Below are 71,804 nucleotides of genomic sequence, written 5' to 3'. Positions count from 1 at the left end.
GACTAGGCTCTGTCCCTGCTCCATGAAATTAGCTTTTGGCCATGACTCTGGAAGATTTTTTTTTTCATTGTGCCTTCCTAGGACAACTTGTCTTTAGTTGGGGGCATGTGGTATGTGAGGAAATGCAATGATTGATTTAACTTCACGATTTAAAAAAAAATCCCATTTTGCATTTTCATTAGTAGCAATTCAGAAACATTTATAAACAGAGTACATACATTAAGAAAAACATGAACACATCTGTCTTGGTAAATTATCACTTTATCCAGTTTATTCAAATACCTAACACTTTAATGTCCTGTGAATTACTTGGTAAGTTATGATCCTGTCTGTAAATTCATTCTAATACTGCTCTTGATCTACAGTAAAGTATTTCTGAAACTTTTTTTTTTTTAGATGCTAGAAGAATTTGTCTATGAAAAGTTGGACCGCAAAGCACCAAGTCATATGAATAATCCAGAATTACTGGGCCAGTATAGGATAGATGCTGGGAATGAATCTGGCCCAGGGACAGCATATGGTAAGTGAGAGCCAAGAAGATGGCTCTTGTTTCATAAGCCAAATGCACAGCCTTGTGCAAGAAAATACCCAATGTAGAGTGAGAGACGTTTTCTTTTCCTTCTAATAAATGTGCAAAAGTTGTCAATCTTTTAACAGTTTGACATTTTTCAAATACATCTGAGTTCTTAACCCAGACTGAAGGTAAATTTCATTACAACAGGTGTTGCAGCCAAAATTCCATTTTTTTGTGGATGCATCATTTTTTACTGCCTGAACTGTTAGCTCTATTATTAGAAGGAAAAGAAAATGTCTCTCACTGTACATTAGACTCTTCAAAATTACTGTATTCTCTCATATATAAACATGCACCTTTTCCTGCAAAATCAGAAACCCAAAATAAGGGTGCATATATTAAGCATGGAAGCTGATTTTCAGCCTGGGATAGAAGCACCCTGCTTTGCCTCCTGCTCCAAGGTGCAGCAGTTGAGGCATTACTATTGAGGCAGCTGAGGGAACCAGTTGTTTTAATGGATCATTGTCCTTGACTCCAAAAGTGTTAACGAACATCTTTCCTTTTTAGTGGTCTTTGTTACACTAATAAAGCTAACCTTTCTTAGGACTATTTTGCCTGCTAGCTGATCCTGGTCTCCCTCCTCCTCTTTCACAGACCTGGAGACTCTTTAGCTTGTTTCAAAATGCTAGATTCACCCAAGGAGGACTATCTCAATACAGCTAGAGATTCATCTGTCAGCTAAGCAGGAAAGGGAGAGTGAGTCAGCTGTAGATTAGGCTTTGCCTCTGCTCTAAGCAGACAAATCTAGAAAAATATTTTCTTCTTCATTCTGCTGTGACAGGGGCCTCCTGGGGCCGAGCTCTGCGGTCTGCCCGCCTGTCACCGTGACAGGAGCCTACTCAGGGCTGAGCTCTTCGTGGCCCGCCCACCTGTCTCTGGGCAACCGCCCCACTTATCTCGCCAGCCACGCCTTTGATGATAATTGATTCATATATCGATGTCAATTAAGCGGGAGGCTGCCCATTGTAATGCCCCAATGCCGGGGGGTGCTCTGCGGCTCCGACCTCCCGTAATACCGCAGCCCAAGCCTCGCAGATGGCATCATGGTGTTACTATAATCACCGGCCCCATACCGGGCCCCAGAATCGTCCTAACAGGACCCCTCTCTGATCCTTCCTATCAGGCGGCCACTCCGCCTTCATCTGGGCTACCTCACCCCCCCGAAGCTCTCTTCCCCTCTCGGGTGTGGTTCCCCCGGAACCTTTGGCTACCTGGCCCTGGCCCACCTCAAGGCCAGTTAGGACCCCAGGCCCCCGGCTCTTGGGCGTCCCTCGCGGTGGGCCCCCGGCCCTTTTGACTACCGTAGTCCTGGCCCCAGCTTGGGCCAGTCAAGGGTACTCTTCCCTTCGGGCTGGGTCTCTCTAGCCGCTCACTCTGTCACTGGGCCTCACCGTGCCATTACTCCCCATCCTCTCAGGGGGCAACCACAGCACCACGCCCACATCACTCCCACTCTCGGGGTCCACCCTCTCTGGGCCCCTCACAACACTGGCCCATCAGGGCCCCCCAACATACACATGGGTAACCCACCCAGTGCTGGTGGGAGCTAGGGGTTAAGGCACCCCGACCCACCTTTCACCAGGGTGATAACTGGCCTGGTATTTCCTGGGGGCTCCCGCACCACAGAGCCCCACCAGACCACCCATTCCCAGCAGGGTGCAGTTTCAGGTCATGCCCAGGACCAGGACCAGGACCAGGACCAGGACCAGGACCAGGACCAGGACCAGGACCAGGACCAGGACCAGGACCAGGACCAGGACCAGGACCAGGACCAGGACCCTCCTGCCAACCCCTTGCAACTCCCCATTACCTCTGGGTCATTCACAGCAGCCCTACAGCCAGGCAATGTTGCTGCCTGACCCCCAGCAGCCAAACTGCCCTACTTATAAAGGCAGCCTAGGCCTCAAAATGGCTGCCCTAATCAGGCACCTGGAGCTCCAGGCCCTTAAAGTGGCAGAGACACCCTGTGGTCTGCCACATCTGCCTTTCAAAAAAACAAGCTGTATATTATATTCTGGGCTGTGTTGTATATGAGAAAGCATGGGTAACTTTCCCCCAGAAAAGCTGTAAGATTGCCACCCATTTATTATCCCTTTTACTCCATTTATCTACTCCTACCATTTCACCAGCCTGCAGCTGCAACTCAAGATTCTCTTTAAACATTTCTGTAAAAACCAAGGCATAATACAAACTTGAACTTCAGTACCAAATGTAATGTGCATTTTCTGCTTGATGTGTTTATAAGTGTCATGGAAAAAACACATGTAGACTTTAGGGTCAGGTCAGTGGAAGCTTTTATTCAGATCCACAGTACTGTGGGAGAGAGCTCAGAATAACATGGATTCATCAGCACTCCAGGGAGGTCTCCGCCTTTAAACAGAATCATGCAGTTTATAAAAGCTTTTAAACAGACTGTTACACAGGACATGATTGCAAAAGTAAAATTCTCTGAGTAAGCAGCCAAAGACAACTAGCAAGCACTCTTATCTCCAGAAGAACAGGCACATACTTTTTTCTGCTGTCTTCAAGGCTGTGGTGAGTGAAGCAGTTGCAGGGAAATTACAAAGAACAAACACTTTCCCTTTGTCTGCTCTAATATGCAGAGCCAGCAATTCCCCACAAACCTGTTATGGTCATCTTATGACTCGTATCACCAAAGTTTAAGGCATTCGTTTTGTCTGATTCCACGGTTCCCCCCTTTGGGACTGTTTAGTCTCACTTTAGCCTTAAACTTCCATTCTCATGAGTCCCTCTATTTCATCTTGCAGCCTTTCATGTTTTCTTTCAATTTGCTCACACTTTTGTAACACCATTATTCTAGACTCTGCAGTGTGTTTTCTTGCTTTGCTTTAGCTTCGCCTGCTGGCTTTCATGCAGCAGAGTATCATTTGCACTAAGGCATAAAACATTATCAGAACTATCAAGACAAACAATATTCCATACAGGATTTTCTTACCTAGGGTTCCTTAATTTGGGAACCAGGAGGTTAACCAAGACCACATTCCTTCCATATCCCATTGATTAATTTGGTGAAGTCTTTTTCAATAATCTCAGCTTGATTTTTTTTCAATGGCACTAGAGGCATCGGGTATATATACACAGCATTCAGACTTTATCAGGGCACATACTCCTCCTTTACTGGCTAGTATATAGTCTAGAGCAAGTCTATTTTGCAAAGTCATTTGTCTCATTTCTTTCATTTCTTTACTTATTTCACGGAACCCAATGGCAGTGGCATTGGCTATTTTTTCCAAGGATACTGCAACCTTCTGTATTTCAGACATAGCTAAGCCTGCCCCATAATTAGGGAACATTATACCCCAAAATCTCTGGTTTTCAGTAATTTTGCGAACATTGCGAATTCTTCCTTTTGGCAAATGTGATCTAATTGTGAAAGCGGGTATGCAGCAGAAACATAGCATGTTCCTTCAAACCCAGAAGGAAGATTTTTATAAGCCTTGCTTCCACATACAAAATAATGACCAGCTAGTGCAGTGAAGGTGGTGTTACATTGTGGTTTCATCATCCATTGTGAATAGTACCCAGAAAATTTACTCCGGGGGAAGTAATTAGATATCCAGGAGCCATTAGAAAGCCAAGCACCATTTACCTTAAATTCTACTTCTCATTTGTTAACTCCTACTGCCACACGTGATCCATTACAGGTCCAACAAAACTTTCCAGGAGTAGCATAGATTAGTTGTATATAGTCAGACCGATGGCAGCTTATGTCTTGCCAAGTCTCGTTTCCATGGAAATCTGAATAATAAGGGGACAGCATCTGAGTTGTATTCAAGGGTACAGGTATCATGGGTATTCCTCCGGTGGAATGGATAGGAACACAACTACATATCCAACTGGAGACATTTAAATCTATTCTAATTTTTTTAACTAAAGACAAAAATACATTTCCACGAGCTAAGCTCAAAAGTTCGGCATTAACAATCAAGATAGAAAAAAGCTTCATGTTTGGATATTATTCAACGGGGTCGGAGATGATATCTTCATTCCACAATTGGTGAATCTGGCCAGGCTGAGGTGATGGGTTCAGGGGAGAGGTTACTAGCACTTGCACCCTGATGCTCCTCACTTGCCTGAGTGAGGTCCTGAGGGTCTTTGTCCTTGGCCTCAGGGAAAGGTCTTAACCTTGGTTGGAATTCAGTCACTTCAGGGTCCAATGGAGGTGATACTTTTTTACAGTGCAAGGCGTGAGTCCACATCTGGTGACCTTGGCAACAAACAGCAGTGTTAGTGGTCAGAAGCACCTGGAATGGTCCTTTCTATCTGGGTTGAAGCACGTTTTTCCACTGATGGACCTTTATGTAGACCCAATCACCTGGTTCAAGGTTGTGACAGGGAACATCTGGTGGTTGAGATGAGGCTTCTTGGACCTGTGAATGAACAGACCTGACATTCTTCATTAATGCCTTGCAATAGTTCAGTACAGTTTCAGCAGTTAATTGTAGGTTTGCTTGGTGTGGGGCAGCAAGTGGGGTGGCTGGCATCCTCATGGGTCATGCCATGAGTATTTCATAAGGTGTCAGGCCGTGTTTTCTATTGACAGTGTTCCTAATGTGCATGAGAGCAGTGGACAGTGCATCAGGCCATTTGAGGCCTGTTTCAGCGCAAGTTTTCGAAATGCGTGTCTTTAAATCGGAGTTTTTACGTTCTACAGCACCACTTGATTGTGGATTATAACTACAGTGCAGGTGTTGCTGTATGTTGAGTGCTTGGCAGATGTTTTTTACTATTTGTCCTGTGAAATGGGTGCCTCTATCGCTATCTATTGTGAGGGGCAATCCAAATCTAGGAATGAATTCTTTAAGCAGTTTCTTAGCTACTATGGTGGAATAGGCATGTATGCATGGGTAGGCTTCCACCCATCCAGAGAACATATCAATAATAACAAGAATATACTCATACAAACAACACTTGAGTAGCTGTACAAAATCAATTTGCAGATTCACAAATGGTCCCCATGGAGGGGGGATGGGCTGCGGGTGTTGTCTTTACCCGTTGCCCAACATTATGAGCTAAACAGATGGGACAGGAGCTACAGTACTGTTGTGCCACGGAAGGAAAATTTCCACCAATTGTGGAATGAAGATATCATCTCCGACCCCAATCTCTTTGTAGTGTAGCAATCATCCCCCCTTTGCTTGTATGGGCCACAGAGTGGGTTAAACGAGCAAGATGTGGGAGGAATTCTCTAGGCACCACCAGGCAGCCGTCTGGGGAGCGCCAGAGAGACTCGGGGTGCAGTGAACACCCTGCATGCAGCCAGTCATCCTTCTCCTTTTTTGGAACCTGATTCTGGAGAAAGGCTAGATTTGAAAGGCTAGACAAGGGAGACTGGTCTGCTGAAAAACAAACGAGAACAGAGTTAGGAGCCCGTGGGCCAGAAAGGGCCATGTTTCTGGCAGAGCAGTCTGCCAGATCATTTCCTCATGTGACATCATCAAAAGGTTTCTCATGAGCTTTACATTTAACAATAGCAATGGCAGAAGGCAGTTGAACAGCTTCTAAAAGCGCATTAACATAACAACCATGACTGATCTGGGTCCCCGATGAAGTGAGGAGCCCTCTTTGTTTCCAGATCCATCCAAAATCATGAATAACACCAAAAGCATACTTAGAGTCAGTGTAAATGGTCATAGTTTGATTCTTTGCAAGGATACAAGCACGTGTTAAAGCAATGAGTTCAGCAACTTGAGCAGAACGAGTTTGGGGTAAAGAACAGGCTTCCAAAGCAGTATACTAAGTGCGTACTGCATATCCCGCAACTAATTGGCCTGCATCATTTCTAAGACAGGAACAAACAAAATAAGGTCAGAGTTTGGGATAGGAACGTTCTTGAGGTCAGTTTGAGGGGTTAACAACTGAGTTGTAACAGACAGGCAATCATGAGACTCACCATTAGAGGCGATTGACAGAAGTGAAGCAGGATTCAGAATTGAACAGCGGCTTAAGGTCACATTTGCAGACGACAATAAAAGTTTCTCATATTTGGTAAGGCGGGAATTGGAAATGTGCTGAGTTTTGCCTTTGAGCAGAAGGGCCATCACAGTATGTGAAACTGCAATGGTCAAAGAGTGTCCCAAAACTAGAGTATCTGCCTTTTTAACCAATAAGGCAGCGGTTGCAACTGAACAGACACAAGGAGGAAGCCCAGCAGCCACGGGATCAAGGGCAGAGTTGTAATATGCGATTGGGCGATGCTTTTCACCATGCAACTGAGTGAGTACCCCTAACGCGATTCCTTCCGGTTCATGACATAACAAGGTAAAGGGTTTCTTATAATTGGGGAGTCCAAGAGCAGGAGCAACAGTGAGGGCTTGCTTGAGGGCCACAAATGCTTGTTCGGCCTCAAGGGTCCAAGGGAGCGGTTCTGGGGTGGAATCATGATTGAATGCTTGCAAGGGTTTTGCAAAAACGGCGTAACCCAGGATTTACTGCCTACAATAACCTGAAGCACCCAAGAATCCCCTCATCTGCTTCCTAGTCATGGGTTTGGGAATGTTGAGGATAGCTTCAACTCTACTGGGGGAAAGATGTCGTTCTCCTGCTGAGATATCATGTCCTAAATAATGTACCTTAGACTTACAGAGTTGCAGTTTGGATTTTGAGGCCTTGTGGCCTTTCTGAGCTAAAGCTGTGAGGAGTGTCCAAGTATCCCATTTGCAGGTCTCCAAAGTAGGTGAGGCTAATAATAAATCATCAACATACTGAATAAGGGTGGATCCCCCTTTGAATGTGATGGGGTCCAAATGCTTCTTCAGGATCTGGGAAAACAAGGTGGCGGACTCCGTATATCCCTGAGGGAGTCTTGTCCAGGTATATTGGAGTCCCTGATAGGTGAATGCAAACAGGTACTGACTATCCTCATGAATGGGGATGGAGAAGAAAGCAGAGCACAGGTCTACCACTGTAAAACAGGTGGCATCTGGAGGGATACAGGAAAGAATAGTGGCGGAGTTAGGGACCATGGGAAAAGTAGGTAGAACAGCAGCATTTACAGCTCTAAGGTCTTTCACAAAATGATAAGTGTCTTTACCAGGTTTCTTAACGGGCAGGATAGGTGTGTTGCAAGGGAAGCGTGCTGGGACAATGATCCCTTGCTCAAGGAGTGAGGAAATGACAGGCTTGATCCCTTCCTCAGCTTCTTTTGAGATGGGGTACTGCGGGACACAAGGAAGTGGCTTGGCAGGGTTCAAGGTGATGCGCACTGGTTCAGCACTCAACATGTGTCCCACTTCATTTGCATGGGTGGACCACAGTTGTGAAGGTACTCGTGCCAACAGTTCCTCTTGCAAGTAGGAAGTGTCAGGACCAGAGTACTCCTGGGTTAGCAAAGCCACAAGCTCGGTTTCCCTATATTCCGGTACCCCAAGGTAAACACCATCTGGGCTACAATAAATTACGCATCCCAGTTTACACAACAAATCCTTTCCAATAAGGTTGACAGGTGCACAAGGGCTAAGAAGGAAAGCATGATCCTCAGACAAAGGGCCGATAAAAATGGAAACAGGTTCAGAAACGGGATGTGGGATAGGTTGTCTGCCTATGCCAACAGCATTTACAGTTTCAGAAGAATGAGGCAAGAAAGGGAATTCAGTGGCTTTCAGCGTGGAGCGAGAAGCTCCGGTATCAACAAGACAGGAAACAGTTTTAGCAGAAATAAGGCACTTACAAACGGACCAGATTGGTCGGTAGCAAGCAAAGGAGCGATGAAGTCACTGTTCCTCAGGCTGTCCTATTCAACACTGGGAAAATTGATAAGAGGAGTGAGGGGCAGGGGCTGGGGTCTGGGTCTTTGGTCAGGGCCGTTGGGGCATTCTGATTTCCAATGTCCTTCTTGTTTGCAATAATGACATTGGTTCTCATAGGCTTGGTTTTGTGGGCCCAGGGATCTACCTCTTCCCCTGAATCTACCCGGTCCTCCCCTTCCCCGTCCACGTCCCCTTCCCCTACCTGGGCCCCACAACTAAGAAATCTGTAAAGCCATTAACTTGGTCTCGGCATTATCTTTAGACCGTTCCATTTTGTTATGAAAATGGTTAGCTGTGGCAAGGACTTCAGTCAAATCTTTAGTTTCCCAGCCAATAATTACTGCTTGAATTTTCTCAGCAATATTTGGGTTAAGTCCCTGGACGAATGCTGCTACTACATTTCCAACAGGGTCATCCATTCCTAAATACCGTTCAAATGCCTGTTTGAGGCGTTCCAAAGAGTCACTGGGGTGTTCATTTTTGTTTTGTTTACAAGTATTTATTTTGGTCCACTCTTCTTTGAGCAAATTGTGAGAACTGTCCAAACCAAAGCATTTCTCTTGTCAATAAAGTCTTGGCCAGTCCCTGGATTTTGGTCTGGCCAAGTACAGGAAGCGTACAGATGCAGCATAGATTCCTTGGGTAAAATGGATCCCATGAGCTGATTAATGTCAGCCCATGTTGGATTATAATAATTTATAACAGTCTGCAATTCTTCCCAAAAATTTTCTGGGTCTTCCCTGATTTTGGGGAATTTTTGAATTAAATTGTAGAGATCACCTGGAGTCCAGGGTGCATGCATGGTTACTATATTTTGTCCATCAGTGCCAATGCCTGGCATGTGTCTTAGGGGGAGAATTTGTACATCCTGGGATCTAAGATTAATGGGAGATCTTTCCGTGCCTATTCCCATTCTTCTAAATACACCTGTGGTGGGCTGTGACCCAGGGGTAAATTGCCACACTGGTGATGATTGTCTGCCAGACACAGAATAATGAAATCCAACAGACTTATCTGAACACATATCACCAATTCAAACTGCTATCTAAATATGCTTGTTAATGCTAAAATAACAAAATAAAATCTAAAGTCCTACTTACTCAGATTTGGCTGCAGTAACACCTCTGTCCCTTTCAGAATTGTTTTCTGTCCACAGTTTTGTCTATTCTGCTTTACCAAGAAGGTTCTCCAAGCGAGTGTCTAGCTCTGTCTTCTCTGCTTGACCAATCTTTTCTTCTGTAAACTATTGTGATTAAAAACAGCTATATTAGCATAAATGCATAAATTAGTATAAATAACATCAGCATATATGGCTCATACTACAAATTTACAATAATGAAATGCTAACACTTATATTTGCTAAAATTATATTTTAGTATATTTCCAAGAAATTACACTCACTTACACAGTTTCAAGACAAGACTTACTAACATTCCTGAAAAGAAAATTACATTTAAAATGCAGGTAAATCAGAAGATAGCAAGCTCAGTGTGCTACTGTAAAATACTACTTAATGAAACTCATGTATTATTCAGTTCAAATGTCATGTAAAAAACTAGCTATCTTACAAAGAAATTGATTTTGGTCTATGGGAATTTTGGGTACTTCCTTTTCAGAAAGGGGTATAAATCATTTGTTGCATCCTGAGAGAAAGGGCTTAGGATGACCCTGCTACCTCTCAGCCCTGAAGTACAGATCTTATCCCTATCCCAGAGGGCTTTCAATCCCAGCCTTCTAAACCCTAAATGTTAGTCTGACATTTAGTTTGATCTTGGGTACAAGGTTTCAGAGCTGGGGACCAAACAAGAGCAACTACACTAATGTAATGTTTTTACCTGCCCTTCTTAAAAGAATATTGGATTGTTCAAGGTCACATGTTCATCATAACCTTTCCCTTCCTCTCATCCCCGCACTCCCCACTGATGGTGGTCAGCAAACACTGCCCCCGCCCCATGCTCAATGAGCTTCCTATGATCTCTGCTACCTGCCCTGCCTTCTCAAGCTGTTTTACCAGAGCAGTAGGCTGCACCAAATCTGTACTAGGTTTGAGTGATACACAGAATAAACTATAAAGATGACAAGATTCACATCAAAGACTCTTAGAATAAAGGGAAAACTGTATCTGCTGTACTCCCCTTTCAATAAGGAGAAAGAGAAATAACTCGAGGTAACTAAGTGGGGAAAGGAGGACTCAAGGAGTCAGCAAAGCATAGAGCCAGCACCTAGACCTGAAAGGGAAGAGGAAAGAAAACAAAGTGTGCCAGAAGGAGAGATTTCATAGATTTCATAGATTTCATAGACATTAGGGCTGGAAGGGACCTCGGAAGATCATCGAGTCCAGCCCCCCGCCCAAAGGGCAGGACGTCAGCTGGGGTCATAGGATCCCAGCAAGATAAGCATCCAGTTTCATCTTGAAGGTGTTCAGTGAAGGCGCTTGAACAACCTCCGGTGGCAGGCTGTTCCAGACCTTGGGGGCTCGGACAGTAAAGAAATTCTTCCTTATGTCCAGCCTGAAACGATCTTGTAGTAGTTTGTGACCATTCGTCCTCGTCATCCCTTGGGGCGCTCTGGTGAACAAACGTTCCCCTAGATACTGGTGATCACCCCTGATAAACTTGTAGGTGGCCATCAGATCACCCCTGAGCCTGCACTTTTCCAGGCTAAAGAGCCCCAGGGCTCTCAGCCTGTCATCGTAGGGTCTGCTTGCCTGACCCCTGATCATGCGCATGGCTCTTCTCTGGACTCTCTCAAGCTTCTCCACATCCTTTTTGAATTGTGGAGCCCAAAACTGGACGCAGTACTCCAGCTGCGGCCTCACTAAGGCCGAGTACAGGGGAAGAATGACGTCCCGGGATTTGCTTGAGAAGCATCTATGGATGCAAGCCAGCGTTTTGGTCGCTTTACTAGCCGCAGCATCGCATTGCAGGCTCATGTTCATCTTGTGGTCAATGATGACCCCCAAGTCTCTTTCTTCCATAGTGCTAACCAACATAGCACTGCCGAGCCTATAAGGATGCTGCGGGTTTTTCTTCCCAAGGTGGAGAACCTTGCATTTATCGGCGTTGAACACCATCAGATTCTCATCCGCCCACTTGCTGAGCCTGTCCAGGTCAGCCTGGATCACCCGCCTGTCTTCTGGCGTGGATGCTTTGCCCCAAAGTTTGGTGTCATCGGCGAACTTGGCCAGTCCGCTTCTGACTCCAGTGTCCACATCGTTAATGAAGATGTTGAACAGTATGGGTCCAAGGACAGAGCCCTGGGGGACCCCACTGGTCACAGGACACCACGATGAGTGACTTCCATCAATTACTACCCTCTGGGTCCGACCCCGGAGCCAATTTTCCAGCCAGTGGATCGTGGGGGACCCAAGGCGACAATTGGCCAGTTTCTCCAAGAGACGATCATGGGACACCAGATGGAAGGCTTTTTTGAAGTCAAGATATATGACATCAATCTCATCTCCCTTGTCCAGGTGATAGGTCACCTGGTCGTAGAAGGAAATGAGATTGGTCAAGCAAGACCTACCCGCAACAAACCCGTGCTGGCTATCCCTTAAGATGTTGGCGTCGGCCAGTCCATTAAGGATGGCCTCCTTAATAAACTTTTCTAAGATCTTCCCCGGGATAGAAGTCAGGCTGATGGGCCTATAGTTAGCCGGATCCACTTTCCTCCCTTTCTTGAAGATAGGCACCACATTGGCCTTCTTCCAGTCTTCGGGCACTACACCAGAGCGCCAAGAGTTTTCAAAGATCCGCGCTAGAGGCTGGGCTATGATGCTCGCCAGCTCCTTGAGTACCCTGGGGTGAAGATTGTCAGGGCCGGCTGACTTGAAGGTATCCAGCTTCTCAAGATGTTCCTTCACAAAGTCAGCATTAATGGAGGGCAGGGGATCACCCTCACCTGGACTTCCCGGCCCTGTAGCAGGCACAGGCGTCCCATGGGGCTCATGAAAGACCGACGCAAAGTACCTATTTAATAGGTTGGCTTTTTCCTGGGCGTCAGTTGTCAGTTGCCCCATCTGGTTCAGCAGGGGTCCAACGTTGCCCCTGCTTTTCCTCCGGCTCCCCACATATCTGAAAAAGGACTTTTTATTGTCCTTGATGCTCAAAGCTAGCTGGAGTTCAGTTGCAGCCTTGGCTTTCCTGGTCTGCTCCCTACAGGACCGGACCAGTGCAGAATAATCCTCCTTGGAGGTGACTCCCATCCTCCATCCTTTGTAGGCCTTTCTTTTTAGCCTCAGGAGGTCTGCTAGGTCCCTGGAGAGCCAGGGGGGCTGCTGTGCCCTCTTGCTGCCTTTCCTCCGAGATGGAATAGACTTAGTTTGTGCATTGAGGATCGCTCCCTTGAGGAGCGACCACTCTTCTTGAACTCCCCTCTCCCTGCGGTCACAGTCCCTTAGGGCCTCACTGACAAGCCTCCTGAGCTTGTCAAAGTCGGCTTTCCTGAAGTCAAGGACTTGCGTGTTGCTGACCGACTTGCCAGCTTTTCGGCGGATGGTGAAGGTGATCAGCTCGTGGTCGCTGTCACCCAGCTTCCCATCGATCACTAGGTCGCCGACTAGGTCCTCCCCAGTAGCCAGCACCAGGTCGAGCAGCGCTTTGCCTCTCGTTGGCCCATAGACTTCTTGAGTCAGGTAGAGGTCATCCACGCACGAGAGGAAGCTCTGCGACCACTCAGATTTTGCTGAGCGATTCTCCCACGAGATGTCTCGGTAATTGAAGTCACCCATGACAACCATGGTCCTGGAGCAAGCTGCCTCAGCCAGTTCCTGGGCAAACTCCTGGTCAAGCTCAGGACTTTGGGTGGGAGGTCTGTAATAGACTCCCACCATTGTGTCCCCTGTGCCGTGTTCCCCACGGATTTTAACCCAGAGGGTCTCCAGCCGTCCACCCTGGTCGCCAATATCGGCTTGCAGGGACGCGTAGCTTTCCTTAACATAGAGAGCTACACCCCCGCCCCTTTTCTCTACGCGATCCCTCCTGTACAGGGTATAGCCATCTATCCCCGTGGTCCAGTCATGGGTGGAGTCCCACCAGGTCTCCGTGATCCCTATGACATCGTAATTGTTTGCACTGAGCAGGAGGATGAGCTCCTCCTGCTTATTCCCCAAGCTCCTGGCATTAGTGTACAGGCAGGCAAGTGCCCCCTGGGGGGCTCCTTCCTTGCCCACAGATTTTACCAGGGCTGGGGCTGGGGCGGGCTCCCTTGAGTGCCATGATCCGCTGGCTTTGCAAGGATTGCTCAGCGGGCCAGCAGTGGCGGTCGTCCCCCCGTCCCCCAGCGGACTTAGTTTAAAGCCCGGTGGAGCAGGTCAGCCAGTCTGGCTGAGAAGAGCCTCCTCCCTAGGGGAGAGAGGTGGAGACCATCTCTTCCCAGCAGCTCGCTGCCTCTCTCGCCAAAGAGCGGGCTGTGGTCATGAAAGCCAAAGCCTTCCCGACGACACCAGCGCCGCAGTCTTTGGTTGACCGCATAGATCCTCCTGTCCCTCCTCGGCCCATAGTCTGAGACTGGGAGGATCAACGAGAACACCACCTGTGCCCCCAGACCCTTAAGCCCCGCTCCCAAATCCCTGTAGCGCCTCATGACCTGGCTGGGAGTGCTCCGAGCCGTGTCATTGGTGCCCACATGAATAAGGAGCATGGGATAGTGGTCTGTGGGTTTGAGGAGCTTGGGGATCCTCTCTGCAATGTCCCAGATGCGGGCCCCTGGGAAGCAGCAGACTTGCCGGGCTAAGGGGTCAGGGTGGCAGATTGGCCCCTCCGTCCCCCTCAGGAGGGAGTCTCCCACAACAAACACCTTACGTTTTGTCTTGGGGAGAGCAGAGATCCAACCAAGAAAGTTACCATTACAAGGATCTTACGGCAAGTAACTGTTTCTGTACGTTAGCAATACGCATCCGATGGCGCTGGCCCTTCTGCTCCATTCCTCTCACCTCTGCGAGCCATCCCGCTGGCTCACGTGTTCCCTTGAACGCAAAGATGTAGGAGTGCTGCATTGTCGCCAGGCTTGTAGCCGGGCTCGGACTAAACCCTCGTTTTGTTTTGTCTTGCATTAAAAACTATAAACAGCCCACAAGCCTGACTGGGACCGCGACCCATCAAGAACATTTTGGCAACCCCCAGGCAAGCTCCAGCTCACTTCTTGACACTCAGGGCCCGCAGCGAGTCTTTTCCACGCCCGGCTCTGTAACGCAAGAGGATGATTGCCCAAGGCAGCAGCTACAGAACCGGGATACGGTTGCCGCAGCCTTCGTGTTAAGAAAGAGAAAATGATTTAGAAACTCTGAAGCGCCCAGACAAGTTTTCCTTTCCAAGTTGCATCCACAATTACCAGCCTGATGCTCATTAAAGAGAACAGGACTGCGGGGGAGTGGGGCATGCGTGTGTCTGTGCGGGCACTTCCTGGTGTGCCCTGGCAGCAGCTGGAAATTTTCACCCCAGGGAGCAGGATCTAGATCCATGTCAGGGGCTGCCGGACTGCTCCTTCCTCTCTCCGGGAAGGGCCAAGCAGACAGCCCGGGCCTTTCTGCTGAGGCTGCAACGAGATCCGCCCATTTCCTGATGCCCGAGGACGAGCCCCAGACGGCTGCCTGGCCCGCCGCGCCGTGAAAGCCGCTGTGTCCCGGCGCACGCGGGTCCCCGCCCTCTGGAGCTCGCTGCCGACGGGCGGGGACCCTGCACTGCCGCCTGCACCGCTCCGCCGCTCCCGCGCCCTTTCCGTGGTGTCCAAGGGGCGGGTTTGCTCGGGGACGTTGCTGCAGCCACCGCGCGTTTGTACCGCTGCTTTAGCAGCGTTTGCGTGTCGCGCTTCAGGCCTGGCTCCGGCTGCCCCGCAGACAGAAACACCCGCCTTGGCACAGGAAGAGGAAGCGGCCAGCAACCAGCTCGGCCCGCAGATGCCTTGTTGACATCCTTTTGTGTAGCGGGATTCCTGGAAGACTGGAAAAGGAAAAAATACTGGGAGGTGGCCATTGTGCACATAATACTAAGGAGAACATGGAAAGCAATTGTATGTTTTCTCTGTGCTTCAGTGTAGTTTGCTTTTTTTTTACCTTTGTTTTTCCCCCTGAGCGTTGGCAGAAGCAGCTTTCTCCTCCTACAGCTGGCACTGTGGGACATTTGGAAAGTCCCTTTGATAAAAATTTTCAGATTTTGATACATAAATAAGGGCAGATGTATAACTGCAGGTATACATGCCCAAGCAGCCCATATAGGCTAGGTTCATAAAGGAACAAGGCCAGGACCAAGATCCATCAAAGAACAGAGGCAGCACAATGCGAGTGTGGCAATACTTACTTACTTTTAGTTGCCTGGTGCCCCGCGATAGTTCACAGGCCCGGGTTGGGACTCTCGGCGCTCTAGGGGCAATGCGGTGTCTCGGGGCAGGGTTCACAGCAACCGGGAGTCTGACTGGGGAGGGAATAGGAAATGCTGAGGACAGGCGTGTACCTGGAGTCCCACCTCTCTTTGGGACTTGGGCCTTTTATTTACCTGTGGAGACAGGTGTAGTGACACTCGCCTGATGTTCCTTTTGCCAGTGCTGGATTATGACATGCTGAGGCCCTCAACTAAAACTAATCCATGAAATCCATATAAAGGGATTTTCATGAAATTTTAAGATGAATTATTGTTATTTCTGCGTAAACTTATGAACTTAATATGACTAATAACTGTAGAGCCATATACATGTATATTTTTGTCATATTAGAATGAAAATGTCCATATTTAGAGAGTTATTTTCCCATATCTCCTTTATCTCCTTTATTTACCAACCAATTATTATGAAGCATGATATTGAGTCGGGATTTTTTTATTTAGAGGCCCCTCATATAGAGGCCCTAAACTGTAGCTTAAGTAGCTTAAGCTTAAATCTGGCACTGTAGATATCTAAGGCATTTCTTTCAAAAACTGTGCAGGGGTCACTCTCATCTTTCAGAATATAGCAAGCGGAAAAGGTGGTGCTCCCCTTCTATATCCAGTAGTTCAATGGATGGAGCACTTGCACAGGAAGAGGGAGACCTACCTTCTATTCCTGCCCTTGCCTGAGAGGACTCAAATCCATATCTCTTGCCCCTCAGGAGAGCGACCTGGCCAACAACCTACATTCTTTTGCCAATCATTCCTGTTAACATTGCTCCACTTTGCATGGAATAATCAAGTAGACCATGGATGGGGAGAGAGGGATGGAGAGAGAGCGACACTGCTGCTTTATTGTTGGCGTGTTCATGTGAGAGGGAGGAGAGATCTGGTTCCAGTTTCTGTCCCAATGCAAATTCATATATTTTATGTTACATAACTGTCAAGCCAGAGAAGAGGAACCATGGCTCCTATCTGTAAGGTGTAATGCCTTTCAGTTCATGCCCTTACCTCTGGCATCCCAGAGTCAGTTGGAAACCAGTCAGTAGAAGGTCACTCTATATTGTTAGGCCATGATCCCAAGCCCTCCAAAGTCAATAGGGGGCCTCAGGAATCACCATTAATGACTTGACATTAAATGAGACCTAGACCTTAAAGCAATTCTTTAAGTATCTTGTGCACCTCATGTACCTCATACCTGATGGCAGTCACCTGGGAAGAGGAAACTATTTTACTAATTTACTCCTGGATTGCCCAATATGGGATCTGTTAATGATAAATTTAAGTACAAATGGAAGCACGATGGGAACAAGATGCAGCCCACCAGCTATTGTCAGGAGATAAAGCGGAAGCAAGACCTTGGAGCTGAAGAAAGAATCAGCAGAGAACCAGAATGAACCAGTGATTGACCGAGAGTACCTGGGTCCATGGCCTTACACATGCACTCTTAGGAGAAAGGAATGTAAATGAAGGAAATGCATAGGCAATTTTACGCTAATGAAGCAAACAGTAAATCGAGGCAGAGCTTGAGATGGGAGGAGAAATAGGTGGAACAGGAGGAGGGATGAGGGCAGGACAATGTTAATGAGTATGAACCAAGGTGTACAAAATATGAAAAGAATTATTGTTCAGTGCAGGTCCCCTCTTTCATGGCCTGTGTGTCTGTGCGGGACCCTTGTCCGAAGTTGTCTCCATTCTGAATAAAGCTGTTGCGAGCAATGTGTGCTGGTGTTTGCTCCCTACTTGCTCTGGCTAATGAGTACCAGGATCCATAAGCAATTGGACCATCGTCTCCCTAGTCGCTGGGCATCGCATGGAGTCAGGGTCTAACACTTACGTGGAGCCCTGCTGAAATAAGAGGGGCTATGACTGGGCCCAGGAGTCTTTTGTATAGAGTCATTCCAGGCTCACAGGGAGTAGAAATATTCAAAGAACAATTGGCATAAAGATTAAAACAAAGCATAAGGATTGGCATAAAGATTAAAATAAAGTCCACTATAAAGTAAAATGATTCTCAACCTAACTGGAAAGTATGGGAATGAGTTACGTGAGGAGAACCAATTAGTAAAAATTTGTAAAAGAATAAAATAAAGTACTGGCATCGATTTAAAGCATCTGAAGGCAAAAAGTAGTAAATTGGAAAGGTGAGAATTTTTGGGGGAAAAAATACTTACATTTAAAAAAATAATGCCAAGACTAGAAAACTGAAAACTTAAAGGCTGTCTTCTGGAGCTTGAAAACCAGGGGAGTACTGGAAGGGTTTGATGGCAATAGTATACCAAATTCAAGGGTTAGTGTTTGGCAGGCAGTCTTCTAGTGATTAGAGCACTGGTTTGGGACCAAGGGGACTCTTTCCAGCCTTACCCCTCATTGGGTGTGAAAGTCCCTTCACTTATCTGTACGTCAGTTTCCCCATCTTTAAACCATGGATAATGAAACTAATCCCCTTGGTAAAGCAGTTTGAGATCTTGTGATGAAAAGCACTGTCGTCATCATCATCATCTTCACAAGGGTGTGGAGGTTGGCACTTAGCACTCGCTAGAAGGTCAATTCAAGTTATCGTGAAAGATATTCATTCTGTGCTGCTAACTGTTGTGCAGCAGTTGCAGATGCCATGGTCCCAGACCACATAGCCTTTGGCATACACAATTCTGACAATAATAAGCCAGAAATAAAGAGCAGTGAAGTCAGGGGATCAGTACAGTGGATTCTGTCCTCTTGCACTCAGGATTCAGGAAGCAGAAGCAGCCAAATTATTTGTACCTCCTGCCCAGGAGTGCAGGAGGTGAAGTGACACACTGCACTATTTAAAACGAGGATTAATCTGTGCCCCACCTTGGCTCCCACTCAGCTGCCTCTCCTCCTATTCCTCCAGCTTCAGTCAGGAACTCCAGGCCTCCCCTCTGGTTTCTGTTCCTGTGTTTGCCCCAGGGGTGGTACGGCCTGGCACAGTCCACAATGATGAAACCCTCTGCAGGTAAGCTGAGTAGGGAGGCTGCTCACCTGTGAGATCAGTGCAGTGAGAGGGGTGGTGTGTGTATGTTTAATAAAAGAGTGGTGGGGAGCTGCCTGTATGTGTGGTTGAGTGGTGGGGGCCTGTAGCGTACATTATTGTGACCACATGGTGTGTGGCCCCCATTGGTACGACCCTGGCAGGGGAAATATCATGACCACCAAGGTGGTGTCCCTGCTGGCAGGGGAAAACAATGAATGTGGCAGGGGATAGTACCCTGACAGAGGTAATGCACAGTTAGCCTCCCACTTTCACTTCCAGTGTGCAGATCTCGGCTATATGCTGACTTAATGGAAATGGAAGACTCCTCCCTAGCTTGCTCCTGCCGCCATATGGCTGAGGGCAAGCAAAACTTGGGAGCATCCGAGCCCCAAGCCTCTGGGTTTGGGCTTGCACATAGGATGTCTGCCAAAGTATTTGGAAGCATCTGAAGTCCCAGGCGGGGGTGGAGGATGCTTGTTGATAACAGGGCCACAGTTGGTTCTTGAATGACTCACACAGATTTGGCATTGATTTGGACTGCCTCTGGTCTTGGCATTATTTTTCTAAATGCCAAGGCTGATTTAGACAATCAATCGGTGCAAATGTGTTCCATCTAGGTGTATGAATAGGACTTAGTGTGGTGATGTTCCAATTTCAATTGGGTCCTGTAGGTCTTTCTGTAAGGTTAATAATGTATAAGAACTGCTAACTAGGCCTGTGCAAATCGCCTATATTTGCTTTGGATTTGACCGATTCGGGGACAGTTATTTGATTCAGTGATTCAAATCACTGTCCCGATTTGGCTGAATCTGATTGGATTTGGCTGAATCTGATTCAGAGATTTGGCTGCTGCCAAATCGGCTGAATCTTCAAATCGGACAGGCCCCATCCCCCACCCACTCCCCTAGCCCTGTGAATGGCTGCCCAGCCTAACCCCAGGCCCCCACTTTTTGGGGAAAAAAAAGCCTGGCACTCACCAGCTGCTGCCAGGCAGGGTGTGATCCCCACGCTGCAAGAGGGGGCTCTGGCAGGAGCCCCCAGAAGCCCTGACTGCTGCTGCATCAACTGGTAAGTGGGGGCTTTTTTCTGTGTTTTGTTTTTAAAGAACCAGGACCTTGGGTGGGCAGAGAAGCCATGGGGTGGCTGGGAGAGTGGGCAGGAGATGGGGGCTCATGGAAGAGCCCTCCACACAGCGTGTGGCCATGGGGGGCAGCTGGGATGCCCCCCCCCCCCCCCGTAGGAGCAGGGGCTTTTTATTTTGTATTTCTTTAAAGAACTGGGACCTGGGGCTGGGCAGGGCAGCCATGGGGGGTGAGAAGGCTGGGATAGCGGGCTGGGGGAGGAGGCAGGAGGTGAAGCCTGGAGGGGGACCCCCACAGTCCTCTCCCATGTACTGCAGCCCCATTTTCCCTACCCCCTACTTAATAGCACAGAGTCTGGGTCCAGAGCAGGAGTGCACAGAGGGACTGCACAGGGAAGCTGCCTGCTGCTGCAAGCTCTGTGCTGCTGGGTCACACTTCCCCTGTGTTCATGGGAGCAGCATGGGCAGAATGCAGTGTTTTGCTCCTCGCTGCTGCCCCAGCCTGCAGGGGATGTGTTGCCAGGGCAGTGGGGAGCTCAGAGCGGCAGGCAGCTTTCTGCACCTCCTGCTGTGCCCTGCCGTGCCAGCTTCCAACGCTGCTCTGCAGAAGCAGCAGTGAGGGCAGCACAGCAGGGAGCATCACCCGTATCTGCTGCCTCCCTGGAGCCCAGGGTCGGGTCTGGGTCTGGGAGGCAGATGGGCCTGGGCCCAAGTTCTGGGTAACTGCTGATAGCCACGAAGCCTGTGCCTGGGGGGCAGGGGTCTTGGGTGGGGGGTGTGGGGCAGCAGGGCTGGAGGGCAAAGGCTTTGGGTAGGGGGGAAAGGGGCACAAGCAGGGCATCCTGTTATATACCCCCCGCCCTCATTTTGTTTTCCTGGCATGCCAGCACTCTGGCAGCTTCCAAGGTAGGCTGCACCCATCTGATCTTATATAGGCTCTCTCTAGCGGCCTTAGAGCGCACACCCAGTTCACACTCGGCTGCCAATACTTGATCTTCCCTTCAGTGGTGGGACTCCCTCTCACGGAATCTCACAGACTGGGTGCTGCCCTTTCCAGGCATTCTTGGGACTCCACCCCCCCTGCACTCCAGCCGTACGCCAGCTCTCAGCACGACCGGATGATATAACGCCAGTCTGTCTGTTTGATGTCCCCTCCTACTCTCGACCCTTCTTGCCCATCCCTCAGTGTCTCTCTTTGCCCCAGGTGACTATGGGGTGTGGGACCGGTTCTTTCTCAGCGTCTGTTCTGACTTTTTCTTCGAGACATCACCTCCCACAGAGCTGCCTCCACTCCTCTTCTTGACCCTGTGGGTCACTTGGGGATGCCTTCCCCAGTTCAGGCTCTAGGTGCCCTCTAAGGTGGTAACAGAAAAAAGAAAAACAGAAAAAAAAGGAAAAGGGGTTCAGGCCTCAGCCCAACCAACTCATGGATCTGGCATCTGCGGTCATCAGGATCCCTTGACGCCGTCCTCCTTGACCCGGCTGTCATGACAAGCTACGTGTGTATTCCTTTATGGGAGCCGGGACCCTTCTTGTGGGTCCCTGTCCGGCCCCCTGCAGGCAATCCTGTTGTCATGCAACTCGGGGAGCAGCTTTGCCTCCTGTCTTCAGTTTGGCTGCTCTCCCTGTTTTCCTGCCGCCAGCTTTTAAATCAGCTGGGCGGCAGTTTCTGATGACGTCATCTGTCAGTGCCGTTCTCAGCTGCAAATAAAAGTGAATGATGAACCACAGAGATGGCTCTTCTCAGCACGGTGCAGCTTTTCATATGGAAGATAAGTGAGCCCCTTACTTAGGGCTTTTTGTTTTTTTCTTCTGGCAGCTCACCCCTGCCTCGGATCCTGCTATGGGAGGGTGTTCCAGGACCTCCCATTGTGTCCCCCTGGGACATAGGCATTGTGGGGGTTTTTTGGCACTCTGGCCAAAAAATGTTGCATACCCCTGTTGTACTCTTCACCAGACCAGGTGTGAAGGATCACCTGCAAGCAAAATCCTCCTATAGTGGTGACACCGTGATCACTGAGTCAAATGCTGCTAGGTTTCCATTCCATTTTTACTATCAAGAAAAATTTCAAGGATTATTGGTAACTAGAAAAAATGATTAATGCAACAGATAGAATATGTCCAAATGGCCAGATCATCACATAAGAAACCCTTTCATTCCTGCAATATGTTACTGGACATCATTTCACTGGGCTGGATATTATTGAAAAAATCATTTAAAAAAAAGTAGACAAATTCTTCAATCCCTGTGTTCTGACTAGCCAATTGCACGTCAAGAATGATTGGGGTTGTGGGGCAGGAACAGAGGACTGTGTCCAGCTCCAGCTCCCCACCCTATGCTTAGGGTTTGGCCCTGCTCCCCTGTTCCTCTGCCCCCCGCCTCCAAGTCTGGGCCCATTCCCCCCCTCCCGCCACTTCGGGTCCGGTGCCACTTACCCCCCGACCCCTGCTTTGTGGGTCTTCCCAGCCCGCATCCACATGCCTCCCCTCCCCTCTCCCCTCCCTCCCAGCTGTTGGCAGGGTGCAGTGCCAGGGTGCCATAACCACGCCCCCGCTCCCGATCCCCTCCATCCCTCTCCCTCTCTGCTAGCTTTTGTGAGGGTCTGGCAGCTCCGCATCCCCCTGTGCCTGGCCTCGCTCCCACTTCTCATCTGGTTGGAGGTGGGGGAAATGGGCCTGCTTCTCTGCTCCACCCCAATCCATTGCCACAAGCTATGGGAGGGGGAGGCTAGGGCACCCTCCCTCCGCAAGCCCACCCCGCTTGGTTGCCTATGTTCACATTGTCTCCTGGCCAAACATTTTTGGAGCACTCTGATTGGTTGTTTCAGTCAGCCAATCAGAATGCGAATAAAGCATTATGGACAGACAGACGAAGGATTTTATCATATTAGAATGTTGTATAGTCTTTATGTATTAGTCTTGAGCCTACAAGCATTCAGCCTTGGGAGGAACTGTAAACAAGTAAAAAATATCATACTTCTGGATATTACTTAGATATGTTATTAGTCTCCTGCTCTTGCATTCACCATTACCAAAAGAGGTAAAGAACAGCATCACAATGCACCACACAAGGTATATTAAAATAAAAATAGAGCATCTGCTGTATCTGTAAAACCGTTAATGTCTATATTATTGTACATATGTTGCACAGCTCTTTCCAGTCCCCAGTGAAAAAGCAAACAGGCATTTATTACTGCATGTTAAATTCTTGCACAGGAGAGTTCTTCCTGGTTGAAAGAGGATGTTTCCTGTGGAGGAAACTGCATGAATGCCTGTGTGCTCCCAGTTTCTTGAGGAAAAACAGCATTTCTCCCACTAGAAATATAACACCTGTACATGCCCTTAGAAAAACATTATGCTTCAGAAGGCATAATGTAGCAGAAATCTAACAATGTAAGAGTTAAAAAGCCTAGACTATTCTTAGTTGGCTGATATGAATTACTGAGTGAACACGATTTGATATTTAGTATGTAATCTATGTATTGTCTTTGAATCTGAGACATATTGCAAGGCTACAACTAACTAGACAAGAAAGGCACATGAATGGGTATCTGTTTTAAAGTCAATGCAACTAATTCATCAATATATTACAAATATATGTGTCTTTTATGTATTTTGAAAATTATAACTAGAACCTCTAAGGATACATTTCTTCTCAGCTTTCATTTTACAGTTATATTATGCGCTCATGGCTTCCATTGCTCATGGCTTCCATTGCTATTCCATGCCTCTCCTTCCATTTTTCTTATGCAAAATGTGTGGTTGCACCTATAATCATAGACAGAACTACTACAGACCCAGTTGCTATGAGAGGCATTCTTATATTATTAACACCATTATTAGGGTTATTGTTATTCGGAAAAGGATTAGGCAAGGATTGCCTTGGAGGTAAAAACAAGGCAGCTTGTGCTATATTAGATGGTTCTGAGGTCAGGGAGGCATTATCTATGGCACGGATTGCAATATAGATTATGGTACCATTTTCTACTGTCATATTTTCTGGTTTAAATTGAAATGATTCTTTGGTGCCGGCAGGCCGAGGTATCAAACTAGAGGTGTTCACAGAAGTAGCACTCTCAAAGGCCTTCCTTAGGTCCAGGAAACTTTCACTCATTTTTATTATGTACTGCTTAGCTGGAGAAAAAAGTAAATGAAAAAAGAATATGTTAGTGGACATGTTTCAGCTTCTGCACATACAGGATTAGCAAACAGATATGTTCTAATTGGAACTCAGATGATAATCCATTTCTGTCTCAATCACTGGCAAGTCTGTCCAATCGACTACCAACTTTTCTTTCTGAGGAGGCTTGGACAAGATTTGTATTAGAAATTGTCAGGCCCATACCTTAACTGAGTCAAGGCTCTCTTGTTAACTTCTGTTAGACACTTATAGCTCTGTCCAGGCGAAGCAAAAAACTAAACCCAGGAACTGAAGAGTCTTTCGTGTGACAGTGCAGTGCTCAGCTCATGATGCCCACCTCACATGCACTTTGCAAGATTTTCTGTTAGACTAATGTTAGCATTGCTGTGTGAGAAATTTCTCATGCTATACTGTATTATTGTGTGAGAAATTTTTCACTTTTCTCTGGTGAGTCTCCATGTCACAAAAGAGAAAAAGGCAAAGCTGAAAAGAAAGCAAACCCCAAAACAGACAGAAATAAGTCCCTGTAGGTTCCAGCACTCCCACTGTCAATGTAAAGAGACTAAACAACACAATGAAGTGGCTGCTTGATTTTAGGAGATGTTGTTGTAACTGTGTTTGACTTCTCAGATTTTCAGTGCACTAGTACTGTTATTTTTCCAGGGTGGCTTCTGCTATACACTTTTCCACGTTTTATGTTTGATGTGACTTCTAATTATTTTCCCCACAATTTTACACACTATTTCTTCAGAGGATAGAGAAAGGTGCATGATTCATACAGCTCTGCATCACTAGCTAATCCTCTTACTGGAGGATATCTTTCCACTGCTGGCTACCCTACCTATGAAGCTATGTTGAGCTGGAGAAGAAGTAGCAAGGGAGCACGTAGTAGAACCTCAGTTCAGTCCCAGGGTGAGCTGGTTACAAAGAGTTTCAGGGGTGTGTAACGCTAGAGCAGTTCTCTATGTGACTGTCAGTTGCAAGTTCTTTCTGACGTGCTGAGGATTGTATGCGTACCTCAAAAATAGTATAACAAAATTATGGGACCTGGTTACAACATGCATAAGATGCATAAAGTGCGAGGAACCTTAGCCAATTCACATAAGACATAAGCATTACTAAATCCTTGTATTGCTTATGTTTTAAGTGGCTCTTATAACTTTTTATATCAGCAGGTTAAACTGGAGTAGGATTGATCAGCGTGACTGGTGATTATGTTTTTAATTTAATTGTTTTGCTGCTGTTTATAAGAAAGTGTAGGATAGGTCAAATTCATTTTTCATTTTAGGTTAAAAAAGTATCAGGGTTTGGGAACATTCCATGTTTCTCTCTCTTTTCTGTGGAGGATTAGGGAGTGCTACAGTGAATATCATGCTGAACAGAGCAATTTTTTTGGTTATTTGGCCTGATCTATCTTAGCCCAAGTCATAAGATCTAACACATTATGGCCGATGCAAAAGACATAGCTGTTTTTCTCACCTCAGCCTGGTTGGTGTGATCCTGTAATTTCAGCTGGCTGACAAGAAAGCAAAATTTCCACCTTATTGAAACAAAACTTAGACATACCTTGTCCCATGTCAAGGTCTCCCCCTGGAGCTGTCCATGATAAGTGAATGCTTTCATCTTCTATATGAGCCTCCAGATCCATAATTTTACAGGGTGGAAATATATCAGCATATCCTCCTTCCACTCCACTCACTACAATAGAACCTCCTGATGCTGTTCTGCTGAAGCTTCCTAGTTTTGCTTGAATTTCCTCATTATTAACTTCAGGTCTTGGTGCATTCATTTGGATTGTACCTGCCCCCAAGATCATTCATAGCTCATTAGTACAACACTCCAAACTATAACACTTTCTTTTACCCTTAATTTCTTTCCCCTTCCTGTACTTTTTAATTTATCTAATTCAAGATAAGTTCAGGAGTCAGTTAAGTGAAGATAGAAAACCTGGCACAAGATTTAGAAAAAGACAAAAGCAAAATAGATTTTAGAGAAGTTGGAGTAAGAAACAGTGCCAAGTATCATTTAAGATAGGTAGAGTATTATGAAGGTGCCAATGGGTTATGGATGAGATAAGTTTGCTTTGACCAGTATTTTCCTAGATACTGCAGGCAGTAGAAGAAAGTAAATCCCAGGTAACCATTTACTTACTTATTTGCGTGTAAGTTATACGCATTTTTATGTAGACTTTTCTAAACCAATATACTGGCTTCAGAAATTTGCAGGAGAAAAGATTAAATGCAAAAGTTAACATTAATTCAACATTAAGGTTCAGAAATCAGGCACTCAAAAGTTACAACATTCCAAAAGCCATTTTTTTTTTTTTACCAAAATATATTATGCAGTCCTGTTGCAATATTTTACATTGGTAAAAAAATACTAAAGATTGGCCTCAACCAGGAAAATGTGAATAGGAAATTAAACATTTGTGCAATGCAACAGGTCAGGACAGGTCATGCAATTCTGGGAAAGGAGCATAAAATTCTTCATATCCAAACTGTGGGATTGCTAGTTGCCACCATGGAGGTCAGGGGAATGGGGAAAGAGGGAGGCATCTGTAGCTGTACCCCCTCAATAACATGGAAGCAGCAGTTGTGGAGCCAGGAGCTCCTTACTCCCCAAGTACTGCTTCCCTGGCTACCTGGGGCTCCTAACTGAACACCCACTTTTTAAAGGTCAAGGTCTTTAACCCAAAATCGGGAAGCCTTTCATTGATGCTGGTCTTGGGTGTGCAGCTGGGAGCCCCAGCTGAATGCCCATTCACTTAAAGCTCCCTGAGTACCATAAGCCTGACACCCGGGAAAGGCTCCCTGATGTTGGTCTCATAGAGAACTCCTCCATCATTCCTGGAGGAATGCCTCATAAAGAGCTCTTCTATCCCCCACTGCACAGCGCTGGCTTAAAGAGGAACCCACACAGGCAGCAGGGAATGGGAAAGCTCCTTCATCCCAGCTGCTTGCAACAGGTGTCTTTATAAAGCAGCATGTGCAACTGGGGATGTGGAAAGCTGTTCTTACCCCCACTGTACTCACCTATTTAAAGAGTTGCCTGATGCTAGCAGCTGCGGATAAAGGAGTTTTCCTATTCCCTGCTGCCTCTTTAAACCAGCATGTGCAGCTGGGGATAGAAAATGCTTCCCCATCGCAGCTACACATCTGACATCAGGAAAGAGGGAGCAAGGGGCAGCCAGTTTTAGGACCTGGAGCTGCCACCAGCATGATCATGACAATTGAATGGGAGTGGCTTTGTCCTAGGTCCCAAGATTGCCTGTACTGGACCCCAATGCTCAGCTGAGCATTAGGTTTCAGCACCAGGCAGCCCAGGGCCTGGTTCAGTCCCATGGCTTTCCCCTGTCTGAACCTGAGGATTAGGCAGGGGAGGGCTGGGTGCCAGACCCTGGAGCTGTCCCATACCCTGAGGCTCACTGGGACTTGAGTGACTATACACATGCTCTGGGGTAGAGAGGGATGTTTTAATTAGAATGGCTCTCAGGACCTGCTCTAATTACTATGCCTGCGGCATTAGGGTTACCATATGTCCAGGTTTTCCCAGACATGTCCTCATTTTAGGTCCTCTGATTTCTGCCCTGGCAGTTTTTTGAGGTATGAACAACTCTTTGGGGTTTTGCTAGTAAAACTGCATTTCCCGGCTTGCCCTAGTGGCTTGCATGTTTACCAAAGATCCAGGTTTTCTGTTTGTTGTGGAAAAATGAGGTTTTCCTCTTGAAAGAAGGAAACCATAGGTTTCCCTTTGCTGGCTGGCAGCCTTCCAGCCTGCAAGGAGCTTCTTGGTGTGACTGGAGGCAGAGGGCACCATGTACGTCTGTGCGCACACACACATGTGGTCGGCATACTGCAAGACAGGGTGGTGGGAGCAGCCTCAGTAGCTGGATGCAGGTAAGCCTATAGGGGTGGGGGTTGGCTGGCCAGGACTTGGGGCCATTTGTTTGTGGGGCCATTTGTGTTTGGGCTGCGTGTGTGTGTGGCAGGGGGTGTGGAAGGGATGGGTGTGCAGAGGGGAAGGGGGCAGGTGCCTGCTGAAGGAAGGCGTCTGGGTACTGGAGCTACACCAGGGCATGGGGGTGGGAGCGAAGTGCCCACCGTTCCAGTGGGAGAAGGGGGCAGACGGGCCTTCGAGGGTAGTGGGGAGCTGTGCAGCCAGGCCAGTGGGCTGCCTGGTGCCCATGCTGGCAGGGGCGGGGCACCCAGGAGATGCTGCCTGAGGGGGGCCACGGCCAGGCTGCCTAGTGCAACGCAGGAGCCCCAGCTCAGGGTGGGGGATGCCACAGCCCTCCTCTCCTCCCTTCAGCCAAGCTGGGGCCCAACTCACTCGGCCACTGCCTGCAGGAGCCAGAGCCGCCACAGCGCTCCAGCTCAGTCAGGATGGGCACAGCTGGGGGCCTCCTCCAGCAGAGGGAAGGCAAGGGGTGCAGGTTGGGAGTGAGGGGAACTGGCAGGGCTGGGGGGTGCTGTGGCTTGGGAATTAGGGGCGCCAGGAGGGGTGTAGGGCTGTGGGTCGGGAGTGTAAGACATGGGCAGCACCAAGGGGCTGTGAATCGGGAGTGAGAGGCATCAGCATGGCCTGAGTGGGTGGGCAGGGGACTGTGGTTTGAAAGTGAGGGACACCAGCAGTGCCAGGGAAAACAAGGGGATGTGGGTTGGGAGTGAGGGGCAGCAGTACGGACAAGAGACTGTGGGTTGGGAGTAATGGGCACCAGCAGTGCCAGGGGGCTATGAATTGGGAGTAAGGGGCACCAGGGGAGGTGGGGGGCTGTGGGGGTCGGGAGTGAGGGGCAACCCCCTCTTCCCTCAACAGGTGTCCTTTGTTTTGGAACTGGAAATATGGTAGCCCTATGCAGCGTCTCATGTATTCAGTGTGCAGCATTTCAAGATGGCAGCCGGGGTGCTTTAACTAAAGCTTGTTCAACGAAGGCATTCTAATCCGAATGCATCAGAGCACACGTAAACATTCCCTCAGCCTTAAAGATCAGCGGCTGCAGGGTGAGCTTCGTTCAGGTGCTGGGTGCTGGCGAGACCGCATCCTGGTGTGGAGAATCAGCTGATTGTCAGCATTGAGACAAGGGCAGCCCCCAGCCACGTTCCAGACCCAGAGCTGCCCAGGTCTGGATGCTGAAAACCAGCTGACTGTCAGCATCAGGATGATGGGGCATGCCACACATTCAGTTTACAGTGCCATATGAGCCAGCCACAAATAGCTTACACATTTTGAGTAATAGCTTTGTGGCTGATTTGCCATTTCATGATGCCATCAATGAGCATATACTTTCTTTGTTTTTATAAATGGTTAGTTTGTATAAGCGGCTCAATTAACATGTTAACATGGATCCCAGGGGCCAAAATGAACACCGTGATTTAACTTGTGGCATTTCTAGGACATCTGAGTACCTGATTAGGGATGTAAATACCAATTAAATAAATATTTGTTTAATCTGTTGTAATTAGAGCAGATTAAATGATGAATCAGTCAGGCACGGGGATGGAGAACACTGGGCTCCAGCCTGTGGCTCTGCGAAGCCCAGGGGAGAGAGGGGTGCTGAGTCCCAGGCTGGCTCCTGCCCTGCCATGGAAGAGGGCCTGCACCCCCCTGCTCTGAGCAAAGCGGAGTGCCAGGTCCAAAGGAGCCCTGCCAGGCAGGCAGCACAACACAGGAAGCTGCGGGGGCAGGCTGATGTACCAGTCAGTGAGGGGCTGCAGTTACGGGCCGCGGCTTCCCAGGGCCAGCTACAGGAGGGAGGAGGGAGGTGGGAGGCAGGCAGCCAGTGCCAGGCATTACCAGCTGGCTTCAGCCTCTGACATCCTATAAGGGAGGGAGCACTCCCTTCCCCTCTCCTCTTCCCGCTTCCCTCCTTCTCACTCCTCTCTCCCTCCCTCCCTTTCTCCATGTAGCCTAGCTTTTAGGTATTAGTTACCCCTCCTCTCTCACCTCCTCACACCTCTCTCCCTCCCTCCTGTCCTTCCACCTTCCAGTTCCACTTGCTTATCACTGAACTGATTGGTTAAACAATAAATAATGTAATCGTTCATATCCCTATACCCAATATCTCAAATTTAAAGAGTGTTTCTTACTCATCAGAACTGCTCCTTCTATTTATCTAGAGTAATAGCTGCTAAATTAAGTGGCAAAATATAAATTTGGCGAGTTGTTGTTTCTTTACCCCCCAAAAAAGGTTTCAACTAAGTTCCATCTGCAGGTCCCACTGTGGGATTCCCCCGTCTTCACATTGTGCCCTTGATTAAACTTATGCAGTTCCAGCACAGGTTATAGGATTTCAAAGCTGTAACTGAGGGTGGGATTTGGCCTACACGTTCTGGTGCTAATATATAACCCAGAAAGGACATACTATATTTATTCACATACCACTTGCACCTTCCACCTCCAACCCGCCCCCCCCCAAAAAAAATTAGCCCTTCAAAATTGGAGTGCATATTTTAAATGAGGAAGCTGATTTCCATGCCAGAATGGAGGCATGGGGATGTTGGAATGGCTGTCAGGACCTGGCTCCATAGTGAGCTCCTAGTTGCATAGAGAAGGGGCAGAGCTCACTACTCAGCATCACTCACACCCTCCTTGCAAGCTCCACAACTGAGGATTAACCCTGTCACAGCAACTGGTGAATTGGCTCAGCAGCACTCAGTTCACCAGTGGCTGTGCCATAACAACTGCTATATGACAGGGTTCAAACTTCAGCTGCAGGGTTTGCAAGGGGAGTGTGGTAGTGAAGAGTACAGCCTGTGCTCCATGCAGCCAGCAAGCTTTATCTGTCACAGCCATTGCTAATTCAGTCAACTGAGACTCAGCAAGTAGAGAACTCAGGACAGGAGTTTTATGAATCCTTTTATAAATCTCTCTTCAAATAAAGTTTTATTTTAATTAACACTTTTGTACTCAACCTCTCCACCCTGAGTATTTAAGTCAAAACAGAATTTAAAAGTTCTTCATCTGATTAAATATAGATTTTAAATTATTTTCATGTTCAAGCTTCTTGGTGTTCATGGGTCCCATAGAGTACTGTATTTTTTATTACAGTATTTCTATAATAAAGTAAATCGTTCTTATTAAATTATTGCACACAGTGCTCAAGCTTAGTAAAATAATGTACTTCCAGTTATTCTTTTCGAAAAGTATGAATGTTAGTCAAAAAGTTAATATAACAGATCTTAAGCTTTAAAAAAAATTACTGTTAAAGTAAATTAGCACCCATCAGCCATCATTTGCACACACAAATCCACACCAAGTATTTTAAAACTTTTTAAAGTGCCCTTACCGTTCTCTATGTAGCCTGGCACATACAAGGCTCGACTTTGTCTCGTGCCCAATCTGACAGTTTTATCTTTTCCATGGACACGAACTTTCAAGTTGTATCTACCATTTGCCTGTGAAGATGTGAAGAACCTGGAATAGATTCCATCATTCTTGGCAACATCAGCACCTTGGCATAAAATGTTAAAAGTTAACATCCAAATCCAGTTACCTTTTGGTAAGCAACGTCATTTAGGCTGTTCAGTACTTGAGCACAAGTGTGCTGCTGTTATTGGAGTCAATTATCGTTTCAATGAGGACATCAATGAAAACTGCATCATCTCTTGTGATAATTTAGGATTAATATATATTCATCTCAGGATAACAATGTAGCATTCAAACTAGGGATGTGAGCAGCTAACCAATCGGTGAACAGATCAGCTTAGTGATAACTGGTTCTAGTTTACTGGTTATCATTTAGCCTGGGTCCGGGTGCTGGAAGGGAAGCCCTGTGTTGCTCCAGCAGGACCTGGAAGGTGGCAGGGCAGGAGGGAAGGAGGGAGGGAGTGGGGAGAGGAGAGGGAAAGGGCAACTAACAACCTAGTAGCTAGGCTGAGTGGAGGGGAGGGGAGGGAAGGGGCTCCCCCTTCTCTCCCTTGCACTGCGCCAGCAGCTGCAGGGGACTGGTACAGCCCATTCCTGGTTGCTGCCTGCCTGGCAGGGCTATGCTGCTTGCCTCCTCCTCTCTCTCAGTGTTGCCAGGTGTACAATAACGATCATGTTTATACACTAATTTCAATGTATGATCAATAATAGTGAAAGTATTCAAAGTGTATGATAACTTTTGAGGCAGTTAATTGGTACAGTATATGCAAAACCCAAGTTGCTCTCAGGGACTCTTAATTAACTCTTGAATTTCCTATCAGCACTTTCTAACAACTGCTTACTTTAATATAAGGGCATGCTTCAACTTTGATAACTCTGTTCTCACTCACTCACTCGGAGTTATAGTGAGCAATCGAAAGTAAATAAGAAGAAGACTTATTTGCATATTTATTTGCATATTTTTCAGTGTATGATAGTTTTTCAAATACGGTAATTTTGAGCTTCCAATATGATACTTTCAGATTTAATACCTGGCAATTCTGTCCCTCCTGCACTGCTGCAGGTAGCTCCAGGAAGCCATGGGTAAGTGGCTGCAGCCCTTTGCTGGTGCTGCTGCCCATGGCTTCTTGGGTGGTGGCAGGCAGCAAGCCCTGCCAGGCAGGCAGCACTGCCCAGGCTCTGGCCAGCAAGGGGCCAGATCCTATAGCGCACAGGAGAGGGGAAGGAAAACTTAGGCACTGGCAGCTCCTCCCCATGGCAGCTCCACCCTGCACTGCTACAGCTGGCCCCGGGAAGCCGCATGATGGTGGCTGCAGCCCCTTGGGCTTCCTGGCTTATGCTGCCTGCCTGGTGGGGCTTGTTTCGCCCTGGACTGCTCTGGCCAGGTGGGTGCAGCCCTTCCTCCACGGCAGGGCAAGGTGGAGGTAAGTGGATGCAGGGTGACTCCCCTGAGTCTACAGGTCAACCTCATGGTGTACCCTGCCTGCCCCATCTGCACCTGGAATGGACTGAGAGAGGACCCACCTACCTCCCCCTTTGTGAGGCGCAGCCCGGGGGAGCTGCTGAGTCCCCACTGGACCTTGAGGGGCTGGAAGAGCCCTGCTTGTGCTGGGCTGGCTAGGGGTGCCTTGCAGGCCAGGCCGGAGCAGCACCACATGGGCCAGGCCAGGGGTTGCCATATTGATTATGCAGTTCAGCAGTCAATTCAGCAGCAAGTGTGACAGGGTTAAACTTTAGACCCAGAGCTTGCAAGCAGAGAGCAAGTGATGTTTAAAAGTGACCTCTGATCCTCCTGTATTTGACCTTGGTTAAAACATGCACCCCATTTTGGAGGGTTAATATTTGAGGAAAACATGCATGCAGTATGTGAGTAAATGTGGCAAAGCTCCTTAAAGTTGAGATACTATCAGAATATCGGGCTGTGGGAATGAGCAGGCCTGCAGGATGATACTTTATCTCTAAGCTTATGTTTACATCTCAGTCAGAGCTCGGACTCTAGATGTTTGGGCACATCTGTGCAAAGCTAGCACTTTAGCCAGTGTGGGCTAACCCACCAAACATTTACTCAGCTCCTTTATTGGCCTTTGCAGCCCATTCTAAGCTCTGTATCATTGCAGTTACACTGTTAACGGTTGAACCCCAGGGCTATGCATTTAAATTGCACTGCATCTCTAGATACCATGTCTGTGAAAGAGAGAATGATAAATTATTTAATGCCAGCTGGCAGAGGAGCTATGGTTAACATTTTAGTTGGTGAAGGGTAGGTTAAAATTAGGGCTTCAGCCAAGATTCACAGGGCATGGTACAAACTATAGAAACAGACTCTCTTTTCTTGTTCTGTCTCCTCAAGGGCACATATATTTACACAAGGTCTGAGAAAGAATTAGGCTGAATCATAGTTTACATGTGTCTCTACCTTCTTTTGTCCCTGCATGGTTACTTGCATCATGGGTAACAGCACAAGAGGGGAAGCAGGCATTGCATTGCCAGTTTGCCCCTCCTTGTGTACAGGTTCTCTTTCCTCCTCCCACAACACTCAGGGCAGCTGTCAGTATATTGGGGTACATAGTCTACAGCAGCTTAGACACCAACCAGTTTATGGTCACTGTAATGCGATGGGGATGACTAGAGTCATTTTCTTCTTTTGGAACCCCTTACCCCGGGCTCGTTACATGGCCGACTCCTTTGTGAAAGTCTGCAAGTAGCATGCAGTAGATTCTAAAAGGTAGAACGCAGACAGGGAGAATGCAAATGTCTAAATAAAAAGCAAAGACATTTATTAAAAAATTACCTGAGCCATTGTCAAGAAGTTCCAAATCTACTGCAGTTCCAGCCTGAGTTTCAACAGTGGCTATCACAGTTGCACCAAGAACAGGAGAAGACCCTTGGCTAACTTCTGCATAAATAACCATTGGACTAGGGAAACGGTTTGTATCCTTATTCATGTGAGCTCTCACAGTTACTGGAGGCACATCCAAGGATGCCGCTCGAGAGGTTACTGTCAGTGTTATAACTTGAGGGGCTGTATTTGTATTTTGAATCTGATAATGCCAGTCTCCCCACTGCAAATCAAATATAAAAATAATTTGTTTATTATAAGAATACAATATAATATGAGGAGCCTTGTTCCTATTATCTAATAATTTATTATATTAGATAAAATGTGATTTTTCAGTGGCATAAAGAGCAATTAGGGCAGGGGTGGGCAATTATTTTGGCTGGTGGGCTGCTTAACGAATTTTGGTGAGCTGTTGTGGGCAACACACAGTCTTCCAGAAGATACAATTTTAACATATTACAGATGAAAACCAGATCTTATATTAAAAGTCAGACATCTATTATAACATTTAAATTTTATTTCAAAAATAATTTTTGTCTTGATTTATGTTTTTTGAGGAGTATATATAGAGACTATTGCATACTAGCTCAAAATAAAGTCATATTTATGTATATTCTGTGGGCTGGTGGGGTGTGTGGTGGGGCTGGGGGAGGTGTGCAATTGTGCATGGTCCCGGGAGCTGCTTGGTGGTGGGCAGAGGGAGAGGGTGTCAGGGGGCATGTGCAACACAGCTCACTTAGGTGGTGCAGGTGGAGTTTGCCTCCCACCTCATTTGGCCTGTGGCTGCCCCCACGGCGCTCCACATGGGGTGAGCCCCACCCACTCCTGCCCAGGGCAGCCCACACCATGGTCCCACCTGCACCCGTTCTGCATTCATCAATGGCCCTGGGCCCAGCCAGTGCACACAGCTTCCCAGTGGGGTAACTCTCATTGCTACTGCAGCCACCTGGGTACTGCTCAGCTCGCCCTGCCTCCAGCGGCAGTGGCTGCTCCTGCTTCTGCCCTAGGAGCAGGTAGCATGGGGAAGCAGCGGTAGCAGTGGGGACACATGCCCAGCCAGGTGGGGAAGAAGCTGCAGCTGGGCAGCTCCTGCCCCAGCACGCAGGGCTCAGCTCCCGGCTGCCTTCCACCTTCTCTGCCCACCCACGGTTGGCTTCTCATTGCTCTGAGCATGTGGAATGAGTAGAAGGTGGCCTGGAGCTGGAGTCCCACACACTGGGGCAGAAGCCACCTAGCTGTAGTTTCCCCCCCTACCTGTCTGGGCATGTGGTGCCCAGCCCGCAACCCTACATCTGCCACCACTTCTCAGAGTGGCATAGCAGGGGCAAGGGCAGGGGCAGGAGGAGCCAGTGGAAGCAGGGGAGCGGGCAGAGTGGGGCCTGGGGAGCTGAGCAGTACCTGGACGTCCGCAGCAGCAGGAGTAGCAGCTTTGCTGAGAAGCTGTGTGCAGTGGCTGGTCCTAGGGCTGGGGCTGTCAGTAGGTGTGTTTGGGAACGTGGTTTGGGCTCACCTGGGCAGAAGTGGGTGGGGATCAGTCCCCTGCAGAGGCAGCTGCAGGCTGGATGCAATCAACTGGCAGCTGGATCCAGCTCACAGGCCATATTTTGCCCGCCCATGAGTGCCCCGCATCAATACAAGGCAATAGCTGAGATAATCTGGATACCTTAACTAGAATTGTTCTCACATTCAAACGTTCAGATTACTTTTAAAGTTAAATTTACAGCTGAATTTTGGGGTATTAGGAATTCTATCATTGTTGGAACCACATGTGCTCTTGAGTTACTGATGTGAACGCTCAGCCTTAACTTCAGCTCAGTGCAGGGTGTTGTGTGGAAATCTTATATCACAAATGTCTCATTGCAGATCCAAAGGTGGGAGTATGGGCCTGGCTCCACATTTGTACCTATCAGTGAAGTTACACATTACACTTAGACCATACTAAGACCACTTAAAAAGGGAGCATCCCCACTTTAAACTCAGGAGCCTGTGCTAAGTGTGCTCTGAGTGTTTCAAAGTTGGGTCACTTCAAGCAAGGATTAACTCTGGTCCATGCTACTTAGCTTATGGTAGAGTAACTTCATTCTGCTCCACAGAGAGAAAATGAGCAAGTTGCAGTTGCTGTCCTCTGGCATCTCAGGATGCCCCATTCCTAGCCCTCCCTCGCCCCCCAGCAGGGATAGAGCCAGATGTCTGCCAGCCCTCACCTGATAAGTCAGAGCTGTGCTGACAAGAAACAATATTAACCCTTAACATACCACATATTCTAGCTCACCACATATTCTAGCTTTAACACATCTTAACATTCGACAGATTTAATATGGTGTAAGTGTAATGTGTAACTTTATCCTTTAGGCTGTCCCTCTTCTTCTGTAGACTCGTCTGTAAATCAGCATCTTCTTGTTCAGGCTGGGAAGTCAAAGGCAATCAAATATGATGTTAGCCATACCACTCCCTCGTGTCAGTAGGCACGTCTACATAAGACGCTATGGTGCCATAGCATCTTTTGGCAAAAACCATGACGCTGCCGCTACGTCATCATAGCAGCGCACTCCCTCATTACAGTGCATTGCTATGGCGACATAGCAGCCAAAAATAACTGTGTGTGGCCAGCATGGCATGGTATAGGCTGTTACTGTCTGTCTGCTGTCTTTTAGTACTGCAAATGTTAGTACTAAATGATGGTGCAATAACAAGGGTGCGGTACAGCCACATTTAGACACACCCAGTGATTACAGAAACTGGTTTGCCTTAACCACACTAGCCTGATGAGTTACCTAGGATGGGGTAAATTTTTTTGACAGCATATTATAAATGTGTAGGTGACATGTACATAAAGGTTAATTTCTGCAGAAGGTTTGCAAAGCAAAAGAAAGGTGAAGCTGGTGGTTTTCATATTGCTTTTTTACTTGTAAAAATAGCACATACGCTTTACTTCACGAAAGATAGTATAGTGTACAGACACAAAAAGAGAGAACATGCACTTTACCTCTGCGGTGTCTGCTATAGTGAGTCGAGCTGTTTTGGGGTTTGCAGTACTAGTGGTAAAGTTAATATTTTTATACTGTTTTCCTTTAGGGTCCTTGAGGAAAATGCTTGGTAAAGACCCACTGCACGTAACTACGAAGAAGGTATCATTTCCTACAGTGCTGTCAACAGTCACTGACCCATTCATCCACTGACTAACTGCAACTTGGAGAGCTTGGCTTTCAAGCTGTCAGACAAATGAAATATGATTTATGGTTAGATAACAGGTAAATACTTAAAATACAACTAATTTTCCTCTTATGAGGATGAACAACTCTGATATTATGGCAATTCAGTGGATACTCTGGGTGGGGAGGCTTTGTGCCACTGCTGGAGAAGGGAGCCAGGGTAATATTAATACTATAACAGCACTTCTGTGAGCAGATCCCACGTTCTGCACAGAACTGAGTCCTGTGAAGAAGGCAGAAGGTTTGTACTGTTGCTGTCTCCATGCCCAAGGGAAGCCAGCAGGACTGATAGAGCCACCACACAGTGCAGGAGTTAGGATTACCAGTGATAAAAATGTCTCCTAATTGCCCTGTAACTGCTTTATAATGGGAGGCAAAACAAACTTTGAAACTCAGACCTGAATAGATTGTTGAGAAATATTTCCAGTTCCTGATGAAATCCCACTGAATGCATCAATTAGACTACTGGATTCCAGGGCGTCTGTAGCAGAATACTGCAAACCTCCTGAAATGCAAGTGTTAAAATGATCAGAACAGGAACTTAACTATAGGAATTAATATATCTTTGCTGTGAGCCTTGTGCTTAAAATGGTACTCCATTTAGAATGTCCATCTAATTAATTTTCAGTTTGTGAATGTATTGCCTTCCATGCATGCTTTGTGGGAATGATGGTCTGGAATCCATTGAAGTGGGCACTTGGGTCAGCACCCCTGATCTGGGCAATCTTCTTAACCAGATTTCATATGGCTTGATCTGACAGGATGTTTATGTTGTTACATGTCATCGGGTACAGTTCTCTCTCATTTCTAAGCTGTTTTTGATAATTTTGGACTCTGACACATGTCATTCCCACCAAGTGAAATTTTGCTGTGAAAAGCATCTCAATATAAATGACATGGTTGAATTCTATGAATAGTTCTTCTTAGTGTGATGTAGCTCATATCCAGTTAGTTTTTTATTATCCCAGGGGAGTTCCATTACCAGTGGGTTACAGAAGGATGCTCCTTCCTGCTTGACTTCCTGCAGGCCCCCTGATTCTTGCACTCTTGACTATCCATTGCCCCAGCTTCAACAGAAAGGAGGGAAGTTTTCCCCACTCAGTTTGTTCTGTAGTGTGGCAGTTAATGCACTGAAAGTGCATTTGAATACTCTGAGGTTGAGGAAGGCTTATAACTAGGCACCTACTTAAGTCATGGCAAGACAAAGCCATTTTTGTAGCTTGCTCATGGCACAAAGGGCCAATTTCACAGGCATTTCCTGGTGCCCCTGCCCCTCACTGCTCATTGGCAGATAGGCTCCGCCATTTCCAGAGATAGTCAGTGAGACTCAAGCTCATGAGTGTGGCTGCAGGGATTACTGTGTTATCTAAGTATTGTGGTGAGTTCTGGGAGACTCTAAAACAGTATATTATATGAATAATATGCTGTGGGGTTTGGGGATTGATTTTGCGGGAAATCCAAGCTGACAGAGTACTTCCTGGTGACTGCAGATACCTCCAGTTTTTCCTGGTTTCTGCCAATTAAGGAGGTCCCTGCTTATAACTCAGGTGGCCCACTTGCTGGCCAAGTGGTCAAAGCACTAAGTCATTGTGTTACAGGAAGCAGCACCATTACCAATGATCTGGAGCTGAATTTAGTGTGCATTAGATATGCTTGAAGCATGGTAAGTAGATCAGATCTCTTCACAGACTTAGGTGCTTCCCAGCACCAAACTGAATTCTACAAAACTTAGGCAGAATGTAGACTGTGAAGAGATCAAACTGGATCACTTCTCAGCATGCTCTGAAGCCCAAGTGTAGGTGCACTGGAAACTTTCTAGTCCAAACTGGAGGCACCACCTCAATTTGTGGTTTGTGGAGCAGGCCCAATCTGGATTACTTAGTAGAAGTTATTCACTAAAATTCTGCCTGTCTTGCTTGGGTACCTATGGGACCAAACTGGATCAGGCCCTCAGTGAACATTTCTGTAATGGTACGCAGACCAGAAAAAGTTATCCTGCATCCCACCGTCCCAATAGATATTTTGCTTTATGACAGTACCCAGGAATACAAACTTGAGTCACTAAAGCAAACAGACATGACTGAACAGACATTCTGAGGGATAGCCAACATGACTTAGTTGCGGGTAGGACTTGCCTGACCAATCTCATTTCCTTCTGTGACCGGGTGATACATCACCTGGACAAAGACGACGACGTTAGTATCATATATTTGGACTTCAAAAAAGCCTTTGAAGCCTCCTCATGGCAAAATTGGGGAACTGCAGACTCAACATCATTATGGTGCAATGTCTGGGGAACTGGCTTGGAGATCAGACCCAGAGAGTAGTAGCTGATGAAACCGAATCAACATGTTGCATAGTGGACTGGCTAAGTTTGCTGATGACACCAAACTATGGGGAAGTGTAGGCACACTTGAGGATAGTCTGGTGATCCAGGCTGATCTCAACAGGCTCACAAGGTGGCTAATGAAAACCTGATGGCATTCAACATGGAGAAATGCAAGATGCTCCACCTCCAGAGAAAAAACCTACGTCACACTTATAGGCTCAGCAGTGCTACACTTGCTAGTACCATGACTGAAAGAGACTCGGGGGTCATGATTGATCACAAGATGAATATGAGCCACCAATGCAATACTGCAGCTGGCAAAGCAAACAAAACTCGGGCTTGCATCTATTACTGCATCTCAAGAAAGACCCAGCAAGTCACCCTCCTGCTATACTCAGCCTTGGTGAGGCTGCAGCTGGACTGCTGCATCCAATTTTGGGCTCCGTAATTCAGAAAGGATTTGGAGAAGCATGAAAGAGTCTAAAGGAGAGCCACAGACATAATCAGAGGGCAAGAGAGCAGGTCTTATCAAGAGAGGCTGAGAGCCATGGGACTCTTCAGCCCGGAGAAGCGTAGGCTCAGGGGTGACTTTGTAGAATAAGAAAGCAGCATTTATATGCAATCACACACTACATGGAGTTAAACTGAGTCTAAATTAAACATGGAATTAAACTGAGTCTAAAATAACACAAGAAATTCCCACTGCAGCATCATACAGCATCCACATGGTTTCCCTTAAAATGGCAGACCTAACCATCTTGGCATAGTGCTTACAGACTCCTTACACACTGTGCTTATCTTCTATTTAAAGAAACATGTAACTATAGAAATATCACGTCTTTACATAGTAAGGTGTTACCACTTAACTACTTTTTAAATAGAAGCAAGTAAAACAAAATATTCCCTTTATTCAGGTAAGAATTAATATACTACAGGTGAGCCTTGAATACGGTAACTAAGTTCATTTTCTTTCCACATTTCAAGCTAAAATGTGCTTTGCTTTTGCATTTCATCACTAAGATATGCCTGCCAAAGCAGAATTCATTAGAAAAGTATTTACCTGTCATTTTCGAAAATTGTTCTAGTTCCGGGGCTGCCTGTGGCCCTAAAGCAATGGTGTGAACGATTGATCCACTCCTTCTCACCTCCTCAAGGCAATTGCTCATACTAGTGTCTTCTCCATCTGTCAGTAGCACAATTTCAGACCCATCTGTATTTGAGAACTTTGTCTTAATCACCTAAATTGCGAAGAGGATCCACAGCATTAGCAGTGGAACGTCATTGGTAACATCAGCTTCCCTAACAGTTAACATGTGAGTTAAGGAAAATTATCCTAATAGTTAATTAAGGGCAAAGCCTCAACACATTTTTAATATAAATATAGCAGAGCCTGGCTAATTTCTGCTCTTCTGAACATTCATGGCAAATAATCTGTTGTCTACAATAGTAGCAGAGTCCCTGAATCAATGGCAGGGATATGTCACTGAATCTTTTCACTGTCAGTTTCCTCAAATGCTAAAGCCAATATAGGAAACAACCCTTTTCCAATGTTGGCATGCTTTGAAAGGACAGAACTAAGATATAATGTTTGAAAAATATCATCTGCTGATAAACTGACAAGATGTTAAAAGTAACTGACATACTTCATAGAAAGTTAAAGCCAGAACAGACCATTAAAATCATTTTGGCTAACGTTTTTCATAGTCAGGCCACAGAAGCTCATTCAGTAACTCAAATCAAATCCATAATTTTTGTTTTTAGCTATTGTATAACGTTTAGAAAGCTGTCCAGGCTTGATTTTAGGATTTTGAAACTACTATATGTCTACATAGCGCCACCCTGTGATACATAAGGTTAACTATGTTAGCTCTAAAAGTCCTAGGATGAGGACCAAGATGAACAGGGTGCCTGGATTAATGGAGTGCATTGTGCCTTGCAGATATCCTCTGAGTGACAGAGAATGTGCCACACAATTAAGTTTTCATAGTGCCCCCGTCATGTTTCTCATCACTGGTACTGTACTTCCGGTCTGAATCTGTGTGGCTTCTGTTTCCAGTCAGTGGAACTATTCATACCTTTGTTGGTTAGATTAGAGAGAAATCATCCTTTTCTTCCCCATGTATGTTATTAAAGAGGCATTTTTTAACTTTGTCTTTGCTAAACTACATGCACTGGGCTTCTTAAGTCATGTCATGATTTTCCAAGTCATGATTTTCCATGTCATGATTTTCATAACTTGTCATGATTTTCCAAGTTCTGAATCATTCTTATTTCTCTTGGTCCATTGCCTATCCACCAATATCTCTAATTCTGTTACTGTATTCCCAGGTAAAGCCCCCCAACATTCTTCACCTGAAATCCTTGCTGTACGCCTGCACAGATGTTAGTTCCTCCATCAGCTCTTGTAGGCAGGTATTTGATAAGGTTCTGGCGCACATTTTCACTGACTATTTGTTGTAGGTTAGTTTGAACTGTTGCTGAAGATGAGAAAGTGACAATTCCAGCCCAGGAACTGATTTCAATAATCTGCAGCAGGAATGTCTCTGCAGCCTGATGGAGCCGTGTAATCCGATTATGCTGTATGTGATGAAAAGAACATACTTAGAACTGTCAGAGCTATTCGGGGAGAAGATACTGAATAAGAACTATTGCTCCTGAGCTGTTGTTCAGTTGATAATGATCAATCAAAATGTTTCTGATAAAAAGTACATATGAGATTTGGAAGGAAATATGGAAAATTAGACAAATGCCCATATCTCAGTATCACCAACTATCCTGTACATTATCTAAATGTCTGTTCATAGCATTCCTAGTAAACATTTTCAGCTTCCATATTTATTTTGGTAAAATGATTGCAGACCTGAAGAATTATGCCATCACACATGTGGATTAGGCTAGTTTTCTGTTTTATAGGTATACATGCCTTGAAAACATGGTCAGTTTTAGTGTATGTCATGATTTTGAATGCAAGTATTTGAACAGATTACTGAAACCCCAAAAAGGAGAAAATTTGCTCTGAAAAATATTTCTTCCTACATCCAGCTAACTGCTATTATTCTTGACCTATTTAAGAATTCTCTTCTTGTCCTGCATTACGCTTAGATATGATGGGTTAGTCTAGCTGTAACTCTTACTGGGATATTTTGTCCTTTAATAGTTTGGAGGTGAATTTGATGTCAATAAGAGTAAAATGCTTGTAGCACTAGTCTATGCGTGAATTCCTGTGCTGTTCTGTCATTGTACTTCCACCACTCCTATTCCAGCCTTATAGTCTTCCAGACTGAAAAATGTCAGTTGTCAGGATGTTTTCTTTCATGATCAGGACAGAAGATCACATTAAATGAATAACTTTTGGTGAATAATATAACTGTAAGTAGTGTATCACTATATTGTAATTGTACAGTTATGCTAAGGCCTGAAGCCAACTCTTTCCAAAACATCATATTGCTACTATTAATAATGGCACACAGAAACAGGGTGCTTATAAACTTTTAGACCCTTGTATAGTACACATATCAAGCAAGAGAGGAAGATTACTGGCATATTCAGTTTGGAAGGGATCAGTTAATGGTGACCCATGTGTATACCAAATATAAAGAGAACTCCCTTGTTTTACTTCTGAGAGCTCTTTCCAGCAGCAACTCTTAAGTCTTAAATAGTTTGTTAAACTGGCTAGAAATCATTTGAACTCATTGACCAATTGTTAATCCCTAAGCATCAACATATTTTTGAAAGGTGAATATATAGGTTAATTTAAATACAATACCTGTTGGTGGGTTAGAATATAAGAATACATTCCAAGAGGTGAAATAATGGCAAATGAAAAAAGCAAAAATACTTGATAAAAAAATTAATACTTATGCAGATCCAATGAATAACATTTCTATGTATGCTTTACATTATTTACATACATACAAGTATATGCTTAAATTTAGGGTATTAATTATGATCCATGTCTCTTTAAATACCCTCTTCTAAGACTCGAGTGACCTTCAGTGGCATATACAAATAGAAAGTTATGCTAAATTTTAAAAAACTCATTAAGAAAACATTGCCCTGGATAAATAATACCACATTATGATAACCCACATTTCTCCATTCCTAAGCATGGCACAAAGATGAAGGTTAAATATTTCATTATTTTGATACATACAAATTAAATCTTGAGGTTGAAAATTATTTTAGAAAGAAACATTCTGGAAACACATCATGAAACTCGTATCTCTATATTTTCTTTATTGGTGGAAGTAAATTACTCTGGTGGTTTATATGAAATGAAAATAAAGAAGTACAATGTATTAAAAACTTTTATCTTGAAAGAGAAAATGGACTAAATCTGGCCACTCCGTCTTAGCAGTTAGTAGCCTTCATACACTTCTTTTTATCAGTTCCTAATTTTGCATAACATGGGGCACTGACAGAAGTGACAATTTGCACTTGATCTGGCCTCAGAAAGCAGTTTATAGCTGTGACCAAACACAAGTGCATGGCTGCAGACCGCTTAAAAAATGGCCGATTGGGTGAAAATCTCTCCCCTCATTGAATGAGGGGTCTGATGAAGATATTGCAAAACACATCCTCTTCTGTAACCTCTGTCTGTGCTGCCTGCCAGCCTCGAGCTGTTTTCAGAATGGGAGGGCAGAAACTAAGTCGAGGGAGTTTGGTCTGGGGTTTTCTCAGCCCCCACTGCAGGGTGGGAGAAGGTGTATTGGAGCCTTCCCCTCTCCCCCCTTCTCCCACCATGGGGCTCCTATTCACCCACCCTACCCTTCAGCACCAGCTGGGGATCCCCAAGAATGAGCTCCCTCTGCTGCCTTTCCCCCCTGCTAATTGGGTCATCAAAGTTGAAGAATTTCTTTATTTCAAAGTGAGCAGTGATAAGGAGGTGCTGACAGCGAACCCAAAAATCAGTTAAGACTCCCTGGGAATGACTTGGGTTATGCATATGCTGCATGAATTAGCTGGCTCAAGTATTAATGTACTTGTTGAACACTTTTACCGTTGTTGATTGTACAGCATACAAGGGTTAAAATTGTCATACAAACATGATAATTATCGTACACCTGGCAACACTGTGGGGGAAACTGGCTGCAGGATCCCAGCCAGCATCTAGATTCCCCTCCTTCCTGGAACCAACAGGGAACTTCTGTTTGTTCCAGAGGATCACAGTAATGCAGAAAGCTTCTGGCAGAGTGTTATCAGTGACAGCGGGGAGTTGCACTTCTCCACCCATGATTAGATAAGCCCCAAGTTTCCTAAAAGAATAAATCTGATAACTGAAATATTGACTAAGAAAATTTTATAATAAATCAGCCATTTTAGATCTATGTCTGTTTCTAAGCATTTATGCTCATAATGATATAAAATAGTAATACTTACAGCACCCATACTCCCAGAAACATCCAGCACTAGACAGACTACTCTGTCCCTGGCCTGTAACAGTACAAAAGAGGGCTCAGATGGAGGATGAGAGCTGTCTATTGGCAAGGTGTTGCTGAAGTCAGTAGAGTTCATAATTACTTCCCATGTGCTTTTGTAGTTACACATTTTGTTCTGCATATTTGGAGCTTTTTCATTATGACTGTGTTTATTGCAGAATTTAACCACCTAAAAAAACAGTTGGGAATCAAGAATGATTATTATACAGCACGTGTACATGTAGCAGCAAACCTCATCCTATTATTGTGTATGTGTGAAGTGTGACATATTACCATGCAGAATATATTACCCATGGATAATGCCCCTCTATTACAAAAAGAAGCATTACATTTTTGTCGTATTCTATGGTCATTTTGCATGTCCTGATTTTTCCTGCCTTAAGTGGATGCTGTTTTATGCTGGAAGTGGGGAGACAAGTTTCCAGAGAAGAGGCAAAAAGAGTACTCAAGAGATTAAAAAGCCAGGCAGATGGTAAAGGAAAGACTACACGCAGGGTGCTGAGAACAAAGAAGAGAAGCTTTTCAGGCAGATAGCTGGCCTGAACGTAGATTGAAACTGTGACTAAAGGAACAGTCTCATGCTGGTTGGTTCTAGGAAGAACTTTGCATGCATTCTTTGGAAATAATTTGGATTTGAAGAAATGCCCGATTCCATAAGCAATTTCTACTCCTGACACAAAAAATGCACAAACCCTTGAATATTGTCCACCCTGCAAACCAAAAAAGGGGAAAAGATACTCACAGAAGGTAAGCTTTGCATGTACATTATAGATGCTGAGGCAGCTTGTTGTTTTTCTGGCACAAAAAGACACCCAGGTTCAAACTGGTTGGTCACTTGATCGTAGTTGCATTGCCTAGTTGTGCATCTGTTTCCATGGCAATTATGGTATATATATTGACCAGCAACACTAGCTGAACACCTACAGTGAGATAAGATACAAAAAGTCACAGCCATCAAGCTGCAAGTAACCAACACATAACTATTATTTGTTATTTATTTTTGTAATTACAGTAGGACCAAGGATCCCAGCCATCCTGTTGTGCTAGGGTCCTTATGCAAAACACAGAATGGCTGTGCTGCAAAAAATTTACAATTCATAGCAGTGCTTGAAAAGTGATTAATTCTGCATCCCATTTCACATCATTGAGACATCTAGTCTTTATTATTTTGGTTTTGTATTGACAGACTTGCACATTTGAAACAAAACAGATGTATAGAATTCATAAAAAATCATCATAAGCTTTGTGGTAGCAAATAAACTACAACTATGTTCTTCTTAAGAACTTAGAGAAAATGAGTATGAACCTAAAAGAAGTTCTTGGATAAGGAGGGGAAACTTCCAGGATTGTTTCCCAAAGGGGCTTGAGAAAATATTAATCTATGCTTCATGCCAACTGCAAGTTGATAAACCCTAGGTAATCATGTAAAATAGGGGATTCAAGTCTGCACTTGCATGTAGAATAAAAGATCATGCTATCTTGAAGTTCTGCATGATAAAATGATAATGAATGCAATTCCACAAGACTAAACTGTGGGCAGTGATAATTGTTTATTATGTATTGACTAAAATTCCTTCTCCCCACCTAAATAATAGCTAACCAAGCCTACTCACTTGGGGCTCAAAATATTGATGGGACCAAGAAAACAACGGTATGGCAGATGCAATCAAAATGCTTACAATGATATCAGTTAAAGACAGAATGTGAAGGAGTACTACCTTGTTCCTTCAACCTTTGCTTCCCCAGAGTCTTCAGATACATAGAATGGTGCATCATTATTATATTCATCAAACACCCCCCACCGAAGATGAGCCCATTCATGTACAAAAACTCTGGCTGTGAAAAAGAAGAACACGTGAGCATTTTAAACCCAACAGTATACAACTGACTTTAGGTCAAGTCATTTTAACATACTTTGGTTCCATTTCTTTAATAAGTTCTGCTAGTGCAAACCTCTGTGCCCCTTTCAGAGTCAGGACTTGAAACCCAAATAGATTACCAAGGTTAAATTAACTCCCCAGGATTTTTACAGCTTTTGGTAAGGATTTAATGCCACCGATTGCACGAAGTGGGCATGTCTACATGTGCTGATATACAGCACATTAGTCATTTTTAAGGTTCATTAAGGGCACGGGTCTATACATGCATGTACTTAATGCACTTTAAAATAGTAATTTTACGTAAATCACACCAAAATTTGATACCCGCATAGAGCAGGTATCAGATTTAGGCATGATTAGTTAAGGTGCCTTAACCTATATGCAGACACCTTAAGGCACCTTGATACTATGTTGACTGAGCAGGCCAGAGCTGAGCCCACAGGGCCACACACTGCTCCCAGGCACCACCAAGAAGATGTGGTGAGTGCTGTTCTGCAAGATACAGATGCTGGAGCTGAAGTGGCAGCTCTGGGAGCAGTGGTACCTGTCAATGTGGCAACTGACTTGGGACTAAGTTGCCAGATGGGGAAGGAGGCGTGAGGGCTCCCATCAAGCACAAGGGAAAGACCCCCCCATGACTCCCGACAGAGAAAGTGGGTAGCACAGCATGGACATGGTCTTTGCTATTGAGTCCCCCATGCCTCTCTCTTAGGGCAGGTTTGTGGCTGGGCAATGCAGCCCTGCAGGGGCAGGATGTCTTGCTGCCCACCTGGGCTTCAGGCAACCTTACAAGCCTGCACTGGGGCTCCTGCCCAGGACAGCAGGCAGGCTGGGTCTGTCTGCTCCCAATGCCCAGCATGGCTTTCCCTGCTCCTCTCACCTCTGTCCCAGGTAACCACCTGGCCTCCCTGCCGGGCACTGCTTGTGTGGGAGGTGGCGTGAGCTCCTGGGGGCTCAGCTCAGCTCAGCCCGGCAGACTGGGTGCAATGCAGGCATGGACTAGCTCTCTCCTTGGCCTGCCTGATCCATGTCTGAGCCCCTGCCCGTGTTGCGCCCAGCCTACCCGGGGTGAGCCAAGCTGAGCTCCGAGGAGTTCATGCCGCCTCTCTCACAGGCAGTGTCTAGCAGGGAGGCCAGGCACTTACCCAGGACAGAGGTGAGCGGAGCAGGGAAAGCCGTGCTGAGCACTAGGCACAGACGCAGTCCCAGCCTGCCTGCCATCCTGAGCAGGAGCCCCAGTGCAAGCTTCTGAGAGTGCCTGCATCCTGGGTAGGCAGGAAGGTGTCTCGCCCATGCAGGGCTGCATTGCCCAGCTAGCAAACCTGCCCCAAGACAGAGGCCCAGGGAAGCCAATAGCAAAGGCCCTGCCTACGCTGTGCTACCTTCTTCCCCTGCAGGGAGTTGTGGGGGGGCCTTTCGCTTGTGCTTTGACAGGAGCCCTCATGCCTCCTGCCCTTTCTGCCAACTTAGTCCCAAGTGGGTTGGCACACTGAGAGGTGCTGCTGCTGCCAAAACCACTGCTCCAGCTCCAACATCTGCACCTTGCAGAACAGCACCCACCGCACATTCTTCCTGGTGGCACCTGGCAGCAGTGCAGGGCCCTGCGGGCTCAGCTTCAGCCTGCTCTCATTCGACACTGGGGAGACAGGAACACAGGGATGGGGTTAGAGCCAGGGCCAGGGCCAGAGTCAGGGCTGGGGCTGGGCCAATTATGTCTGGTGGGACTGGAGGCGCCCACCCCGTTAGCTAGTGCTGGGCTGCACTGCCCAGCACCACTGCCGTGGGCTTCTGAGGTCTGTCCAGAGTGCTGCCCAGGGCAGGCTGCCAACGTGGTCACCCAGCAAGCCATGTTAAGGTGCTTTATGGCCCATGCCCATGCGTGTAGACCCATGCCTATAAAGCACCTTAGGCTAAAGCCCATTAATTTTAGATGCAAGTAAACTCGGGTGTAGACACACCCAGTGTTGCCCAACTTCTGCTAGTATTAAGCAAGGTGGTTCGTGTCACTCTAGTCTGGGAAATCATAACTCATATTTCTTTTAGCATCTGAACAAATAGCAAACAGTAGGGAAATTAAATTCCCATTAAGGTGAAGTTATACCAAGGAGGTATGTGTCTGATTTCCTAGCTAGACAGAGCCAAACTTTTTTTTGTTTGACTGAACAAGAGTCTCATGAACTATTCTAAGGAGATTTTTGTCTCAATTTGGCAGAAATCTCTAGAGAAAATTACTTCTTTAGAGATTATTATAATTTTAGGTCAATGACCCGCTAAGTTTTTGATCTAATATGATACAGATGCACCATGGACTTGAATCTCAATCATTTCCCAAATTTAAGGAAATTAGGATTGGAACATCTGTTTGTGGCTAAGATCTATTTGAAAAGATCTCTTCTAATCACCTGTTCCACTTTATACTCAGCTTTCTGCACACTCTTTCTTCACAGCATCTATGCATATCTACCCTGCCTTCTGACCATCTCTGGACTAATATGGCTAACTACCTTGCTGTATTTATTGTTAAAGAAACATAGAAAGGCCTGATTCTAACTTGGATATGAAACAATGATATATGATAGACACATTGACTATGTTTGGTCAAATGGGCATAAGAGAAGGGTCATAGCAGGTTACAGGATACAAAAATGTCTAATGGTTTAATGGGGAAGGGGTTCTCTATTCTTTCTTTGGTTATAAATAGCAGGGCACAAACTGCTTAAAATGTATTTATGGAGTTAAAAAGAAACATTAGTTCTCACTGAATGTGCAGTTGCAAGAAGTTATATTTGGCAAGTGAGACTTTCAAAAGTTTCATCCCCCTGGATCTGGAGGAACATCAGTTCACCAGAGTGCCCCAAGGGATGACAAGATCAAATGGTCACAAACTCCTCCATGACTGTTTCAGGCTGGACATAAGGAAGAACTTCTTTACTGTCCGAGCCCCCAGGGTTTGGAATGGACTGCCGTCGGAGGTGGTTCAAGCACCCACTTTGAATGCCTTCAGGAGACATTTGGATGTTTATCTTGCTGGGATCCTATGATCCCTTCTGATTTCTTGCCCCTGGGGTAGGGGCTGGACTCAATGATCGTCCGAGGTCCCTTCCAGCCCTAATGTCTATGAATCTTTGAATCTATGAAAAAGATGCAAGAAAGAACATGAGTCCCTTAGAGCATGAGTGTGATCTTATTTTAGTCTGGAATCCACTGGTCTCAGGCTGGTTTTAGTGTCATAATCACCCAGCTACACCCACTGTTACTGACATAGTCAAACTTGCTTGCTGTGCATACTGAAAATCAATGTAAATGTACACCACACAATATAACTCACAAGAATCCTTGCCTCTCACACTGTAAATATACACCTTTTCCAAGTCAAAACAATGATTCATGGCAAAACAAGCTGTGATTACCATAAAAATCTTAGCCAAGATTATTTTTAAAGCAATTTTAAGTGCCTCTTTTTGAATGTTTTACTTACAGTGCTAGACCTCCAGCCCACATTCTAGATCTTTCCTGTGGAGCTGTGTTGTCTGGCCTGCGAGGTTCCCCACAAGTCCAGGAACTTGGCAGCAGAGGAGCAATAGCAGTACTACTGCTCCCAGAGTCATGGCTATTATTGCTGCCACCAGACTGGCATGTCGGGTCACACTAGTGTACAGACTTTCATCCTGGCTAGATCTGGCATGCAGGGTCATGCTGCATCATGCCTGTGGCCTGACCCCATGTGCTTATCCCCTGCATCGCGCATCTGACTTGTGGAGTTGGAGAGGTTGGGCACCAGGGGTATAGACAGGCAAAGAAATGGTATTGATCTAAAAGGAGGAGAATGTACCAGACATCTCTTCCTTTGTGGTAAATGTTTTGTGTGTCAAATTCTAGTGCACAGTAAGTCACAACTAACCAGGAGCTACTTAACTCCAAAAGGATAGAGCTAAGTTTCCACAGTTCAGGTGGCAGGGGGCAGTGCACATACAGAGTTGCTGTACAGGACTGATGCAAAGCAATTCCCCTCCCCACATCATCCCCATGGTTTTAACTCAGCATTATTTGTTCATCTGTCCATTCTCTAAAAGTTACTTTGCAGGAGCCTGATGTTCATGTCTTTTTCTAAAAAAAATCATGCTTTTTAAAAGTATCCAAGTTAGACCAAACAAAAGAAAAAACACTCTAAATCACTAACCACATCTGAAAATCTTGGACATTGTATAGTAACACCAAAAGTAGGTACTGAAGGTCAAATAGATTGTGTTACCGCGTGATCCATAGATATTCAGCAAATTATCATTTGACAGAAAGTTAGGTGTGAAATGAATGTATCGTCCCATTTCTCCACATCCTCCATATTGCAGAGTGTACGGATCATCTCCATACTTCAAGTAAGGATCAGCCACTATGACATCTGCCTAAAATAAATAAGCTGTGGTTTAGTTAATGGCACAGACTATGAGTGGTCTGAGATGATTCTGCTGAATTGGCTAAATTTTCCAAGTTTTACACAAGGAAAATACCCACAGAGAAAAATTGTATGGTCAGAAACAAAAAGAAGAGTTTACATTAGAAGACTGTTGGGCAAATGGAATAAACTGTTTCTTGCAACTATGAACACAACAAATACTTCTGATTTTTAAAGAGTACTGTAAGTTTTACCTTATCATATGACTCTGTTTTCAGTCTTGAATAGTCAGGTTTTTGCTGCCATGTTTGAGGAATTATAATTTTTAGAACTTTGAAAAAAAATCTTTGTTCTGTGGCTTGAAATAAGTAAGCAGACGCTTCTTTAATCATGGCCTAATAGGGAAAGAAATAAAATATTTATGTACTTAAAATGTCATTGTAGTGACAATGAATAATTTTATCCTAGCCAGGAAACAAGAAAACAATAAGATGAAATGGTTAAGGCAACAAAGGAACATAGTCATTAAATCCTCCCCAGCTGAAGGGCCAAAGAGATTTATATCCCCAAAAGAACAAGGAATAAACCAGGCACTAACTTGCTCCTTGTGCTGTGTATCCATGTCAGTGGTTTTCAACCTTTTTGGGCTTGAGGCACCCTTCCATAACTTTTGTGAATTGGTAGAGAGCCTTCCAGAGCATTTCACCCACAAATTTATACAGATCTGAGATGAGAGATGTGTGCAGTTCAGTTCTGGACTAGTCATTTTAACTTATCAGTAAAATATCAGGGATGGTTTGAACCAGGATGTTCCAGGGGATTAAATTGGATGACCGCTTGAGGTCCCTTCTAGCCCTATTTTTCTGTGATTTTAAGGGAAGAGCCCACCCTACTCTGGGTATCATTCACATTTGTTCTGAGGACTCACATGTGATCACAGCATAGAGAGATCAAGGAAAAGGATCTACTTAGACATACTAGAGTTTCTGCACAGAGAATGGGGTATGGCTTCGTCAGAAGACTATGCAAATAATCCTGCATATGGTTCATTATGAGTATTATCTGTAAAGATTGTCTGTAATAATAACGTTCCTGTTTGAAAACTGGCTGTTTGAATAGCTCTGTCCTTTTCCCTAAAGCGTATCAGGAATCAGGCACTGCATTAAAGTCAGACTTTCTAGGGCAGGGGTTGCATCGATCCCTTTACAAGTGTTATTTATAAATTGTTACACTGCCCAGGGATTGCAGGAGGGAACAGCAGAACAGCAGGCAGAGTACAGGTCTCTGAATTAACAAGTTTTATTGTTCAATAAGCTTAACTCCTTGGTCTTGTGACAACAGTACAGGGATGCTCCCCACATGGCCCTGCCTGCAAACTGGGGCTCCGCCCTGGCTCTGGCCTCAGCCCTGCCCTGTCACCTCCCTGTAATCCCAGAAAGATTGGCCAGGAGCTACATGGGCAGGGTGTGTGTCTGGCTACGGAGCTGTGTCTTGGGCCCGGGCTGGGGCCAGGATCTTGGGGTGGTGACAGTGCAGGACCGGAGCAGAACCACTGTCTCTGCCTCAAGATCCCAGGGTCTGCCCAGCCCCAACTGCGCCTTTCATTCCCAAACACTGCTCCCCACCAGTCCACGGCCCCATCCCAGCTGCCTGGTCGTGCATCCTGCCTGCGTGGGTCCCACCCCTGGCAGTGGATGTGGGGCAGCTGGGTCAGGGCGCCCAGGCAGTGGGTCTGGGTCTAGCAGTGGCAGTCAGGAGGAGCCACCGCCACCAGAGCTACTGGGAAATGGAGTCCAGTCACCATGCTGTCCCAGCCCCACTGTGCACCCCGAGGCAGCAGCACCAGCCGCATGCACCATGGCCTAGGCTGCTCCTTAGACTGGACAAAATATCTCGGCAGGTCAGATCTGGCCTGTGGGCTGTATTTTGCAGACTCGTGTTTTAGGATGATCACAGTGGGCACATCTATGTGAGATGTTTACTGTTGAGCTGCCTAATAATCTCTGCAGTAAAGTCACAATGTCTTCATGAATGGCCCTATTAAGCCACAGTAAATGAACTCCTCTGCAGATTAGTATTTATTATTCAAGTCCTGAGGCAGAATTCTTCACTCCACGGCAATACATGTGTAGATGCTGATGGGTCTGGCTGGGGCATGAGGCTAGCCTACTCACTGGGACACCCTTTTGCCCCATCCAGCAACTCTGCAGCACATTAAACTGGATTGGAGCAGCCCTGGGCTGGCTGCCTGGCTGGTTGACCCCCCAGGTCCCCTCCCAGCTGGGGCTGCTCTAACCTTGCTTAATGTGCTGCAGTCCCAAGTGCATGTGAAGGCACAGCACCCAGGAGCAATAAACTCTGGCACAATATGCACAAGAGTTTCTTGCTTTGCATTAATACCAGTGTATTGCCAGAAGACTGCAGTCCAAGGTCCTAGTTAGGACTTCCTCCCCACAAGAGAGTTGATGGCTAGAGACATGTAAGTGGGGTGCTCTTTTAAAGAACTGAGACTCCAGACCTCAGGGCAAGAATGCTTGAAAATATTTCCCAACTCTTACTGTGCCTGCAGGTAGCATGGGTGGGGAAGAAGAAGGATAGGGAAAAATAACATGGAAATATAGAACTGTAAAAATAATACAGAAATATAGAATTGAGGAGGTTGTAAATGGGATAGAGGTAGTTAACTTGGAAAATGTAACAAAGTACAGAAATAGCACTGCAACTTCACACGCTTTTTTTCCTCTTTTTTTTACTGAAGGTGTAGAGATTAATGATGACTAATGATAGAATTGTAGAGCAGTAATTGCTGATTCATTACAAATCATGTTTCAGAAATTCTGTTGTTTAAATACATTTTGGAAAGAAGTAGTAGAAAATGAGTATCTCCTGGATTGAGGAATGATATTCAAATTAATCCTCAAGAGATAAGTGCTCCGATTATCAACAACAGAAGCAAAATTCAAGAAAAGAACATACATAGTAATCCGGGAATTGAAAATCAGAGGGAAAACTCCCTCCAGTATCAATGGGAGAAGAATCTGCCCTTTTTTGACATTATGATTACTTCAGAGGTAGAAAAATAACCAAGGGATCCTAGTGTCTCTGAATGACATGCAGATGAACACCAGCGTTCTTACCTGTATGTTTTCAATGATCTTGTCATCTTCTGGTAAATGCGGGTCAATTGCAATAACAATGTCCTCATAGCCACCGTTTTTCAGCTGTACCATAGAACCTCTCACCACGAGCAGCAGTTGAAATGACACTAAGAGAATCATACTCTTAAACACCATCACTGTTTGTCTCTCTCTCCACGTTTGTTGGTTCGAAAACTTATGGAACTGTGGGGCTATTTATACCATCATTTTGGCCACAAAAAACCAACACGTGTTAAGACCAGAATTTGACCTGGTATGTATGATAAGGAGTTGTTATTGAATGTGTTGGCTTAAATGTTAATTTCCTGAGGCGTTTTCCTGGAACTGTGATAATGATGGATTATTCCACTGACCCTCCCGCCCACATGTTGAGCCTTGCCTGCTTGTTATGACTCAATAATTGCAGATCACATTTACAAGAAAAATATGGCGAACCAAGTCCTATTCCAATTTAAGGCAATAGCTGTTAACTGTTTGAAGCATAATTGAGTCTGTTTTTTCTCTCTCATTCTCCAGTACTGACACTAAAATCTGAAAGTCAAATTATAGTCATTTTTTATTTGTCTGTCAGCTCAAGCAAGAAGTGTATTTGCAATCTAATGTTGTCTTCAGTTACACCTCTGCAATCCACTTCTCCTCAGTAGGCTTATGCGGTATAACTCAAATCAGAATTAACTCTTGTAACTGGGACTCAGCTAACATTGTCATGAAGATGCACAAGCCAGGCTGAGTAGGGCTGAATCCAGTTCTCTCTCCAGTAGCTGGAGTCAAACATAGTTAAATATTTTCTCTCTTACCAAGGTCATAAAATATGACTCTGAATTTACACAGAAAACATGGCATATCTATCCCCCATTTCCACAAAACTGATTTTCAGAATAGAATTTGACTTATGCCAACACTAAAAGATTAAATTTTGAGTTTCAAACCTCATATTTCCATGATTTTCATTTCTGGAAGGTGTCTTGATTCTCTACAAAGCAATCTTACCGGATTTACTCAACACATTTTTAATATAAATATAGCAGAGCCTGGCTAATTTCTGCTCTTCTGAACATTCATGGCAAATAATCTGTTGTCTACAATAGTAGCAGAGTCCCTGAATCAATGGCAGGGATATGTCACTGAATCTTTTCACTGTCAGTTTCCTCAAATACTAAAGCCAATATAGGAAACAACCCTTTTCCAATGTTGGCATGCTTTGAAAGGACAGAACTAAGATATAATGTTTGAAAAATATCATCTGCTGATAAACTGACAAGATGTTAAAAGTAACTGACATACTTCATAGAAAGTTAAAGCCAGAACAGACCATTAAAATCATTTTGGCTAACGTCTTTCATAGTCAGGCCACAGAAGCTCATTCAGTAACTCAAATCAAATCCATAATTTTTGTTTTTAGCTATTGTATAACGTTTAGAAAGCTGTCCAGGCTTGATTTTAGGATTTTGAAACTACTATATGTCTACATAGCGCCACCCTGTGATACATAAGGTTAACTATGTTAGCTCTAAAAGTCCTAGGATGAGGACCAAGATGAACAGGGTGCCTGGATTAATGGAGTGCATTGTGCCTTGCAGATATCCTCTGAGTGACAGAGAATGTGCCACACAATTAAGTTTTCATAGTGCTCCCGTCATGTTTCTCATCACTGGTACTGTACTTCCGGTCTGAATCTGTGTGGCTTCTGTTTCCAGTCAGTGGAACTATTCATACCTTTGTTGGTTAGATTAGAGAGAAATCATCCTTTTCTTCCCCATGTATGTTATTAAAGAGGCATTTTTTAACTTTGTCTTTGCTAAACTACATGCACTGGGCTTCTTAAGTCATGTCATGATTTTCCAAGTCATGATTTTCCATGTCATGATTTTCATAACTTGTCATGATTTTCCAAGTTCTGAATCATTCTTATTTCTCTTGGTCCATTGCCTATCCACCAATATCTCTAATTCTGTTACTGTATTCCCAGGTAAAGCCCCCCAACATTCTTCACCTGAAATCCTTGCTGTACGCCTGCACAGATGTTAGTTCCTCCATCAGCTCTTGTAGGCAGGTATTTGATAAGGTTCTGGCGCACATTTTCACTGACTATTTGTTGTAGGTTAGTTTGAACTGTTGCTGAAGATGAGAAAGTGACAATTCCAGCCCAGGAACTGATTTCAATAATCTGCAGCAGGAATGTCTCTGCAGCCTGATGGAGCCGTGTAATCCGATTATGCTGTATGTGATGAAAAGAACATACTTAGAACTGTCAGAGCTATTCGGGGAGAAGATACTGAATAAGAACTATTGCTCCTGAGCTGTTGTTCAGTTGATAATGATCAATCAAAATGTTTCTGATAAAAAGTACAAATGAGATTTGGAGGGAAATATGGAAAATTAGACAAATGCCCATATCTCAGTATCACCAACTATCCTGTACATTATCTAAATGTCTGTTCATAGCATTCCTAGTAAACATTTTCAGCTTCCATATTTATTTTGGTAAAATGATTACAGACCTGAAGAATTATGCCATCACACATGTGGATTAGGCTAGTTTTCTGTTTTATAGGTATACATGCCTTGAAAACATGGTCAGTTTTAGTGTATGTCATGATTTTGAATGCAAGTATTTGAACAGATTACTGAAACCCCAAAAAGGAGAAAATTTGCTCTGACAAATATTTCTTCCTACATCCAACTAACTGCTATTATTCTTGACCTATTTAAGAATTCTCTTCTTGTCCTGCATTACGCTTAGATATGATGGGTTAGTCTAGCTGTAACTCTTACTGGGATATTTTGTCCTTTAATAGTTTGGAGGTGAATTTGATGTCAATAAGAGTAAAATGCTTGTAGCACTAGTCTATGCGTGAATTCCTGTGCTGTTCTGTCATTGTACTTCCACCACTCCTATTCCAGCCTTACAGTCTTCCAGACTGAAAAATGTCAGTTGTCAGGATGTTTTCCTTCATGATCAGGACAGAAGATCACATTAAATGAATAACTTTTGGTGAATAATATAACTGTAAGTAGTGTATCACTATATTGTAATTGTACAGTTATGCTAAGGCCTGAAGCCAACTCTTTCCAAAACATCATATTGCTACTATTAATAATGGCACACAGAAACAGGGTGCTTATAAACTTTTAGACCCTCGTATAATACACATGTCAAGCAAGAGAGGAAGATTACTGGCATATTCAGTTTGGAAGGGATCAGTTAATGGTGACCCATGTGTATACCAAGAATAAAGAGAACTCCCTTGTTTTACTTCTGAGAGCTCTTTTCAGCAGTGACTCTTAAGTCTTAAATAGTTTGTTAAACTGGCTAGAAATCATTTGAACTCATATACCAATTGTTAATCCCTAAGCATCAACATATTTTTGAAAGGTGAATATATAGGTTAATTTAAATACAATACCTGTTGGTGGGTTAGAATATAAGAATACATTCCAAGAGGTGAAATAATGGCAAATGAGAAAAGCAAAGATACATGATAAAAAATTAACACTTATGCAGATCCAATGAATAACATTTCTATGTATGCTTTACATTATTTACATACATAAAAGTATATGCCTAAATTTAGGGTATTGAGATCCATGTCTCTTTAAATACCCTCTTCTAAGACTCGAGTGACCTTCAGTGGCATATACAAATAGAAAGTTATGCTAAATTTTAAAAAACTCATTAAGAAAAGAACATTGCCCTGGATAAATAATACCACATTATAATAACCCACATTCTCCATTCCTAAGCATGACACAAAGATGAAGGTTAAATATTTCATTATTTTGATACATACAAATTACATCTTGAGGTTGAAAATTATTTTAGAAAGAAACATTCTGGAAACACATCATGAAACTCGTATCTCTATATTTTCTTTATTGGTGGAAGTAAACTACTCTGGTTGTTTATATGAAATGAAAATAAAGAAGTACAATGTATTCAAAATTTTTATCTTGAAAGAGAAAATGGACTAAATCTGGCCACTCCGTCTTAGCAGTTAGTAGCCTTCATACACTTCTTTTTAGCAGTTCCTAATTTTGCATAACATGGGGCACAGACAGAAGTAACAATTTGCACTTGATTTGGCCTCAGAAAGTGGTTGATAAACCCTAGGAAATCATGTAAAATAGGGGATTCAAGTCTGCACTTGCATGTAGAATAAAAGATCATGCTATCTTGAAGTTCTGCATGATAAAATGATAATGAATGCAATTCCACAAGACTAAACTGTGGGCAGTGATAATTGTTTATTATGTATTGACTAAAATTCCTTCTCCCCACCTAAATAATAGCTAACCAAGCCTACTCACTTGGGGCTCAAAATATTGATGGGACCAAGAAAACAACGGTATGGCAGATGCAATCAAAATGCTTACAATGATATCAGTTAAAGACAGAATGTGAAGGAGTACTACCTTGTTCCTTCAACCTTTGCTTCCCCAGAGTCTTCAGATACATAGAATGGTGCATCATTATTATATTCATCAAACACCCCCCACCGAAGATGAGCCCATTCATGTACAAAAACTCTGGCTGTGAAAAAGAAGAACACGTGAGCATTTTAAACCCAACAGTATACAACTGACTTTAGGTCAAGTCATTTTAACATACTTTGGTTCCATTTCTTTAATAAGTTCTGCTAGTGCAAACCTCTGTGCCCCTTTCAGAGTCAGGACTTGAAACCCAAATAGATTACCAAGGTTAAATTAACTCCCCAGGATTTTTACAGCTTTTGGTAAGGATTTAATGTCACCGATTGCACGAAGTGGGCATGTCTACATGTGCTGATATACAGCACATTAGTCATTTTTAAGGTTCATTAAGGGCACGGGTCTATACATGCATGTACTTAATGCACTTTAAAATAGTAATTTTACGTAAATCACACCAAAATTTGATACCCGCATAGAGCAGGTATCAGATTTAGGCATGATTAGTTAAGGTGCCTTAACCTATATGCAGACACCTTAAGGCACCTTGATACTATGTTGACTGAGCAGGCCAGAGCTGAGCCCACAGGGCCACACACTGCTCCCAGGCACCACCAAGAAGATGTGGTGAGTGCTGTTCTGCAAGGTGCAGATGCTGGAGCTGGAGTGGCAGTTCTGGGAGCAATGGTACCTGTCAATGTGGTGACTGACTTGGGACTAAGTTGCCAGATGGGGAAGGAAGCGTGAGGGCTCCCATCAAGCACAAGGGAAAGACCCACCATTAATCCCTACAGAGGAAGTGGGTAGCACAGCATGGACATGGCCTTTGCTATTGAGTCCCCCACGCCTCTCTCCTGGGGCAGGTTTGTGGCTGGGCAATGCAGCCCTGCAGGGGCAGGATGTCTTGCTGCCCACCTGGGCTTCAGGCAACCTTACAAGCCTGCGCTGGGGCGCGGCAGGCTGGGTCTGTCTGCTCCCAATGCCCAGCATGGCTTTCCCTGCTCCCCTCACCTCTGTCCCAGGTAACCACCTGGCCTCCCTGCCAGGCACCGCTTGTGTGGGAGGTGGCGTGAGCTCCTGGGGGCTCAGCTCGGCTCAGCCCGGCAGGCTGGGTGTAATGCAGGCATGGACTAGCTCTCTCCTTGGCCTGCGTGATCCAGGCCTGAGCCCCTGCCCGTGTTGCGCCCAGCCTACCCGGGGTGAGCCAAGCTGAGCCCCCAGGAGTTCATGCCACCTCTCTCACAGGCAGTGTCTAGCAGGGAAGCCAGGCACTTATGTGATGGGCAAGTTTGTTTTTACCCTGAAATAAAATAGTTTTCTGTAGTATACTGTTAAGTTAACAATAATTTAAATTATTAAATAGTATTAGCTTTGTAGCTAAACACAAGGCATGACCTGTGGCCTAGCAGTGTTGCTGACCACAAAACAGAATGATAGCTAAGCCAGCCATTTTCTTATGTCAAGTGCCTTAACCATTTTGTTAGAAAAAAGCAGAAATTAAGTCTGTGTACTAAGTACCAGCTGCAGCTAAGAGTGAGATAAGACCAAGGAGTTAAGCTTATTGAACAATAAAACTTGTTAATTCAGAGACCTGTACTCTGCCTGCTGTTCTGCTGTTCCCTCCTGCAATCCCTGGCCACCCCCAAACCAGTCCCAGGCACAATCTGAACCTCAGGAAGTTCAAAGTAACCAAATAGATTTTGTTACGTCTCAGCTGTGTGTTCTTGGGAACCCTGGCACGGGATGCAGTCTGTCTGACTCACAAAGAATTCCCAGTAAATTCATGGTCTTTACTGGCTCCGAGTTATCACCCTCCCAGGAATAAAGGTCTCTTAAAAGTTCATCTTGAGGTCAATGATGACCCCCAAGTCTCTTTCTTCCATAGTGCTAGCCAACATAGCACTGCCGAGCCTATAAGGATGCTGCAGGTTTTTTTTCCCCCCAAGGTGGAGAACCTTGCATTTATCGGCATTGAACACCATCAGATTCTCATCTGCCCACTTGCTGAGCCTGTCCAGGTCAGCCTGGATTGCCCGCCTGTCTTCTGGTGTGGATGCTTTGCCCCAAAGTTTGGTGTCATCGGCGAACTTGGCCAGTCTGCTTCTAACTCCAGTGTCCACGTCATTAATAAAGATGTTGAACAATATGGGTCCAAGGACAGAGCCTTGGGGGAACCCACTGGTCACAGGACACCACGATGAATGACTTCTATCAATTACTACCCTCTGGGTCTGACCACAGAGCCAATTTTCCAGCCAGTGGATCGTGGAGGACCCAAGGCGACAATTGTCCAGTTTCTCCAAGAGGTGATCATGGGAAACCAGACTGAAGGCTTTTTTGAAGTCAAGATATATGACATCAATTTCTTCTCCCTTGTCCAGGTGATAGGTCACCTGGTCGTAGAAGGAAATGAGATTGGTCAAGCAAGACCTACCCGCAACAAACCCGTGCTGGCTATCCCTTAAGATGTTGGCGTCGGCCGGTCCATTAAGAATGGCCTCTTTAATAAACTTTTCTAAGATCTTCCCCGGGATAGAAGCCAAGCTAATGGGCCTATAGTTAGCCGGATCCACTTTCCTCCCTTTCTTGAAGATAGGCACCACATTGGCCTTCTTCCAGTCTTCGGGCACTACACCAGAGCACCAAGAGTTTTCAAAGATCCTTGCTAGAGGCTGGGCTATGATGCTCGCCAGCTCCTTGAGTACCCTGGGGTGAAGATTGTCAGGGCCGGATGACTTGAAGGTATCCAGCTTCTCAAGATGTTCCTTCAGAAAGTCAGCATTAATGGAGGGCAGGGGATCACTCTCACCTGGACTTCCCTGTCCCGTAGTGGGCATGGGCGTCCCATGGGACTGATGAAAGACCGATGCAAAGTACCTATTTAATAGGTTGGCTTTTTCCTGGGCGTCAGTTGTCAGTTGCCCCATCTGGTTCAGCAGGGGTCCAATGTTGCCCCTGCTTTTCCTCCGGCTCCCCACATATCTGAAAAAGGACTTCTTATTGTCCTTGATGTTCAAAGCTAGTTGGAGTTCAGTTGCAGCCTTGGCTTTCCTGGTATGCTCCCTACAGGACCGGACCAGTGCAGAATAATCCTCCTTGGAGGTGACTCCTATCCTCCATCCTTTGTAGGCCTTTCTTTTTAGCCTCAGGAGGTCTGCTAGGCCCCTGGAGAGCCAGGGTGGCTGCTGTGCCCTCTTGCTGCCTTTCCTCCGAGATGGACTAGATTTAGTTTGTGTATTGAGGATCGCTTCCTTGAGGAGCAACCACTCTTCTTGAACTCCCCTCTCCCTGTGGTCATGGTCCCTTAGGGCCTCACTGACAAGCCTCCTGAGCTTGTCAAAGTCAGCTTTCCTGAAGTCAAGGACTTCCGTGTTGCTGACTGACTTGCCAGCTTTTCGGCGGATGGTGAAGGTGATCAGCTCGTGGTCACTGTCACCCAGCTTCCCATCGATCACTAGGTCGCCGACTAGGTCACCCCCAGTAGCCGGTACCAGGTTGAGCAGCGCTTTGCCTCTTATTGGTCCATAGACTTCTTGAGTCAGGTAGAGGTCATCCACGCACGAGAGGAAGCTTTGCGACCGCTCAGATTTAGCTGAGAGATCCTCCCACGAGATGTCCGGGTAATTGAAGTCACCCATGACAACCATGGTCCTGGAGCATGCCGCCTCAGCCAGGTCCCGGGCAAACTCCTGGTCCACCATTGTGTCCCCTGTGCCGTGTTCCCCATGGATTTTAACCCAGAGGGTCTCCAGTCATCTACCCTGGTTGCCAATATCAGCTTGCAGGGACGTGTAGCTTTCCTTAACATAGAGAGCTACACCCCCACCCCTTTTATCTACACGATCCCTCCTGTACAGGGTATAGCCATCTATACCCGTGGTCCAGTCATGGGTGGAGTCCCACCAGGTCTCCATTATCCCTATGACTTCATAATTATTTGCATTGAGCAGGAGGATGAGCTCCTCCTGCTTATTCCCCAAGCTCCTGGCATTTGTGTACAGACAGGCAAGTGTCCCCTGGGGGGCTCCTTCCTTGCCCACAGATTTTACCAGGGCTGGGGCAGGGGTGGGCTCCCTTAAGTGCCTTGAACTGGTAGCTTTGCAAGGATTGCTCAGCGGGCCAGCAATAGCAGTAGTCCCTCTGTCCCCCAGCGGGCTTAGTTTAAAGCCCGGTGGAGCAGGCCAGCCAGTCTGGCTGAGAAGAGCCTCCTCCCTAGGGGAGAGAGGTAGAGGTCATCTCTTCCCAGCAGCTCACTGCCTCTCTCGCCAAAGAGCGGGCTGTGGTCATGAAAGCCAAAGCCTTCCCAACAACACCAGCGCTGCAGTCTTTGGTTGACCACGTGGATCCTCCTCTCCCTCCTCGACCCATAGCCTGAGACTGGGAGGATCGACGAGAACACGAACACCACCTGTGCCCCCAGACCCTTTAGCCCCGCTCCCAAATCCCTGTAGCGCCTCATGACCCAACTGGGAGCGCTCCGAGCCGTGTCATTGCCCACATGAATAAGGAGTATGGGATAGTGGTCTGTGGGTTTGAGGAGCTTTGGGATCCCTGTAAAGCTCAAAAATACTGTGGGGTCTGCTCATCCAGAGGCCAAAGATTGGGACGTGCTGAGTTTGAAACACATAAGGGGATCAGCTTGTACAGGCTGATTGACCCAGTTTGACTCAGACGTGCCCTTATGAACTGAATGCTGGCCCATGAGGGCGTCAGCTGGACACCCAGCCGGATTCAGAGGGATTCTGGTTACCCGTGTGCTTGTGTCTGACTGCAGTTTATTGTTGCTCTGATGAACTGATTCTTGGCATATGAGAGAGTCAGCCTGTCAATGTTGATCAACCCAGCCGGGTCAGGTGTGTCACATTAATTTTGTGTGTGTTTGTGTGTATGACTGATTTGGTGACTGGAGGAACCCAGTCCCATTGAAACTGAGTCCTGCAAGATAGCTCCATTGGGGGTGAAGACTTACAAAAGGGAGATATACAGCTCCGTATAGAAACACAAGTAATACAAGCAGCACATTGACAGAATTACCAAGACCCTAGGAACGTATCCCTAATAAATGAGCACACCCCAAAGTAATGGGCAAATCTGGTAACAATTCTTCCTGTGGAATTAGCCCACCCTATCAGGAAACCATCACTCAACAACCATCACATGCCCCTGGGGCATGCCCGTGGCCACCGGCGACATGGCATTTGTCTTCTGAAGCCTCAACCTCCTCTTATTTAAGGTCCAGCACCAAATATAGTTCAGTCCCACCTTTAAAAATGAAAAAGACTCGTCTTATGTCTTTATGCCAACTCCCAGGGCAGGGTCCAAATGGGAAAACTACAGTCACAGTTCATGCCCCCTGGACTCCAGGAGATCTCCTAAACCTTGTTAAGCAATTCCCCAATATCAGGGAAGAACCCCAGAAGTTTAGAGATGAATTGGAAACCGTAATCAATTTTTATGAGTCAACATGGACGAATTTAAACCGATTAATGAGAAGTGTTCTGCCCTCTGAGGTCCATAACTGCCTCATCGAACAGGCTAATTGGCCTCCTCAAGACCCCGGAATGGGAAGTCACTTAGTAGGTGCCCGAGAATGCCTTCTTGAGGCCATGATTAAAATCTGCCCCAAAACTGACTAGGCCAAAATAAATAACTGTAAGCAAAATAAAAGAGAATCCACAGCAGACTACATGGATCACTTGAAACTCATATTTGAAAGACATTCTGGCATTGAAGACGTAGCTGAAACTGCCCCAGAAGCAGTTGCCACCACTTTTGTGCAAGGACTTCTTTCTAAAGTCCAGGAACAGCTGCGTATAATTGCTGTAGGTTAGCAAACTAAGACACTTACAGAATTGGTCACCATTGGTAATCACTGTACAGCCTACCAAGAAAAGAAAAGATACGCCCTGTTATAACGGCTCTTTTAAAGCAAGGTATCATTGTCCTGACTAAGAGCCCTTGTAATACACCTATTCTTCCTGTAAAGAAACTTGGAAAGAATACCTATCGCTTTGTACAAGACCTCCATGCAGTAAATTCTGCAGTTTTACCTTCTTTTCCTGTTGTACCAAATCCAGCCACTATCTTGTCCTGTATTCCTCCTAATGCCTGTTATTTTACTGTTGTTGACTTGTGTTCTGCATTTTTCTCTATACCTATACACCCTGATAGCCAGTTTCTCTTTGCGTTCACCTATCAGGGACTTCAGTATACCTGAACTCGATTGCCCCAAGGCTATACTGAATCCCCTTCTCTTTTTTCTCAAATTTTGAAGAAGAATTTAGATTATATAATATTTAAAGAAAGTTCTGTGCTTCTACAGTACGTTATGATCTGCTCTTAGCATCTACCTCCCTTAAAGCCTGTAAAGCTGATTCTTTAACTGTCCTCCCCTCTCTTGCCCTAAAAGGCCATAAGGCATCTAAAGAAAAGCTACAACGTTGTCTCCCTCGTGTCCACTATTTGAGTCATAATATTTCCGCTGAAGAATGACTGCTTTCTTCTTCCAGGATAGAAACTATTCTTAAAATCCCTAAACCAACTACTGTGTCCCAAATACATACCTTCCTAAGTATGGCTGGCTACTGCTGCCAGTGAATACTTAGCTATGCCTCTATAGTCAAGCCACTGCAAAACCTGACTCTTGTTAATACCCGAGCCTTTGCCCAGGACTTCAGAAGCCGAAGACGCTTTTGCCTCTATTAAACGAGCTCTGTCACAAGCTCCTGCCCTAGGCCTTCTCTATTATACTAAACCCTTTATTCTTTTTTGTCATGAAAAAGACAGATTTGCACTTGCTGTGCTCACTCAGAAACACGAAGAAAAGCACTGTCCCACTGCTTATTATAGTTCTACTCTTAACCCAGTTGCAGCTGGACTTCCTCCATGTCTTCTTGCGGTAGCTGCAGCTGCTATTACTGTTGAACTGTCCTGTACCCTTGTATTAGGCTCTTCCCTTACTGTTGCTGTCCCACATGCTGTAGCAGTCCTTTTACTAAAAATTAAAACTCAACACCTTTCAAATGCTAGATTGACTAAATATGAAATTTTGCTTCTTTCTGCTGAAAATATTACTCTAACTAGATTCCCTGTTTTAAACCCTGCCTCCCTGTTGCCTACTTCTTCAGATAGTGAACCCCATGATTGTATTACTGTTACTGCCCACCTAACAATGCCCCGCACTGATCTAAAGAACACCACCTTGCAAAACCCAAATCTAGTATTTTATGTTGATGGAACATGTCAAAGAAACTCAAAAGGTTCTCTTGTTGCAGGATATGCAGTATGCTCCCAATATGATGTTATAGAAAGCCATCACTTGCCTAATGTGTATTCAGCTCAAGTTGCCAAGCTTGTGGCCCTTACCAGGGCTTGCACCTAGCCTGTGGTACCTCTGTTAATATTTACACTGATTCTCGCTATGCCTTTGGTATTGTACACAATTATGGTCAACTTTGGAGGCAAAGAAGCTTCCTCACGTCAGGAAGTGCCAAAATTAATAATGGTCCATATGTAAATGCCTTGTTAAATGCTTTACAGTTACCTTCTGCTGTTGCTATTATTAAATGCCAAGCTCACAAGAAATCTTATGATGATGTTACACATGGGAATGCTCTGGCAGACTCCGCTGCCAAAGCTGTGACTATTTCCACTCCTCAGGCTACACCTGTGTTTTTGTCTATCTCTACTAACCAGTCTCCATTGGCAAGTCTTCATGATGTTGCCCTCCTCCAAGATCAGGCTCCAGAACCAGAAAAATATACATGGAGACTGGCTGGGTGTTTGTTACACCCTGACCATTTGCAGCGCTCCCCAGACAGCCACCTGGTTGCCCCAACGGTCCTTCTTCCCTATCTTGCTCACATACACCATGGCATAGCACACGTGAGCAAAGGGGGGATGATAGAAACTGTTAAGCTTAATTGGTTTGCTCCAACTTTTCTATCTGTGGCTCAACAATAATGTTATACCTGCCCTATTTGTCAAGCCCATAATGTGAGAAAGCCTATAAAAACAAAAAAGACAGCACATTCCCCACCTTGGGGGCTGTTTGTAAATTTACAAATAGATTTTATTCAAATGCAGAAATGTTGTTCTTATGAATATGTTCTTGTTATTGTATGTATGTTCTCTGGATGGGTAGAAGCCTACCAATGTGCAAAAGCTGATACCATCACTGTGAGCAAAAAGTTGCTCAGAAACTTTATTCCAAGGTTTGGTATTCTTTTATCCATAAACTCTGATAGAGGAACTCATTTTACTGAGCAGATAATGAAAGAAGTCTGCAAAGTCCTGCAAATCCAACAGAACCTTCATTGCCTGTACCATCCACAGGCCTCAGGCCAAGTGGAATGCCAAAATGGCATTTTAAAAAATAATACTAGCCAAAATTTGTGCTGAGACCCACTTGAAATGGCCAGATGCACTTCCTATAGCCCTTATGAGTATGAGATCTACTGTCAACTGAAAGACTGGACTTAGCCCACATGAAATCCTGATGAAAAGACTCATGAGGCTTCCCACCTCACCACCTGTAGCCTCCCACTTTTGCAATATACATTTACTTGATGATACTATTTTAAACTACTGTACAACACTAATAAAGTGTGTTAAGGCTTTTTATTCACAGGTACAAGCAGCTCTCCCCAAGGAACCAGATGAGCCATGCCATTCCATCCTGCCTGGTGACTGGATCCATGTAAAAGTCCATCAAAGGAAGTCATCACTGGAACCCCACTGAAAAGGCCCATTCCAGGTATTCCTGACAACCAACACTGCAATAAAGTGTCAAAAACTCCAAACGTGAATCCACGCTTCACACAGTAAGAAAACATCAGCCCCGTTAAACCCAGAGGCTCCTCCTTATCATCCTTGTAATCAGCCTCCATAGACTGGTAGTGAGCCTAGCACCTGCCAACAGGAGAGCTCAAGACCAGTAGTAAGCCAAGCGCCTACTGGCGAAGAGAATTTGCCACTACAGAACGAAGAAAATGTACCCCAACGATACCACTATGCCCTTCGGAAAAGGAAAAAGGCCTCTACCTAGTTCCTGGTTCCCGAGGTGGGGTTGGTTAGTCATGATTTGGGTACTTCTCAGTCTTTCCTTTTGGATCATCTTATATGAACTTAAAAACTCACCAGCTAAAAAAAACTTTGTAAATCAGACTAAACTTCAAAACAGGTCAAAAAGATCCCACACTGGCACGCTCACCAAAATGCTTTTCTTTAACTGTCTTATCAATATGCAAAAGATTTAAATGTTTCTAAATGTTAGGTATGTTCCCACTTGCCTCCTAGTACAATGACAAGGGTGCCCATAATTGCTGTATCCCTTAATTGGACCAACTTTTGTAATATGTATGTTAAAATAGCAAAAGGTAAAGAGAAAAAAAATTAGAAGTTAAAAGGCTCATGGCTATAAATATCTAACATGTTGGGCCAAAAATAAGGCCCAAAGAGGGGGAATGTGGAAATAAGTTTAACCAGGCTCTCTTGACTAAGAGGAGAGACAATGAGAGAGAAAGAGAAGAGAAAAAGATGCTGATGCTATGTGTTTTAAAATGTTCTAAGATAAGGAAAAACCTTCATGCCTTGTTTTGTCTTAATATATTAATCTCTATGTGCAGATGTTAACCTCCTCCTTTCCAGGAACCAGAAACTGATAGCTGTTCCCAAAACACAATGTGTTTACTGAAAAAGTAAACTGCTTACATGTGACAAACAAATGATCAGCTTCTTCCTGTTTCTTCAAGGTTGCTCTGTCTGAACCATGCATCTTTTCTCGCTGTCTAAAGTATAAATACGCTTGTAAACTTATAGAGTACAGAGTTCCTTTGAGAACCCTCCTTGTGATCACTTGTATAGCTCTAAATAAACCAAGATGGCTCTGTCAATTCTGATACAACCACAATGCAAAGTTTGATTTCTTCCACAATAGGCAGGAGTGGGTGGACCCCACTGCACTGGCCTGACGCGTGGGTCTACCCACAACACGTGCAACCTGCCGTCTGGTCGAGGAGGTGAAATCTGCCCTACCTCCTGACACCCTTGCCTTTCTTGATCAGCTCCTGCACTGTGGTAGTCCCCCCTCCAGCCTGCCACGTCCTCCAGCCCACCAGAATTTGTTGTGGGGCCGGTGTCTCGCCCAGCTTCATGGCACTCCCTGCTCCACCACTTGAGCTGGCTGGAGGACGCCAGATTGGTCCGCTTTCCCACCGTCTATCATCGCCACCTCTACATGCTTATGCACTGCACTGTCCATCATGCCACCCTCATGTCCCACCCAGACACTAAGTGGCGGGACCTGTTTGGCAAGGGTGTGGCTGCGGCACCCCAGTGACTGAGTCTGTACTCCACCCTCATCCAACAAGCCACTGGGGCACTCAGCTTGTGGCTCCTCCATGGAGCCATCACCACAAGCGTGTATGTGGCGAGCTTCACAGACACCCCGGTCCTTAGCAAACTTAAAAAAAACTTGTAACTTAATTTCAAAAAGTATCTAAAACGGTTAAGTAAAATACTTTCTATTGCTAGTCCTATAAAAAACAGTAGCAAAAAAAATTAACCCCTGTGCTAAAAACTGTAAACGTTTGTACAAAAGTAAAGCTTAAAAGGCCTAATAAGTAAGTGGCTTTGCAAAAACTGTTAAGGTGTTATTGTAAAACCAAATGTGTAAGCAGTGTGGTATGTTTGCTCTGCGTGTATCTTGCATATCAAAAAAAACCTGCTAAAAGTGTAAGTACCTGCAATCTCATTGGTAAAGCGAGTAAAAAATGTTTTTTTAACCTTCCCTCACTCTCCAAAAATTGTGTAAATCTTTTTTTTTTTTTTTAAGTGTTATCAGTTTATTAAAACAAACAAAAAATTGTTCTAAAAACTCAGTGTCAGCTATTAAGGCTCTTAGTGTAACTAATAAAGTTAATCAAAACAAGTAAACAAAGGCACTTCTTAAAATGCAGGCAAAAAAAATTAAATGTGGCAAAATACAGGTGTATATTTTAAATAAAAAATTAAACTTTCCTCCCCACCCACAAAGGCAATATAAATATTTACTAAAGGCTAAAATAAACTACCTAATATAGGTTAGAATAAATGGTTTAAATTAAAAAATAATAGTATAAATACTTAATATGTATAGTTACCTGATTATGATCTGTTTTAAAACATTGTGGTGGGAGAAAACTCCCTAAAGTTCATTAGCTAGCTGCAATAGGGACCAGACAACGCAGGTAATGAACTGACAGACGTTTATTTGCTCGAGCAAAGACCATAAAGCCAGCAAAAGGCAAAATGGCCCCCCCTAAAGGGTGGGGCGATCTTTTATACTTTTTACAACAAGGCAAGACTACAGGGTTAACAAAAAGCAATACTTGGGCGGTGCTTTACAAATCTTTGTAACAGCATATTTCTATTAAGCTGAACTAGCACTTTTTAAAAGCTAAAAGTTAAGTAACAGTAACATTATGATATGTTAGCAAAACCTTGCACAGTAGTAGATACTTCTTAAGGACATGATCACAGTACTTAGAACAATGGCTTCTTTGTCTTATCTTGCTTCTTGCTGTAGCTGATTTTCCAGCACACAGACACAGATCCACTTGCTGCATTTTACTCAGAAAATGCTTAACACAGTTAAAATGATTACTTGACACAAGCAAAGGCTTAGCTATCATTCTGCCTTGTGGTCAGCGGCATTGCTAGGTCACAGGTCATGCCTTGTATTCAGCTGCAAAGCTAATACTTCTTAATAATCCAAATATTGTTAACCTAACAGTATGCTATCAGAAAACTATTCTGTTTCAGGGTAATAACAAACATGCTCACTACAACATCAAGGAAAATATGTTATACAAATACACTTTTTGCCTATTGCTTTTAATCTTTTATATTTTCTTAAGGTTTGCATTGCCTTAAGAAACTCCATTTCTATTGCTCTGTAGCTTAATGTAAGTGCTCAACCTTTTACTCTTTGTATGCTGTATGTGTAAAAAAATGGGTAAAAGTATGTCTGTGAAAAAGAAAACCATCAGCTGGCAACTGGCTAAAAATATAAACAAATAAAAAACCAAACAAAAAAAAATCCGCCCCAAAATAGCAACAAAAAAAATGGCAATCAATCTTCAAAAAACCCCACAGTAATAACGCAGCAAAAGCCAAAAAAACTGGGTAAATTAACAAGGCTATAAAAAATGGGGCAAAACATATCGATTTTGGGTCTTATTCTGCATGTCATCCTAAAGCATTGGTTTGCCTAATGAGATGAATCGGCAAAAGCCCGATCAACTTGGCTGGCTACTAAGTTGATCCAAGCACTGATAAAAATGGTAATGTATACCAGCGCAAAACAAAAATTGGAGTATAAATAAGGTGTGTGTATGTGTGTGTATTAAGCACTTAATCAAGAAGTGCGGCATCTTGCCTTATCCTCCCTTATAAGCAGGGATTCGGGTTTTCTGTTTCACATGGAAAAACAGAAAACCAGGGATTTCCCATTTTTATCAGAGAAAATGCAGATTTTCCCTTTTAGAAGAGAAACCTGCGGATTTCCCCTTTGCAAAGATCTCTGCAGGCTAGCAGAGTTCTAGCTTACAAGAGCTGTTTGCAAAAGGGGAGGAGAAACCCTCAACCCTGCCCGGAGGTGAAGGGAGAGGGGGAAGGGTGGGGTCCAACACTCGCACTTACCAGAGGCTGCTTCAGGCTCACTCTTCTTGCTGGAGGCAAGTGGGGCTTGGTGGTTGCAGGGCAGGGCTGTGGGGGGAAGCTGGCTAGGGGCTGAGGGAATGGGGAGGTTTGCAGCTTGCTAGGCACTTTGGCCAGGATGGGGTTTGTAGCCTACCTGCTCCTAGCC

The 71,804-nt window shown here is 45.1% G+C and overlaps 1 protein-coding gene across 3 annotated transcripts; it reads right to left on the bottom strand.

The window, feature by feature from the left end:
• Positions 1 to 22,649: 22,649 nt before the first annotated feature.
• Positions 22,650 to 59,170, bottom strand: LOC132250758 (calcium-activated chloride channel regulator 1-like). Of its 3 annotated transcripts, XM_059728023.1 has the most exons (16): positions 58,943 to 59,170; positions 54,509 to 56,747; positions 51,970 to 52,095; positions 51,626 to 51,766; positions 51,231 to 51,381; positions 46,817 to 46,934; positions 45,841 to 46,018; positions 45,040 to 45,267; positions 42,013 to 42,237; positions 40,721 to 40,898; positions 37,730 to 37,836; positions 37,106 to 37,330; positions 34,072 to 34,342; positions 31,201 to 31,365; positions 25,482 to 25,715; positions 22,650 to 23,908 (listed from the first exon to the last, which is right to left on the bottom strand). In XM_059728023.1, the coding sequence occupies exons 2-16, from the start codon at positions 54,662 to 54,664 to the stop codon at positions 23,520 to 23,522; spliced, it is 2,892 nt and encodes a 963-aa protein (XP_059584006.1). In that variant the 5' UTR covers positions 54,665 to 56,747; positions 58,943 to 59,170; the 3' UTR covers positions 22,650 to 23,519. The 3 variants fall into 3 exon arrangements, with proteins under 3 accessions (XP_059584006.1, XP_059584007.1, XP_059584008.1); XM_059728024.1 differs by lacking the exon at positions 51,970 to 52,095 and having other exon boundaries at positions 58,943 to 59,165; XM_059728025.1 differs by lacking the exons at positions 51,231 to 51,381; positions 51,626 to 51,766; positions 51,970 to 52,095; positions 54,509 to 56,747; positions 58,943 to 59,170 and adding an exon at positions 51,159 to 51,216.
• Positions 59,171 to 71,804: the final 12,634 nt, after the last annotated feature.

This window comes from Alligator mississippiensis, chromosome 5 (assembly GCF_030867095.1).
Source record: "Alligator mississippiensis isolate rAllMis1 chromosome 5, rAllMis1, whole genome shotgun sequence".
NCBI lineage: Eukaryota > Metazoa > Chordata > Crocodylia > Alligatoridae > Alligator > Alligator mississippiensis.
Note: the sequence above shows the minus strand (reverse complement) of the source record. Positions and strands in the feature narration are given on the sequence as shown.

Coding starts and splice junctions, on each gene's coding strand:
- LOC132250758 (XM_059728023.1), bottom strand. CDS start 54,664: ATGGTGTTTAAGAGTATGATTCTCTTAGTGTCATTTCAACTGCTGCTC. Junction 34,343..37,105: donor CTATAGCAGACACCGCAGAG/GTAAAGTGCATG, acceptor TTTGATTTGCAG/TGGGGAGACTGGCATTATCA. Junction 25,716..31,200: donor GCCAGGCTACATAGAGAACG/GTAAGGGCACTT, acceptor TCTTGGGGGCAG/GTACAATCCAAATGAATGCA.